General features: G+C 35.3%; 5 protein-coding genes and 1 long non-coding RNA gene across 6 annotated transcripts; 1 reads left to right on the top strand and 5 right to left on the bottom strand.

The window, feature by feature from the left end:
• Positions 1-501: 501 nt before the first annotated feature.
• LOC130053829 (signal peptide, CUB and EGF-like domain-containing protein 2) lies at positions 502-4,247 on the bottom strand. Its single transcript, XM_056161431.1, has 4 exons — positions 4,220-4,247; positions 3,835-4,020; positions 1,253-1,426; positions 502-740 (listed from the first exon to the last, which is right to left on the bottom strand). The coding sequence occupies exons 1-4, from the start codon at positions 4,245-4,247 to the stop codon at positions 502-504; spliced, it is 627 nt and encodes a 208-aa protein (XP_056017406.1).
• Positions 4,248-5,647: 1,400 nt separating this feature from the next.
• On the bottom strand, positions 5,648-54,234 carry LOC125669108 (uncharacterized). The gene is made up of 13 exons (XM_056161432.1): positions 53,365-54,234; positions 51,481-51,574; positions 49,745-49,807; positions 48,911-49,099; positions 46,280-46,465; positions 42,254-42,442; positions 39,627-39,812; positions 35,602-35,790; positions 32,975-33,160; positions 17,605-17,793; positions 14,982-15,167; positions 6,458-6,646; positions 5,648-5,673 (listed from the first exon to the last, which is right to left on the bottom strand). Exons 1-13 carry the CDS (start codon positions 54,232-54,234, stop codon positions 5,648-5,650), a joined length of 2,742 nt encoding a protein of 913 aa, XP_056017407.1.
• LOC130054275 (uncharacterized) lies at positions 10,941-14,491 on the bottom strand. The gene is made up of 2 exons (XR_008802571.1): positions 14,050-14,491; positions 10,941-12,447 (listed from the first exon to the last, which is right to left on the bottom strand). It is a non-coding gene; the product is annotated as an uncharacterized LOC130054275 (long non-coding RNA).
• On the top strand, positions 21,143-23,885 carry LOC130054273 (ATP-dependent DNA helicase RecQ-like). The gene is made up of 2 exons (XM_056163499.1): positions 21,143-21,655; positions 22,667-23,885. The coding sequence occupies exons 1-2, from the start codon at positions 21,186-21,188 to the stop codon at positions 23,835-23,837; spliced, it is 1,641 nt and encodes a 546-aa protein (XP_056019474.1). The 5' UTR covers positions 21,143-21,185; the 3' UTR covers positions 23,838-23,885.
• LOC130046307 (uncharacterized) lies at positions 24,646-25,936 on the bottom strand. The gene is made up of 2 exons (XM_048913705.2): positions 25,756-25,936; positions 24,646-25,588 (listed from the first exon to the last, which is right to left on the bottom strand). The coding sequence occupies exons 1-2, from the start codon at positions 25,934-25,936 to the stop codon at positions 24,747-24,749; spliced, it is 1,023 nt and encodes a 340-aa protein (XP_048769662.2). The 3' UTR covers positions 24,646-24,746.
• LOC130054274 (uncharacterized) lies at positions 25,823-32,299 on the bottom strand. Its single transcript, XM_056163500.1, has 6 exons — positions 31,537-32,299; positions 31,239-31,309; positions 30,499-30,942; positions 29,396-29,534; positions 26,373-26,494; positions 25,823-25,955 (listed from the first exon to the last, which is right to left on the bottom strand). The coding sequence occupies exons 1-5, from the start codon at positions 32,000-32,002 to the stop codon at positions 26,391-26,393; spliced, it is 1,224 nt and encodes a 407-aa protein (XP_056019475.1). The 5' UTR covers positions 32,003-32,299; the 3' UTR covers positions 25,823-25,955; positions 26,373-26,390.
• Positions 54,235-72,089: the final 17,855 nt, after the last annotated feature.

A 72,089-nucleotide genomic window follows, 5' to 3' on the forward strand; every position in this document is an offset into this window, starting at 1 on the left:
CTGGACGAAAGAAATTCCTTTTTAACAGTCAACTCTTTTTTCATGTCATCGATGATGGTCGCTAATTCCTCACTAGTGTAGTTTTTTATCACGTGAACTCTGTTACATGGGCATTTACAGTCAGCTACAAATACATAGTACATGCTCATAATGATATGAACTACAACTTACCCATCTCTCTTTTCAATACCGCCATAAAATGGCGTAAAACCATAATCAATCAATCAATCTTTTCAGTATTTCAACAATTAGTCAACTACAGTACTCTAGTATTTACCGAGCTTGCAGTCGTGACGATTAACAGCTCCCACGTGTCTGGTTGTGTGGTTTAGAGGACATTGGTCACAACCCACGTGACTACCGCTAAGGTTTTTGTAAAATCCAAGCGCACACGGTACGCATCTTCTAGTTGTTACATTGAATTCTTCACCAACTGCACAGTGTTCTGTAAAATTAGTGAAACCTGTGTGCAACATTAATTATTGCTTTAACGATTCTATCTCAAATTACAATTCTTGGATTGAAATCGGTTGTAGCGTTAAAACAATAAGAAATTATAGAAATACGGATGCAGAATTCTGCTCCTGAGGAGTTAGTTGTCTGTCCCTTAGGGCACTGCGTACAGTTCCATCTCAGTGTCTCTTCGAGTGATTCATCTTCACTTGACGTATTCTTATAGAAGCCAATATCACAGGGAATGCAAGTTTCATTATCCAAATGATAACCAGTTTTGCAGTGGTCTGTATGTAGAAATTTAAAATATTGAGGAAAATATGTATTGCACATACTTGAATATTACATCATCATTCATGAATCTTTTTAAGCGTAGTCATGACATGGTTTCTTTGTGGAATATAAATCTGTTGTGTAGTACTTGGAAAGTAACTATTCATAAACATCGTGTTTGCAAGCGTTAATCATCATATGCATTGCAATTCAGAGATTTGAATTTATTTTAGATCTTGATGAAATTCTAAAGGGGGATGTCATGAGCGTTGAAAGTTTCAGATGTCTTACCAAGACTCCCTTACAAAAACAATATTTTGAAATACATAAATCGTGAATAATTTCCTTTTTTGTTGAAAATTGTATACATTTATCCCCTGTCTTCACTCTTGCGCTATTGTTTTCCGATTGTAAGGGTTTTGTCGAAATATAATATGGATATGTTCATATTATGCCATTGTTATACATGCATCACTGGAGTTCAACCATGCCCTCTGGCGCTTTTAAATTACTACCTAATCTTTACCTATGCAATGCGTGCTGCCTGTGCTGAATGTCGTGGTTCCAGCGGGACATGTCGTACAATTCCATCTAGAATGAGAGGGAATGTGGTGGGACTCACTGGACGCGCTCTTGTAAAATCCAACAGGACACGCCAAACACTGGTTATCATTCCAAAACATTCCCTCAACACAATTGCCTACAATGAAAATCTTATCTACTGCATTTCATGAATCAGATTTTTAACATTGTATTCTACAAAATGTACAGTGATATATATATATATATATATATATATATATATATATACATGTATATCCTCTCTCTCTCTCTCTCTCTCTCTCTCTCTCTCTCTCTCTCTCTCTCAAATCTTTGCATCTTCACATAATTTTAAGCTATTATTCAAACTTATTAACCCAGTTAACTCCTTGTTTGATGGAGTTCATCTAAGAAAAATAACTAGAGGCCCATGGGCCACATCGCTCTCATGAGTCACCTATGTTCTGCCATTGTTCAGCTGTTGTGAATTTTAAAAGAAGTTTTATCAATAGTTATTGCCGTGAAAATTTTTGACTCCATATTATGGCCTCAACCTAGCCCCGAAGGATGAAAATGAATTGACATCGCACAGAGATGCCTCACTACCAATATGACCAACATGATCTTGCTGTTCTGGATAGGTCAAAGGTTATTGATCATGGTATGGTATGAAGACCTTGTTATATGAAATCTAAATACAAAATAGGAAAGCGCTACCTTAAATAGTTCAGGAGATATTAAATAGGTAAGATTTTTATTAAAAGTAGGTCAAACTTGCAGGTTATGGTCACAAGGTCTTGCCATAGGAAATCTATGTATAAAATTGTATAGTTCAGGAGATATTGAATAGGTCAGTGATTATTGTAAAAAGTAGGTGAAACTCCAACGTCAAAGGATCAAATATATTGTGTACAAGATTTTCCCATAAAGAATCTATATACAAAATATGAAAACCACACCTAAAATAGATCTGAGTATATATAGTAGGTCATGTTTTATGATATAAGATGAAAAAGTTTGTCATAAGAAATATATACAGACGATATGAAAGTTCAGGAGATATTGTAGGTAAGTTTTTAAAATTAAAAGTAAGTCAAACTTCCAGGTCTAGGTCAAAACATCACACCCCATTGCATCACATATAATGTCTTTATTTAAAAAAAATGTAAGTACAAAATATGAAAGCCCTAGCTTGAATTGTTCATGAGATTTTTAAAAAAAGATTTTCCTCATACATAAGCATTTAACACGTTTATCCCCTTTTGTGGCCACATCCTACCCCCGGGAACCATGAATTACACATACTTGGATCTACTATATGTCAAGAGACTTTCATGTAAATGTGAACTTTTCCGGCCCAGTGGTTCTTGAGAAGATTTTCCCTATATACTCGAATGTAAAACTTTGGTCCCCTATGGTGGCCCCACTTTATCCCCCCGGGGGCATTATTTGAACAAACTTGTATCTGTACTATGTCAGGAAGCTTTCATATAAGTTTAAACTTTTCTGGCACAATGGTTCTAGAACGGAATATTTTTTAAAAAAGATTTCCCTTATATCTTTGCATGTAAAACTTTGATCCCCTGTTGTGGTCCCACTTTATTCCCGGTGGCCATGATTTAAACAAACTTGGTTTTGCACGATATCAGGAAACTTTCATGCAAATTTCAACTTTTCTGGCCCAGTGGTTCTTGATAAGATTTATAAAGATTTTCCCTATCTAATCGCATGTAAAACTTTCATCCCCAATTGTGACCCTACCTTACACCGGGTTCCATGATTTGAAGAAACTTGAATCTGCACTATATCAGGAAGCTTTCATGTAAATTTTAACTTTTCTGGTCCAGTGGTTCTTGAGAAGATTTTTAAATGACCCCACCCTATGTTTACATTTTTATGATTATCTCCCCGTTGAAGGGGGACATGCCCCTTCAATTGAACAAACTTGAATCCCCTTCACCCATGGATGATGTGTACCAAGTTTCACTAAAATTGAGCAAGTGGTTCTGGAGAAGATGAAAATGTGAAAAGTTGACAGACAAACATACAACCAGTGATCACAATAGTTTTCACTCAGGTGAGCTAAAATTAAATAGAATGTGCCATTTACAAGTTTTTGTGTCTGTGCAAAATTAGGATGCTATAAGTTACCAAATAAACATTTCATTAGTTTGTATCTAATCATAAATAAGACTCGAGTCTTGTTGATGTAACACATATCCTTGCATTAGAAGGTCCAACATTAAATGAATTATATGTTTAATGTTTAACATTTTAATTAAAAAAAACACACCGTGAACCAGTTCCTTTTAAGATTTGATTTCAAATAATGTTTCAAACATAAACAGATATTTATGTTACGGAAGAGAAACCCCTGTTTTTTAAAGGCATATTTTTACAGTAGTAAATGATAACATAAAATTCTAGAATATCTGCTAATTAGTACACATGTATGTGCTGTATTCAATGTCCAGATGCCAAAATTCCTGCATCGTCACGGGGAACTCTTGGATTTTATCCATTCAGTGTAAATGAATGTTAATTATATAATTTATTTTTGTAACTTACTGATACAATCTGCTGCTTGCAGTGTTCCTTTGTAAAACGTGGTTTTATTGTTGTCACATTCCGAACAGTTCCAACGTTTCTCAATGGGAGCCAAATTATCGGCACTAGAAATATTTTTGTAGAACCCAATGGCACAGTCTTCACAAGTTCCGAAACTGGTTAACTCCATTCCCTCTACACAATGTTCTTGGAAAAGGAAATGATAACATTATCACCTGCATATGGTGTTTATATATCTCAACTGATTCGATATGCAAGAGCTTGTTCTGAGTATAGTCAGTTTTTAAATCGAGGTAAGCTACTGACAAACAAGTTGATGGTACAGGGATTTGTCCAGACCATACCTTTTTGTCTTTTAACATAGGCCTTTAGTATGTGGGTATACCATGATAAGACGGTGTATCATGTGCCATTTTTGCTGACATTTGACCTTTTATGTAAAGGTCGAATAATAGAAGTTTTTGGAGCATCTTTGTTTTGTCCGCACCATAATTTTTTGCCTTTTGACATAGGCCTTTATTATTTGGTATGTTGTCAAGTTTAATTTACTATCATATGTTCACAACACTGCTCCTTGTTAGAAGCTCATATGTATATAGGCGAATGTTATGTACCGTAAGTCTGAACTTTTATCCACTTTAAAGATGATCCCTAAAATGTTTTGAAAAAGTATGGAAGGGAAAACATCAGTTTTGGTGTGCTAAAACTATTCTTCCTAGTTTCGTTTGATTATCATATGTTGGAATTCCCATGGGCTGACTTGTTGGTTTTGTTTTATTGTAATGAGGTGGAATTTAATCAAAAACTTTTAGATGAAAAGGTGAAGATAAACGAACACTGATCAATCTCGTAACTCCCATAAGGAATACAAAATTAAGAGTTGGGCAAACACGGGCCCCTGGACAATCCAGGGGTGAGATCAGGTGCCTAGGAGGATTAAAAATCCCCTGTCGACAGGTCACACCCGTCGTGAGGCCTATATCTTGATCAGATAAACGGAATAATCCGCAGTAAAAATCATTGTGTAAAAAAGGCCTGACAATTGGTATGAAATACGACATACAGCATTTGACCCAATGACAGGTTGTATTGGTACACTTTAACAATATAACAACCATAGAATTTGTGAAATGCTGACTTTAAACGAGACTATTGAAACCCTATTACATCAACTTTTGTCAGTAGCCTGCTTCGATTAAAAACTGATCATAAGCAGAACAAAGCTCTTGCGTATTGAGAGACATAAACACCATATGCAGGTAATAATTAAGATATTGCTACATATTTATGGGAAGTCACGAAATCAGACACCACAGTCTTCCACATCTGCTTTGTACTTGGATATTTTATTGAGCATAGATGTTAACGGCAAACTAACAACCCAGCTTTATGACAAACGCGATAGTGTCATATTCTTCATCGTTAACTTCTCATATTTATAACTCAAAATTATGCAAATGAGTACATGATCGAAACCTATTGTCCCCGTGCGACCAGCGTGCTAGACTGCTTGACCATCTAGGCTTGCTTTTGATGACGATTAAAAATTTCCATGCAGTTACAATGGAAATGGGATACAGGCATTTGACTAAAAATTAAGAGGATCCTACTATTAGTTACACAGTTAGTGACCTGATAGGGAAAAATACATGGTGTGAAAAGAAAACCCGTATCGGGGATCGCCTCACCCAATGCGTGTTTTCTTTTCACACCATGTATTTTTTCCTCTCAGGTCACTAACTAACTAACTGTGTAACAAATTTATCACGTCGAAGACCTCTAACTGTATATGTGGGGATCTATATCATACAACTTATCGCTTCGCCACTTTTGTCACAGCTGCAAGTCGAACCCAACAATAAATCACTCGCTCAATATGGATTTTTCTCGCATGATAGGTTTTTTTTCACGGCGTCATGTGACAAAGATCTGACCAATTATATTTCAACAATTTTGTTTGGGGTGTGATAAAAGATACACACTGTATTCGAAATATATAGCAGAGGTTCAATGAACAATCATACATACACTCTTAGACTACTTTCTATCTATCTATCTTCATAAAGCACATAATATGCAATGAACTCTTAAACATGATTGCCCATAGTAAAGAAATATTTGATATGATATACAGAAAAATCCACTACAAATGTATACTCACTTCCGCCCCTACCTGCAGAAAACCCTCCTCGGTCTTGAAATGTTGTCCGATATATAAAAGGCTCGGCTTTTATATTTCTAAACAACATTTCTCGACCTCGAAGGTTATCGTGCAACATCAATGAAAACGCGTACAGTACATTATTTCTTAAATAACGTAAACGCATCTCGTATTACTGCTTCACAACAGTCGGTTTCATGACCAGAGATCCTTCAAATCGTCACCAATTTTGAAATTTGATGAGTGACTAGATGGCAGATATACATGTATATAGCAACATAAACTGGGGTAATTTTTATCCCTTCCTCGGTAATTTCGGTGATTCTATGTACCGGTGTTTTGGTAATATGTCTCCTTCATTATGTTTACTTCAATATAAACAACAACTTTGTCACTTTTTAAGATTGATCATTATTTTAACCATGATCATCAAACATTTGTGTTTTGTAAAGAAGCATTTACCGATACATTTTTCTGGTGCTACCGTTCCTACATCAACTGTTGTTTTGTTATCCGGACACTGTTTACACCAGAACCTGTCGATGACTGCAAGGCTGGTGTCACTCGCTTGCACGTTTTTATAGTATCCCACCGGACATGGTGCGCACTCCATCATGTCGTTGTCAAGTTGCATTCCTTCTCCGCAGGCAGCTAGAGAAATATAACATTGTTTAACACAATTATATAGCTTTAACTGCAATGTACTATTTTGGTTTTGGCATTATTTATAACCAGAAATACGCATAATGTTTTGCAAGCATAATTATTAATTAAAACGTGTTCCATTGATCTTAAACTGAGATTTCGGATATTTCTGTTTAGCTAGATATTTCGTTTTCCACATCGCTCTCATGAGTCACCTACATGTATGTTTTGCCATTGTTCAGCTGTTGTGATTTTAAAATAATTTTTATCAATAGATATTCCCGTGAAAACGTTTGACCCCATATTATGGCCCCAACCTAGCCCCAAAGGATAAAAACAAAACTGAAAATGAATTCACATCGCAAAGAGATCCCTCAACACCAATATGACCAACATGATCTTGCTGTTCTGGATAGGTCCAAGGTCATTGATCATGGTTCAGGATATATTAAGTAGGTCAGGATATATTAAATAGGTAAGATTTATATTAAAAGTAGGTCAGACTTCCAGGTTATGGTCACAAGGTCTTGCCATAGGGAACCTACGTATAGAATATGAAAGTCCTACCTTATATAGTTCAGGAGATATTTAATAGGTCAGGGATTATTGTAAAAAGTAGGTCAAAAGATCAAATATATTGTGAACAGGATTTTGCTATAAAGAATCTATATACAAAATATGAAAATCACACCTACAATAGGTCTGAATATATATATATATATGTATGTATAGTAGGTCATGTTTTCTTTAAAATAGGTCAAACTCGGAGTTCAAGGTTACAGGGTCAAAGATTATGATATCAAATGAAAAGTCTTGTCATAAGAAATATATATACACGATCTGAAAGTTCAGGAGATATTAAGTAGGTAAGTTTTTAAGATTGAAAGTAGGTCAAACTTCCAGGTCTAGGTCACAAGATCACATCCCATTACATCACATAAAATGTCTTTTGGGGTCAACTGAGTAACGTCTTGATAACTACCATTTCAATTCTTTTCAAATTTGGTTTAAAGCATCATTGGGACAAGGGGGACATAAATTGTAAATTTCAGGATTCCTGCACCCCTGGGGCCTTAGGGGCGGGACAAAAACTGCCCAAAATTGACCAATTTTCAAAAGTCTTCTTCTCAAGATCTGCACACGTGTAAGAAAAACTAAATGCATGGTGATGTAGAGCAGGAAGGCCTCTACCAAAATTGTAAATTTCATGATCCCCGGGGTAGGGGTTCTGACCCCATGGCGGGGCCAAACTTGTTACATAGTGTTTACGTGTAAAACACTTAAATAACATCTTCTTTTGTGCTATTGATACTAAATTGAAAGTAAATAGATATTTAAAAAGAGCAGGTAGTCCTTTACCAAAATTGTTCATTTGATGTCCCAGGGGTGGGCGTTTTGGTATCGGGGTGCGGCCAAAATGGTCAGTTATCAAATGTGTAAACAATAGACATTTTTAACTTCTTGATAACTATCATTCCAATTCTTTTCAAATCTGGTATGAAACATATTTGGAACAAGGGGAACATAAATTGTAAATTTCAGGACTCCTACACCCCTGGGGCCTTATGGGCGGGGTAAAAACTGCCCAAAATTGACCAATTTTCAAAAATCTTCTTCTCAAGAACCCCACACGTGTAAGAAAAACTAAATGCATGGTGATGTACAGCAGGAAGGCCTCTACCAAAATTGTAAATTTCATGATCCCCGGGGTAGGGGTTCTGACCCCAGGGCGGGGCCAAACTTGTTATATAGTGTTTATGTGTAAAACACTTGAATAACATCTTCTTTAATGCTATTTATACTAAATTGAAACTAAATGGATAGAGCAGGTAGTCTTTTACCAAAATTGTAAATTTGATGATCCCCAGAGTAAGGGTTCTGACCCCAGGGTAGGGCCAAACTTAGTATATAGTATTTATGTGTAAGTTTGCTGATACTGTATAAAATCTAAATGCATACTTGCAGATGTTTTAATGTTAATACACCTATTATTTAAAGCCTTTCATCAGTGTATGCACTTTTGAAGGCAGTGAAGTTTTAAGAACACATCTTGTTTTATACTGTTGCTGAACATTAGAATTTAGCTTAGATATTCAGAACAGGATTTTCTTTTCCAGATTTCATAGCCCATGGAAGTAGTGATACTTTTTCACTAGTATTCAGGTGACCGATAAGGCCTGTGGGCCTCTTGTTGTAAAATATGTATGTACATGTACAAAATATGAAAGCCCTAGCTTAAATAGTTCAAGAGAGTTTTTAAAAAGATTTTCCCTATACATCAGCATATAACACTTTGATCTCCATTGTGGCCACACCTTATCCCCGGGGGCCATGAATTACACATACTTGGACCTACTCTATGTCAGGAGGCTTTCATGTAAATGTGAACTTTTCCGGCCCAGTGGTTCTTGAGAGGATTTTCCAAATATTCTCGAATGTACAACTTTTATCCCCTATAGTGGCCTAACTTTATCCCCGGTAGGGGAAGGGCATGGTTTAAACAAACTTGAATCTGCACTATGTCAGGAAGCTTTCATATAAGTTTGAACTTTTCTGGTACAGTGGTTCTAGAAAGGAAGATTTTAAAAGATTTTCCTTTCTTTGCATGTAAAACTTTGATCCTTTTTTTGTTGCCCCACTCTACCCCCGGTGGCTATGATTTGAAGAAACTTGAATTTGCAAGATATCAGGAAACTTTCATACAAGTTTCAGCTTTTCTGGGCAATTGGTTCTGGGAAGAAGATTTTTTATCCCCTATTGTGGCCCCCATCCTACCCCGTGGCGTCATTATTTGAATAAACCTGATTCTGCTCTATATACCAGGAAGCTTTCATGTAAGTTTCAACTTCTCTGACCCAGTGGTTCTTGATAAGATTGATAAAGACTTTTTCTATATAATTGCATGTAAAACTTTGATCCCCTATTGTGGCCCTACCTTACCCCGGGTTCCATGATTTGAACAAACTTGAATCTGCATTATATATGAGGAAGCTTTCATATAAATTTTAACTTTTCTGGCCCAGTGGTTCTTGAAAAGATTTTTAAATGACCCCACCCTATGTTTGCATTTTTGTGATTATCTCCCCGTTGAAGGGAGACGTGTCCTTTCATTTGAACAAACGTGAATCCCCTTCACCCATGGATGATGTGTACCAAGTTTGACTGAAATTGGCCCAGTGGTTCTGGAGAAGATGAAAAGCTGAAAAGTTGACAGACAGACGACGGACAACCGGTGATCAAAATAGCTCACTTGAGATTTCAGCTTAGGTGAACTAAAGGACTAAGACCATGTTTAGCTTTATCGGCCCTGTGGTGTGTTAAAAAATAAAGCAGAATGAATTGAAATAAAATTGTTATCATTTGATAATATAATCTTTATACCATCGCGACGTGCCAAGATTTCCCCGCCAAAACGTCAGCTTGTGGAATTCTATACAAGACAAAACCGGTATCGGTTTGGTTTTCTGCAGAAATCTCCACTTTTTTCAAATTTAGTCATATAATTCATATAAAACACGACCTTCGATCCAGAAACTGACTGTAGTCTATAAAAATCTATCAATACAAATAAATTTTGCACGAACGATTTTTTGGATCGAAAGGTGTGCTGTTGATGAATATCAACTTTGAATTAAATCGAGAGCAATCCGGAATTATTTATTTTTGTGAGAGTTGTGGGTATTTTATTAATTATGTTGCTTTGAAAAATTAAAACAACATACTTATGTGGAGTCTACATCATTTCCATGCAGAATACACCCCTATGTGGTTTTTGCAGGAATTCTAAAAGCTATAGAATTTTGATGCGTAAACAAACGAATCTGCTGTCCGACAAATCGGACCTTCAATGTTATAGAAAGTTTTTATTTAGATGGCACCAACAGAATTACTAAGATCAAAATGAAAAGAATTTATAGAACATGCATTGATATAACTAAAACTATTGCCGATATATCGAAAGTATAACGTTAACTAGGGCAAGTAAATATATGAAGGATTTTTAAGCGTGTGACGTCATAGATGTCGTGGCTTAGTGGTAGAGAGCCCGTCCTTCGATCGGGAGATCCGGGTTCAATTCCTACCCGTGTCAATATTTTTTTTTTTTTTTAAATCATACTGTTAACTACATTTTTCTTGGCGTTATTGAAAAATTAATTTCTTTCAAGACACTGAAGATGAAATTATACCTGAATACAAATAAAAATCAATAGGGCTATGTAATCAAAGAACACCAAGAAAATATGCAAGGATTACAGATTACATTTTTTAAAATTCATTGAAAAAACCCAAACCAAAATACTTTATTTTCGGACTTGATTTTATTTCAAAGAATGAACCAGCAAAAGATAATGGAAAGGAAAGTTTTTACAATGCATCTAATGTACAGAAGAAAAGTCAGAAAAAATGTGAATCCATTAGCTATTCGTCATTTCCTGCAGAGTAAGAACTTTCTTGTTGAAACCACCACATGCTATATTGTGTAGCAAGTGTAGACATGTGTGTCAGTAAATTCACATCCAACAAAATTGTCACCACCAATCTCGGCCACTTCCTGAGACAAAGTCTCTACAGAGAATTTCAATACCTCTCAACAGAACCAGGCCTGGGGTAATGGTAATTAAATGACAACCAGTTTCAATGTAATGGGGGTGTAATGGACCATTTTTGCATAACAAGTAATGGTAATGTAATGCATACTGTACTGCACATTATTTTTCATTACATTTACACTACTTCAAATATTTGATGATATTTCGAAGATTTAGAATAATTCATTTTATTAGTGATTGACTGAAGCATTTGAAACATTGATGACAATCAAATGCAATGAATAACTTAATAGATGTTTCCTAACATTGCTGAATATTTTGTGTACTTATGTTAATGTATAATTAAAAATCATAATACAGAAATAATTTTTCTGCCATTTCTTTAATATCTGACAGTATGTTATGTAAATGTGTAATGTAAATTCACTCTCAAGTAATGTAATACATTATATTTCAAAATAGGAGTAATGGTAATGTGAAATTTTCTAGGTAATGTAAGGCGTTACATTGCTATGTAATTGACCTCAAGCCTGGATAGAACACCTTCTCATGCATATATGCAAGTGCCTTGGACCCCAACTTGTCATTTCCTCTTTTGCAAGATTTTCAGCATTTCTTCATTGAGATCATACTTCCAAATGCAAGGTGTCCAAGATGATGAATTCAGACCTGACCAATGTTTTTGACAATTTGATAACTTTTGACTCTACACTTTTGATCATTCAAAAAGTACATTATGACATTCATAATTCAACATGCAGATTTTCATTTGAATCATCAAATATGAATTCTTCCAAATAATAACCCCCCCCATAACCCCCCCCCAAAAAAAAACACTTTAAAAACTTCCACAGGTATATTTCAAATGACATAGAAGTGCCATGGGTTAATAAGGGTTAAACTTCAGAGTCGACATGTTTCTTCCAAGCAATATAGTCTTGTTTGGATCCAGTTTTTCCAGTTCTGATATAACTGCCTGATACTGTACAATGTAGGTGTCAATCTGGTCCCCCTATTGTGGGAATCTGTTTCCACATAACTGCTGTATAATCTGGTGCCTTGCTATTGGCAGGCACAACAAGGAAGCTATTCCTTCAGTGATGTCCAACACTTATCCGCATGTGTCACTGATGCCACTATCATTGATGAATTTGATGGCAGTGATGATAGCATTATTGAGGAGTAGGAATATGGATTCTTGTCAATCTGATTCATGTCACCCTTGCCATCAATTTTTGCTGTACATATTATATCATCCTGAAATTCAAATTACTCCAGTATTATATCATTATCAAAACTATATCATAAATGAAAGGTGAAGATAACAAACAGTGATCAATCTCATAACACCTACAAGCAATACAAAATAGATAGTTGGGCAAACACGAACCCCTGTATTATAATATTCATATAAAAGTTGTACTTTCATGCCCTCATGTATTTTCATTGATACAGAATTCAGAAAAATTACATTTATGTATTCGGTGGGAGATTGACATGTCTCCAACTAAACAATAGAGGACAGTTTAGCTACATGTACATTTCTGCATAAATAATTATATACACAAACATTTCATTTGAATTTGATTCCCCATCTAATAATTTTTGTTGTAGTTAATGTTGATATATTACATGTATCTTACTTCACAATTATCAGCAAATTCACAAAATATTTTTATCTTTCATGCTCTTTCTTGTGGTAGATGTATGGAAAAATTTAATATTCAATAATATAAAGGAGATAAGCTAACAAAAAAATATATGCTTAAATCATGGTAGTACCCATGAAATTCAACATTCTCTGAGTGATTCTATATCTAATCCCAATGCAGGCATGTAAGTTGTAAGTGTAATTGTTGAAATTAAGTTTGACATGTTTACAATTTATCTTGAAATAAGGCATATTTAAATTATAAAACCAAACTGTTCTTATGATTTTCCTGGCTTAATGGTGCTTTTAAGTATTTAAAAATTATTGAATGTAAAAATCATTCCGACTTTTCTAATCCATGTTTCCACGTAAGGCCAAAAAATATATATATGTTAATTGGTTTCCACTTTCCCGACCTACCCTAATTAAAAATTTCTGTTGACCCTAACACATTTTTTTCTATTCTCACAGATTTTGCAAATGTCATCACTACAACAAGAATATATTTATTGACTTAATATGAAGTTATTTATTATGCACTAATACCAGACAGATTCCAAACCACAGAAACAGTTTTTGTTTACAGTAAATTGAAGAAATGTATTGATTCATCATATAACTTTTATTTGATTACTAAATAATCACTAAGTTAAGTTTAAACATAGTAGAATACCAAATCATTCGAAAATTATTCAACCTATAACCCCCCACAGGCCTACATGTTACCCCAGAGACATATACCATTATGGAAATATACATCTATATACAATTATATGTTTCTTTAAACTATACAAATACTTTTTAGACCATACAATGATACATGGAAAGTTCAAAGTGTGAAGTGAGTCAAACATCATGTAAGAAAATTCAAATAGACCCGAGAAGGTCATGCACTTGGAATTGAAAATGGCATGATCGTGAAACAGCTGATTTTTCTGATTAGCTGATATACATACAATTTTAAATCTTAACAATATATAATTATAATAGATAAACAATAAATATATGTTGACAACAGTTAACAGATTTGTTGTGGGATTTCCAACAGCCCAATGCGTGAATATTACGTGTTTGTCAACACACCACAGGCGCACCATACTATTCGTTCCATGCGACTTGTTTATTATTTTTAAGAGCAATTGGTACACCTATTTGGTTATACAGTTTAACGAGTAGAGGTGAAGTATATTCATATTTCTAAAACTTACGTTGAAATGCGATGAGTACATCCTCTGCAACGTCCACGAACAGTACAAACAGGCTAACGGCGCGGCGTGTGAAAATTGCCGAATGAAGGATTGAAAAATATGGTGTGCCATTCGGGCTATAAGTAAAATAACCTTATTGCGTATTTTGAAAGAAAATTTCTTTTTCAAGATCTTATTATATATTAAACCGCTCATTGCATAATTATGTTTTACAATACGTTACCACTTCTAATAATATATAGCGACGTTGTATGACGCAATCTTAAAAAGTAGAGCAAATTATAGGATTTATACTAGTAATGTAAACCTAAAAATAGTGTTCTTTCACGAACTCTACATATAAAAACCAGTACATTATAGGAAAAGAACATGTTAGAGAATATTTCTAACAAAAAATTATTCACTTTGGACGTTAGGCCGAATTTTGATAAACATGGTCTTAGTCCTTTAGATAAAATGTGCCATTTACAAGTTTTTGTGTCTGTAAAATTAGGATGCTTTAAATTACCAAATAAACATGTCATTAGTTTGTATCTAATCATAAATAAGGCTCGAGTCTTGTTGAGTTACCGGTAAGGTTAAAATATTGCTCTTATCCTTCCATTAGAAGGTCCAACATTAAATGAATTATATTCTTAATGTTTAACACTTAAAAAAACCCAACATGAACTAGTCCCTTTAAAGAATTGATTTCAAATAATGTTTCAAACATAAACAAATATTCATGATACGTAAGAGAAACCCTGCTTTTTAAAGACATATTTTTACCGTATGATGAAATAAAATTCTAGAATACCTGTCACTTAGTACACATGTATGTGCTGTATTCAATGTCCAGATGCCAAACTTCCTGCATCGTCACGGGGAACTCTTGGATTTTATCCATACAGTATAAATGAATGTTAATTATGGAATTTATTTCTGTAACTTACTGATACAATCTGCTGCTTGCACTGTTCCTTCGTAAAACGTGGTTTTATTGTTGTCACATTCCGAACAGTTCCAATGTTTCTCAATGGGAGCCAAATTATCGGCACTAGAAATATTTTTGTAGAACCCAATGTCACAGGCTTCACAAGTTCCGGAACTGGTTAACTCCATCCCCTCTACACAATGTTCTTGGAAAAGGAAATGATAACATTATCACCTGCATATGGTGTTTATATATCTCAACTGATTCGATATGCAAGAGCTTGTTCTGAGTATAGTCAGTTTTTAAATCGAGGTAAGCTACTGACAAACAAGTTGATGGTACAGGGATTTGTCCAGACCATACCTTTTTGTCTTTTAACATAGGCCTTTAGTATGTGGGTATACCATGATAAGACGGTGTATCATGTGCCATTTTTGCTGACATTTGACCTTTTATGTAAAGGTCGAATAATAGAAGTTTTTGGAGCATCTTTGTTTTGTCCGCACCATAATTTTTTGCCTTTTGACATAGGCCTTTATTATTTGGTATGTTGTCAAGTTTAATTTACTATCATATGTTCACAACACTGCTCCTTGTTAGAAGCTCATATGTATATAGGCGAATGTTATGTACCGTAAGTCTGAACTTTTATCCACTTTAAAGATGATCCCTAAAATGTTTTGAAAAAGTATGGAAGGGAAAACATCAGTTTTGGTGTGCTAAAACTATTCTTCCTAGTTTCGTTTGATTATCATATGTTGGAATTCCCATGGGCTGACTTGTTGGTTTTGTTTTATTGTAATGAGGTGGAATTTAATCAAAAACTTTTAGATGAAAAGGTGAAGATAAACGAACACTGATCAATCTCGTAACTCCCATAAGGAATACAAAATTAAGAGTTGGGCAAACACGGGCCCCTGGACAATCCAGGGGTGAGATCAGGTGCCTAGGAGGATTAAAAATCCCCTGTCGACAGGTCACACCCGTCGTGAGGCCTATATCTTGATCAGATAAACGGAATAATCCGCAGTAAAAATCATTGTGTAAAAAAGGCCTGACAATTGGTATGAAATACGACATACAGCATTTGACCCAATGACAGGTTGTATTGGTACACTTTAACAATATAACAACCATAGAATTTGTGAAATGCTGACTTTAAACGAGACTATTGAAACCCTATTACATCAACTTTTGTCAGTAGCCTGCTTCGATTAAAAACTGATCATAAGCAGAACAAAGCTCTTGCGTATTGAGAGACATAAACACCATATGCAGGTAATAATTTTGATATTGCTACATATTTATGGGAAGTCACGAAATCAGACACCACAGTCTTCCACATCTGCTTTGTACTTGGATATTTTATTGAGCATAGATGTTAACGGCAAACTAACAACCCAGCTTTATGACAAACGCGATAGTGTCATATTCTTCATCGTTAACTTCTCATATTTATAACTCAAAATTATGCAAATGAGTACATGATCGAAACCTATTGTCCCCGTGCGACCAGCGTGCTAGACTGCTTGACCATCTAGGCTTGCTTTTGATGACGATTAAAAATTTCCATGCAGTTACAATGGAAATGGGATACAGGCATTTGACTAAAAATTAAGAGGATCCTACTATTAGTTACACAGTTAGTGACCTGATAGGGAAAAATACATGGTGTGAAAAGAAAACCCGTATCGGGGATCGCCTCACCCAATGCGGGTTTTCTTTTCACACCATGTATTTTTTCCTCTCAGGTCACTAACTAACTAACTGTGTAACAAATTTATCACGTCGAAGACCTCTAACTGTATATGTGGGGGTCTATATCATACAACTTATCGCTTCGCCACTTTTGTCACAGCTGCAAGTCGAACCCAACAATAAATCACTCGCTCAATATGGATTTTTCTCGCATGATAGGTTTTTTTTCACGGCGTCATGTGACAAAGATCTGACCAATTATATTTCAACAATTTTGTTTGGGGTGTGATAAAAGATACACACTGTATTCGAAATATATAGCAGAGGTTCAATGAACAATCATACATACACTCTTAGACTACTTTCTATCTATCTATCTTCATAAAGCACATAATATGCAATGAACTCTTAAACATGATTGCCCATAGTAAAGAAATATTTGATATGATATATAGAAAAATTCACTACAAATGTATACTCACTTCCGCCCCTACCTGCAGAAAACCCTCCTCGGTCTTGAAATGTTGTCCGATATATAAAAGGCTCGGCTTTTATATTTCTAAACAACATTTCTCGACCTCGAAGGTTATCGTGCAACATCAATGAAAACGCGTACAGTACATTATTTCTTAAATAACGTAAACGCATCTCGTATTACTGCTTCACAACAGTCGGTTTCATGACCAGAGATCCTTCAAATCGTCACCAATCTTGAAATTTGATGAGTGACTAGATGGCAGATATACATGTATATAGGAACATAAACTGGGGTAATTTTTATCCCTTCCTCGGTAATTTCGGTGATTCTATGTACCGGTGTTTTGGTAATATGTCTCCTTCATTATGTTTACTTCAATATAAACAACAACTTTGTCACTTTTTAAGATTGATCATTATTTTAACCATGATCATCAAACATTTGTGTTTTGTAAAGAAGCATTTACCGATACATTTTTCTGGTGCTACCGTTCCTACATCAACTGTTGTTTTGTTATCCGGACACTGTTTACACCAGAACCTGTCGATGACTGCAAGGCTGGTGTCACTCGCTTGCACGTTTTTATAGTATCCCACCGGACATGGTACGCACTCCATCGTGTCGTTGTCAAGTTGCATTCCTTCTCCGCAGGCAGCTAGAGAAATATAACATTGTTTAACACAATTATATAGCTTTAACTGCAATGTACTATTTTGGTTTTGGCATTATTTATAACCAGAAATACGCATAATGTTTTGCAAGCATAATTATTAATTAAAACGTGTTCCATTGATCTTAAACTGAGATTTCGGATATTTCTGTTTAGCTAGATATTTCGTTTTCCACATCGCTCTCATGAGTCACCTACATGTATGTTTTGCCATTGTTCAGCTGTTGTGATTTTAAAATAATTTTTATCAATAGATATTCCCGTGAAAACGTTTGACCCCATATTATGGCCCCAACCTAGCCCCAAAGGATAAAAACAAAACTGAAAATGAATTCACATCGCAAAGAGATCCCTCAACACCAATATGACCAACATGATCTTGCTGTTCTGGATAGGTCCAAGGTCATTGATCATGGTTCAGGATATATTAAGTAGGTCAGGATATATTAAATAGGTAAGATTTATATTAAAAGTAGGTCAGACTTCCAGGTTATGGTCACAAGGTCTTGCCATAGGGAACCTACGTATAGAATATGAAAGTCCTACCTTATATAGTTCAGGAGATATTTAATAGGTCAGGGATTATTGTAAAAAGTAGGTCAAAAGATCAAATATATTGTGAACAGGATTTTGCCATAAAGAATCTATATACAAAATATGAAAATCACACCTACAATAGGTCTGAATATATATATATATATATATATATATATATATATATATATATATATATATGTATAGTAGGTCATGTTTTCTTTAAAATAGGTCAAACTCGGAGTTCAAGGTTACAGGGTCAAAGATTATGATATCAAATGAAAAGTCTTGTCATAAGAAATATATATACACGATATGAAAGTTCAGGAGATATTAAGTAGGTAAGTTTTTAAGATTGAAAGTAGGTCAAACTTCCAGGTCTAGGTCACAAGATCACATCCCATTACATCACATAAAATGTCTTTTGGGGTCACCTGAGTAAACTCAGGTGACCTATAGCAATTGGTTTTCGTCCGTCGTCGTCCGTGAACAATTGAACATATTTAACTTCTTGATAACTACCATTTCAATTCTTTTCAAATTTGGTTTAAAGCATCATTGGGACAAGGGGGACATAAATTGTAAATTTCAGGATTCCTGCACCCCTGGGGCCTTAGGGGCGGGACAAAAACTGCCCAAAATTGACCAATTTTCAAAAGTCTTCTTCTCAAGATCTGCACACGTGTAAGAAAAACTAAATGCATGGTGATGTAGAGCAGGAAGGTCTCTACCAAAATTGTAAATTTCATGATCCCCGGGGTAGGGGTTCTGACCCCATGGCGGGGCCAAACTTGTTACATAGTGTTTACGTGTAAAACACTTAAATAACATCTTCTTTTGTGCTATTGATACTAAATTGAAAGTAAATAGATATTTAAAAAGAGCAGGTAGTCCTTTACCAAAATTGTTCATTTGATGTCCCAGGGGTGGGCGTTTTGGTATCGGGGTGCGGCCAAAATGGTCAGTTATCAAATGTGTAAACAATAGACATTTTTAACTTCTTGATAACTATCATTCCAATTCTTTTCAAATCTGGTATGAAACATATTTGGAACAAGGGGAACATAAATTGTAAATTTCAGGACTCCTACACCCCTGGGGCCTTATGGGCGGGGTAAAAACTGCCCAAAATTGACCAATTTTCAAAAATCTTCTTCTCAAGAACCCCACACGTGTAAGAAAAACTAAATGCATGGTGATGTACAGCAGGAAGGCCTCTACCAAAATTGTAAATTTCATGATCCCCGGGGTAGGGGTTCTGACCCCAGGGCGGGGCCAAACTTGTTATATAGTGTTTATGTGTAAAACACTTGAATAACATCTTCTTTAATGCTATTTATACTAAATTGAAACTAAATGGATAGAGCAGGTAGTCTTTTACCAAAATTGTAAATTTGATGATCCCCAGAGTAAGGGTTCTGACCCCAGGGTAGGGCCAAACTTAGTATATAGTATTTATGTGTAAGTTTGCTGATACTGTATAAAATCTAAATGCATACTTGCAGATGTTTTAATGTTAATACACCTATTATTTAAAGCCTTTCATCAGTGTATGCACTTTTGAAGGCAGTGAAGTTTTAAGAACACATCTTGTTTTATACTGTTGCTGAACATTAGAATTTAGCTTAGATATTCAGAACAGGATTTTCTTTTCCAGATTTCATAGCCCATGGAAGTAGTGATACTTTTTCACTAGTATTCAGGTGACCGATAAGGCCTGTGGGCCTCTTGTTGTAAAATATGTATGTACATGTACAAAATATGAAAGCCCTAGCTTAAATAGTTCAAGAGAGTTTTTAAAAAGATTTTCCCTATACATCAGCATATAACACTTTGATCCCCATTGTGGCCACACCTTATCCCCGGGGGCCATGAATTACACATACTTGGACCTACTCTATGTCAGGAGGCTTTCATGTAAATGTGAACTTTTCCGGCCCAGTGGTTCTTGAGAGGATTTTCCAAATATTCTCGAATGTACAACTTTTATCCCCTATAGTGGCCTAACTTTATCCCCGGTAGGGGAAGGGCATGGTTTAAACAAACTTGAATCTGCACTATGTCAGGAAGCTTTCATATAAGTTTGAACTTTTCTGGTACAGTGGTTCTAGAAAGGAAGATTTTAAAAGATTTTCCTTTCTTTGCATGTAAAACTTTGATCCTTTTTTTGTTGCCCCACTCTACCCCCGGTGGCTATGATTTGAAGAAACTTGAATTTGCAAGATATCAGGAAACTTTCATGCAAGTTTCAGCTTTTCTGGGCAATTGGTTCTGGGAAAAAGATTTTTTATCCCCTATTGTGGCCCCATCCTACCCCGTGGCGTCATTATTTGAATAAACCTGATTCTGCTCTATATACCAGGAAGCTTTCATGTAAGTTTCAACTTCTCTGACCCAGTGGTTCTTGATAAGATTGATAAAGACTTTTTCTATATAATTGCATGTAAAACTTTGATCCCCTATTGTGGCCCTACCTTACCCCGGGTTCCATGATTTGAACAAACTTGAATCTGCATTATATATGAGGAAGCTTTCATATAAATTTTAACTTTTCTGGCCCAGTGGTTCTTGAAAAGATTTTTAAATGACCCCACCCTATGTTTGCATTTTTGTGATTATCTCTCCGTTGAAGGGAGAGGTGTCCTTTCATTTGAACAAACGTGAATCCCCTTCACCCACATCTTCGCTAACCAAGGGTGACGATACACGGTGTTCCTCTTTCACCCTTGGCAGATATAGCTGCCGAAATGAAAACTTTAAGTAGCGCCATCTGACGTCCTAAAATAGTTACGTCCCTTGAATCTATAAATTCTTCCTCCAATGAAAATCGCTGTAACATAAGTATGCGAAAACTGACGTCAGAAAGAATGGCTGCCTCCATAGATCAACAAACTAATGCCATTTGTGATCGATTTAAAATCCAATCGCTAACAGAAAAACAATACAAAACTATAACGGCTATAGAAAATGGAAAAGATGTGTTTACGAGCACCAAAACCGGTAGTGGAAAATCGCTAAGCTACGAATACTTCCCAGTCCTGCACCCAGGAAAATGCGTGTTGATCATAGCCCCCCTGATTAGTATTATGAAAGAGCAGTGCGAAAAATTGCAAAATCTGGGCTTTAAGGCGTCATACATTGGAAAAGACTTACAAGATACAGATTTACTTGAACAGGGCTTGTATGATTTTGTGTTTGGAAGCCCCGAGGTCTTCCTCAATAACAGCAAGTGGAGAACTATATTGAAGTCGGACATCTACCAGATTAAGTTGCAGTTAATAGCAGTTGATGAAGCTCATACGGTTACACAATGGTATGTTTATTAAGCTAGAATTAATTGACCTTTTCTTAATGATGTATGATACTGAAATTGATCAAAATATATCCCCCACCCTATTTTTTTTGGATTGAAAGAACTTTATATATATTTCTAGTGATTTTAAATTATCGTTCACACCCTCCTAAATACAGTATGTGTGAATATTATCCATATAGAAAGTTGTTTACATTTGGAAATAGACAAGTGGGCAATTACTTTGAAATGTAATGCATATGAAATTTACAATTACAAGTATCACCATTTTTCATTTAGAAATGTAATTAATTAAATCATAACTATTTTGCTAAAAAATGAATTAGTAAATACAGAACACATTACAATGAACATAAATTACAGTGAAATTTCAAGAGTACAATTTATTTGCAGGCAACTTTTTTTAAAAGTCAGATTGAAAGTAAATACATGTATATAATTACAGGTTATCATTTTACATGTCAGCTGTATTTCATTAGATTTTTTGAAAAGGACAGTTCTGGTCTAAAAACTTTGCCAGAAATACTTTATTTTTAATGAGTATGATCAGAGCTATGTGGAATGTACAGCTGACACTTACTTATACTTGTGGTTATGTTTGGAACTACATGCATCTGATTTCCTTATTTAAATTCACTTTTACCCTGTTTACCTAGCTTCCGTGAAATGATTAATTTTATTATTGACAGTTTATTTCCAAAAAATTTGCAATAAATAAATCAATAGGAGCATTTGTCAATCAACATTGAATAAACTCACACACAGAGTACAAAGTCTGTGATTTCAAGAATGTATTTTAAATTTTAAAAAAAATCATATTTAATATGAAATAAAACATTATTGAAAAGTAATGGTCATTACTGGCATTTGAATGAAAGTAATGTATTACATTCTGAATCATTGCAATTACTTTTAACTGATATATGGGTCCATTATACCTCATTACTTTAAAAAATGCATAACCAGGTCTGTTTGTAAATTCAATGTTCTTGTTCTTTTTCTGTGTTTTAGGGGAGAGGGAGACAAGGAAGAGGAGCCCTTCAGAGAGGCATTTGCTCACATTGGAGAATTGAGATCACTGTGCCCCAAAGCATCTTTACTTGCCCTTACTGCAACATCTGGGCCAAGTCAACGAAGGAAAATTATGAAAATGTTATGTTTTAGTGCAAACTCTGAAGTTATATTAGATTCACCAGATCGAGAAAATATTAAGTTAACATCATTGTGTATTCCAAATTCAGATAATTTAGAAAAAGTATTCCATTGGTTGATTGATATATTGAAGACCCAAAAGGCAAAAGCTGAGCGACACATTATTTTTTGTGAAAGTATTGCAGATGTTTCCAAGATCTACACAACATTTGTTAAACATTTTGGCAATGACTGTCAACATTTTGAAATGTTTCATAGTAAAACAGATGAGAAAGTGAAAGAAATCATTTCGAAGGACATGAACGTAGATGGTAATATTCGGGTGCTGATCTGTACAAATGCGGCTGGCATGGGGGTGAATTTCCACAATGTACACCATGTTATCCATTACAAACTACCTAGGAAATTGGATACATTTGTTCAGCAGATGGGGAGAGTAGGACGTGATGGACAGTTCTCAGATGAACTGATATTGTATAAAACAAATAATAATCACCTTAAAAAAGTGGAAATTGAGATGGTACGTTTGGCTAAAGATGACAGTAAATGTAGACATGAAATCCTTTGTGAAGCCTATCTATTACCTAGCAAGAAAATATTACCATTACACGACTGCTGTGATGTCTGTGAAAGTAAATGCGAGTGTAAAAGTGATCTTTGTCCTCGAACACATGAAGGTGTAAGGATAAAAAAAGAAGACAATTCATCATCAGACCTTGAGGATGAAATGACAAGATTTGTTAATGACAGAGAGAAACAACTAATTCATGATAAACTACTGTTCTATAAATCACAAATGTCCACTGCTGATTGTATTGTGAAATTTGAAGTACTACATGGACTGACAAATGAAGTTATTCAAAAGATAGTAACAAACAGTAATTCAATATTTACACCTGATGATGTAATGAGAAAATATCCAATTTGGTCAATGGATACTGCTACTGCCGTTAGTGAAATTATTTCCGATGTTGTTGGTGATTTGGATATGTATAATTTAGCCGAAGACTCTGAAGTAGAGTCTGATTGATGTATTAAATAAATATGCATATCAAATAAATCTTGTGAACTTGGTTTATAATTGTTGAATTTAATATTTCACCTTTAACCCTTTACATGACAAAGGACAAATCCATGAAATCTACAATCATTCCTATAATACTGCACAAATTCCATTCACTGAAAGCCTTTTAAAATATAAAATGTAGTTTCCTTTTTGTATGCTAATCTGCCCAGTTATTGTTTACAGAGGTGTGATCAAGTCATGTAAAGGGTTATTAAGGAGGAAAACAGTCTACACTGAAATGTCAATTGATTTCATGCATACTGTGGTATTTGAGTCTTGTCGTATTTTCACCCATTGACAATTAACATTTCCAGCCAGTTTTAAATATATTCAAAATCAAATTTCTCCATATTAAACATATGTACTAGTTTAGAATCCCCCCTTTTTAAAATTTGTTCTTTGAGAGGTCAAAAAGGGTGAAAATAAAACCAAGGCAAAAAGTTTCCCGTCAACTCTACAGTACTACATTGGCAAGGATTTAACAAAAATTACTGCATCATGAACATTACGGGGCTCTTAAAATTTGGATTGCTTGTTCCCACTTCAAAATGCTTTGCACACTTTTTTCCTAAAGGATCATGTCAATAATTCCAAATTGATGGATAATAAACTCAGAAAATCCAACATGTCCTGAATGCTTGTCCAAGTTGAATCCAAATTTCCTTAAAATATTGCTACTTTAATTTCCTAGTTCTAATTATATATTTTTAATATCTTTAGTGCCAGAGCCCTGCTTTGTTTTGTTAAAAAATAAATCACAATCTAATTAGATTATCTTTTACATTTACTGTATGATTTCAACATATAAAGCAGTTTCTGATTAAAAATGTCTTGGTACATCAAATTTAATGGTTTTGCTCCTTCATAATCTTTCTATACAAGCTCATATGATAATGCTTCTTTTTGACTTTGAATCCATTTATGCAAGTCTACAACTTTAACCCTTGAGAATAAGTCCTGAAAGGAAGAAAAGGCGTTGAATTGCCTTCCAGGCAAATAGTCAAATATTTCAGCTTTCATCAATTCATCAATCATCAATTCTACATCGACCTTTTTTGATGTCTCAGTCCGCGATGTCCCTTTAGGCTTCATTTTGACCTCTTGCATCATATTGCACTTGATTTGATCTTGGATCTGAAGTGATAGGGCTGCCTTTCTTGCACTTTCATAAGTAACATTTGCTCCATGTGTGCGCACTTTTTCTTTTAATCTGTGGACCATGATTTCGACCAAATTGTCGTTTGGTATGTTGTGTCTGTTGCCACCAGAAATATTTGCTGTACAGTTCCACTTATATTCATAAGCATCTCTGGGACTAAGTATGCAATGGTAATAGGCTAAGAAGCGAAACAACCAGATCTGATATTTTGTGTGATGAGTTACACCTGAAAGTAGCATTTGGAACTTGGCATTGGCCATTATCCTGTCACCATCACCCATACAATATCCATCATTGGTGTCTTTCAGCAATAGCAAACATTTCATCAATGAAGCTCTGTATAGACCAATCCGATCAGGTTTCTCCTCTCCTGCATCATTCTCACTAAAATCCCACAAATGTTTCTCTTTCAGGTGTCTCTTTAGATGACCTACTTTTTTATATTCCTTTCCACAAGAGATACAGATATATTTCTGTAATTCATGGTCAAACATGTCTCGGATTTGTTGACTTTTGACATCTAGTTCTTGAACTTTCTCTGACAATCGATCACAATCTACCGAAATATGGAAAACAACCCATGTGAAAAGATTTTAAATGCTTAGAATATGTAGTACATAAAAATTAACTACAACATGTACATGTTAAAATACTCATAATTATCTAACAGTATTTCATATCAATCTGGTCAAGGATTGCTTTATCTTCTAAGTAATATCTTACCATCACTAAGGTTTACATATCTATCAAGTATATCCTTGGCAATCTGACGAATAAACTTGATCTTGTCTTCTGCAGATTGGGTCTCAAAAATCTCTTGTTTTCGGTTCGGTTCAGAATCCAAATTCTCCATGTCCAGAAGATGTAGGCATGCTCCTGCGGTGAAGGCATCCAAGCAGTCCATCAGAAATGCATAGTGAGCTCTAATACAAAAATAAAAAATCAGTAAATCTATAAAAAAAAAAATAATAGAAATGTCTTAGTGAGCAGGCAAGGCACACCTACCCACCCACTTTTCCTGGTGTTCCTAGAAACCTCACCAAACACACTAGCATTTTTTTTCAAGCAGAGTGGTCCTTTGTGAAATTTTTTCCCTTCTTTAATTTCAACATGCATAATTATAATGATATTTTTGCACACACTTAAAAAAAAAAACATTGTTTATTATTCATCAAATTATAGTTGGTATTGCTACTGATAGGGTCAGTTTGTATGGTTTTTATGTCTTTTTTAAATTTAAAGTATTAGTGTGTTGAAAAGCATCTAATAAGTAATGCACTTCTAGCTATTAACTTATTTCCATGTCGATGTACATGAAATTAATACAAAGTTATTGATACCTGTACTTCTGAATGACTTCATCGCCACCATGGACATCTATTCTGTGAACAACATTTCGCAGCTGACTTAAAGTACCTACTTCCCCAGCAGAAGTCAACTTGTAAAATTGCTGATACACGAGCTGAAATGTTACAAAAATGAGTAAGATGATGCAATTATTGTTCAGAAATATTTTTAATTGAATTGGTTACTCAAATTTACTTTTGCATAAACATTACAAGAGGTATGGATAAATTATAGACAATGATCAAGTTATTATATATATATATGGTTTTAAGTAGAAAAAAGCATATAATGAAGTTTTATAAACCTTAAATAACTGCTTTTTACTGTATATGGCACCTTTCAAAAGGTTAGCGATCAGATGAGAATAAAAATTAGTAAGAACATTGAACATAGATAAACAAATCAAAGATACTTAAATTGGGATTACTTTATGATTATAATTGTAAATTCATTCAAAGCATGTTTGCTATAATTGTGTTTTACTACATGGCAACTTTTGAAAAGGTTAGTGATAAGAAAAAAATAAAAGTTAGTTGCAACATTTGAACATATAAACAAATAAAAGATCCTAATATGGGATTGGGACATCTCCATTATGTGAAATACTTCCTTTCCATTTAATCTTGGGTGATTTAAAAAAAATGGAAAGTTGCTTGTATGTTCATACATTTTTCAGTTGTATAGATAGACAGTATCCCATTCCCCTTTCAATAAATGCTCTAAAATGCAACATTCAATAATTGAACATTTTGAAACATAACAGATAAAGAAATACTCCATATCCTCAAGACTAAGTCAGGGCTGTGACTGAATTCCTCACAAATCGGAGGAAAACTGGTCAAAAATGAAGAAAAACACCTCAACCTACTGGTAAAATATCATTTTCTGTCACTTTAGGTCAAACCCAGAGTGTTTTATTTTCTCGGAAATTGAGCCAATCAAAAGATTTCAACTTTAAAGAGGAAAAAATCACACCACTGTTAAGTAGTTGTGAATACTAGGAGCTAAAACCGTAATTATTCCAGGGTTGGGCGGTTAGAACCCCATGTTTTAACCGTCCCTGTCAATACTCCCAAAGTGGTCAATATCGGTCATTTCAGATTCTAACTTTCCATTTTCCTATTCTTTTGCAAATTTCTTGTAAAGATAATATAAATCATTTCAATATTAAGTTACAAATTTTAGAAATTAATATGCAAATCTGGTATTGTTTAATTTCTGATTGTGTAATTTATAATACATGTATATATAGAGGGGGTAAATACAATTATGGTCTTTTTCAAAATTTTGAATTACAAGAAAATAGCAGTTATGCTATTAAAACTCAGGTACTGGGCTTCAAGATATAAAGACTACCAGTAATTATTGACTGCTATTGTTATAAAAAAAAACCACCAACAACATGTATCGCAATAGCTACATGTACAGACCACCCTCTGTGCAGATGTCACTCCACATGAGATCTATTGTTAAAGTTTGATTGACAGGTGGCCTACCATTGATCACAGTAAAATTGGGGAGTGGGGATGTTAACTTAAAATTCAGTGTTTAAGAATAAGAAGTAACTGGACATTGAATAAACACAGTGATTTAGTATGAATTGGGGACAGTGCTGTAGATAAACAATGTATTGCAATGCACAGAGCAGGAAATTTACCTGACCACAGGAAACAAGAGTTCACAGATGTGTTAATGCATACTCTGGGACCAGAGATGACCAGTGTGCATGTTAATGTTATGAAAATATAACCAACCTATCCCCTCAAATGTTTATTTAACAGCTAAAATGAAGATTAGAAACAACAGGTAGTTCTTGTTAAACTGAGAAAGTTTAACAGAAATAGAAAACACTTATATTATAAACTGATAGTGCATGTTATGAATTACAGTAATTACCATAATGGCCACTTAAACATTTATAATATAAACCAATAACACAGGCTATAATGACCAAACAATTTTCAATCAACCTGTATTAACCAGCTTTAACCAGTATTGATCACCAGCCCTGTCAATACTCATATTGACCACTTTTTTGCCAACCCTGAATTATTCTGATGAAAGAAACGTACACTTTCTTTGTTTTGACCAATGGAACTAAAATCAAGATATCTAGAAAAAAATCTTAACTCAAGAAATTGATGTGGAATTTCTCTTCTTAAAAACAGTTAAAAACCAGAGGGGTCCCTAAGATGACACAGACTACCAAATCTTCCATGTGTAAGGTCAATAAAATAAATGCTTATGGAGTTATTTAGATCAAATTTTTATTACACAAATATGGCATGGTAAACTGTGAGACCTAAGAGACCATGAAACTCAACGAAACAGAAATAAAATACCTATAACTCCATGAACAGCAACAAACATAACTATTCAGCTATTACCAAACATAGATTCATCATACGATGCAACCCTTCTGGTCTGTGAATAACACCTGCCAGCTGATCAAACTCGGACCTGCCATTCAGCATTGCTAACTGAGCACTGTAGGCTCGTTCGTTTGTCAACACATCGCCCCCAAATACCTTCTTCTTGATAACCTTGGGGTTTTCTTCCTGAGTGTGTGCAATATATTTTGCATGGATGTGTTCCAGAATTGTTATCATGTCCTCGCTCTTATTCTCACCTTTGTCCAATAAATCCAGAACCACAAAATCAGACTTTCTAGACATTTCATCAAGATGAGGGTGATGAATAACATCTGGCAGGTATGGAGCATACTTTTTGAAACATTCTACATACTTGACAATTATTTTCATAATATGAAATAGACAATTCTCCTCTAAAAACTCACAATCAGAACGACTTGGAACAAAAACACCATTATTAACAGCACTGATGGATACAGATGGGGACTGATTACTTAAACCATTGTCAGTAATACGCTTCTGTAAACCTATCATTAAGAACCAATGCAGACTTTTTCTCTGTTTTTCTTTGCTCATGTTTGATGGGCTTTTAGAAATGTCAAAATTATCCCCGATTATATCTGAAGTGTTCAGATCATCAGTACCTAAAGTTTCCAGTGCCTTTTTTTCATTGATGACTGTCGAGTTGATGTGCTCAGTCTGGTACTCTGCTAGATCTGCCTTCTTCTTAGTTGCTGCTGAGGAGGACACACTCAGTCCCATTTTTTGGAACAAGGAAATGCACTGTAATAAGAATCTGATCAATAAAATTTGCTTTAATATTACAATTACTACTATCATGAACCACAGAATGTGAAATTTTAAAATGTATAATGATATCAAACACTGCATGGCACCCGTGATCTTAACATTCTACTTGATATAAATGTATGCTAATCATGTGGAAGTTGATGGTCATTAGGGGCAAGATCAAAGTCTGATAAAAATCTAAATTCAAATAGCTAGGGGGAGGGAGGGTAAAAACTCCCGTAAGTTTCTGTTATCCAATAGCGATTACACTTTTAATAGTGGAAAGAAAAAAAACCAACAATTGTTGACACATGATAATATTACATTTCAATGACCATTAAATAGTTTCAATTAACACTTGCATTTGTGAATAACCAGTAGAAAAGGTATACAGACTGTTACCTGTATTTATACTCTTGTATGTTTTTTTTTTCCATTCAGTTTCTACATTCATCATATTTAGATTTTAGGGGGGGGGGGGGGGCTTAGAGAAAATTATGTAAATTTAGTTTTTGTCGGACATTGAACTTTTGATCTCGTCCCTTTTAAAAGTGAGTACATTCAATGAAATGTTGACATCTGAACAAACAATAGATTGATTGAATATTGTTTAACGTCCCTCTCGAGAATTATTTCACTCATAGGGAGACGTCACTACTGCCGGTGAAAGGCGGCAAAATTTATGCCTATGCTCAGCACTTATGGCCATTGAACTTGAAGGGATCTTTATCGTGCCACACCTGCTGTGACACTAACAATAGAAAATTAGAAATAGAGGCTTGTTTTGATAAGGAGTATATAGTACATATCAAAACAGGAACAGAGACAAAACACTATTATTTAGCTGCAAGTTCTAAATATCTATAAGAAAATTCCAGTTCCTAATTATCCTTTCCAGATATATAAGTAAATTATTTTGAAAAATTCAGATCATACGGGATTCAATTTGAAATTTTACCTCATCTGTTGTCCCACTGTGATCCAAAATTTGAGCAACAATGTGATGTAGTGCAGACATATGCATATTTTTGTTTCTCGTAATAATGGCTGTGGTTACTGCTATTCCAACGTGGGAATCTTTGAGAGAATGCGACAGAGTTTTGTATAATATGGGAGCATGTAACTGTATCTCAAAAAGTAATCTGTCAAATTTGAAATTAGATAAGTTGTCACACTTTGTACTTCTTAAGCAGCAATTTGCCTTTTTGGATACCAACTTTGTAATGTCTTTTTTTATGTCACTGATAACGCAGCTAATGAATTCCTCTTTCAGAAAAGAGTTATATGCTATCATTGCTATCTTTCGTTTAGGCTGTCCATTTGATATGGCTTTGACAACTCGTTTTAGTTCAGCATCCTTCACAAGTCTAGATTTGATCTGTTTTCCAGTGTTGAACAACACCTACAAATATATGCAAGTTGAATTTTAAAACAGCCATATGATATACAAATTGTTACACATGTATATCAATCATATGATAACCAAACAAGAATGAACCATCAATTATTTCCATTAAAAGGCATCAGATGCTCAGAATCTTTGAATAATGTGCAGCATTTCAATAACAGAAACACTTAATAACCCATACTCAAAAGATTTATCAAAGTTTGAAACTACATTGAACTTTACATCATTAAACTTATTTAATACATGTCTATTTCTACTTATTAATGGCATACACAAAATTACACATTCACCTTAATTTTACTGGGTGTAAAAAGTTTAATACATGGCTTTCGCTTGGGTTTATCTGGAGTCTTTGCAGAAACTGTTAAATTAAATTAAAATATCATCCAGGTAAGCATGTTCATTATTTTCATCATCCACTCCAAACCAACTGAATAATTCCAAATTCTAAGAACATATAAAATATATTGTATTTACTTTCAACATGTTGAAATTGTTTATATAACAAACAAACAAATAACAATGTATATTGACAAAATTAATGTGCATTATCATGCTGTCATATCATTGTGAAATGATTATATTCACCTGGTTTACTTTTCTTTATTTTCCTTGGAGTTGGTGACAGTCCAACTCCCTGCCTACTTCTCTTTGACTCCAAGTTGGAATCATCTGAGATTACATTCTCTATTGGTGTCAGCGTGTCCTCGTTTCTCAATGATAATTCGATCATGGTAGCGGTCGCACTTACATTACCCAACGTCAGATTTTGACGAAACGATTTAATTACTTCTCCTTTCTCCTTTCTCAAATCTTCCATCTTGTGCAATAAGTCATAGTCAATTTTATACAACTTCCGTAATTTTGAATAGCATTGACTACACACATACGAGCCGTCATTTGGAGATGGGATTGATCCCAACACTTCACATAACTGTTGAGTGAATTCAAACGTTGAGGAAAAAATTGTTCTCCTTGATTTCTTGTCAAGAATGGCCCGACACGTTCTGCATGTGGGCGCATCCATTTTGTTTGATTTATCATGGATTTTCATTGGTTGAAATTTTCGAAACTAAAATACGCAAAATGAATCGATGCAAATTTTGAAAAAAACTAACAGCATGTCTTGAAATATTCATTTAAAAAGTGGGTCGTCGATAATCAATCATATCATAATCATTTCACACTAAATCATACCAAATTTATTAGTTTCTTTTTATAATTTTTATATAAGAATTGATTTATGTGTAAAGCGTCTATTAGTAAAATCCGTGCGAAAGCCAAGTCGCGCAGCCAATCAGATGGCTTCTTCAAAGTTTTCATTTCGGCGGCTATATCTGCCAAGGGTGAAAGAGGAACACCGTGTATCGTCACCCTTGGCTAGCGAAGATGCTTCACCCATGGATGATGTGTACCAAGTTTGACTGAAATTGGCCCAGTGGTTCTGGAGAAGATGAAAAGCTGAAAAGTTGACAGACAGACGACGGACAACCGGTGATCAAAATAGCTCACTTGAGATTTCAGCTTAGGTGAACTAAATTTAGATAAAATGTGCCATTTACAAGTTTTTGTGTCTGTAAAATTAGGATGCTTTAAATTACCAAATAAACATGTCATTAGTTTGTATCTAATCATAAATAAGGCTCGAGTCTTGTTGAGTTACCGGTAAGGTTAAAATATTGCTCTTATCCTTCCATTAGAAGGTCCAACATTAAATGAATTATATTCTTAATGTTTAACACTTAAAAAAAACCCAACATGAACTAGTCCCTTTAAAGAATTGATTTCAAATAATGTTTCAAACATAAACAAATATTCATGATACGTAAGAGAAACCCTGCTTTTTAAAGACATATTTTTACCGTATGATGAAATAAAATTCTAGAATACCTGTCACTTAGTACACATGTATGTGCTGTATTCAATGTCCAGATGCCAAACTTCCTGCATCGTCACGGGGAACTCTTGGATTTTATCCATACAGTATAAATGAATGTTAATTATGTAATTGATTTCTGTAACTTACTGATACAATCTGCTGCTTGCACTGTTCCTTCGTAAAACGTGGTTTTATTGTTGTCACATTCCGAACAGTTCCAATGTTTCTCAATGGGAGCCAAATTATCGGCACTAGAAATATTTTTGTAGAACCCAATGTCACAGGCTTCACAAGTTCCGGAACTGGTTAACTCCATCCCCTCTACACAATGTTCTTGGAAAAGGAAATGATAACATTATCACCTGCATATGGTGTTTATATATCTCAACTGATTCGATATGCAAGAGCTTGTTCTGAGTATAGTCAGTTTTTAAATCGAGGTAAGCTACTGACAAACAAGTTGATGGTACAGGGATTTGTCCAGACCATACCTTTTTGTCTTTTAACATAGGCCTTTAGTATGTGGGTATACCATGATAAGACGGTGTATCATGTGCCATTTTTGCTGACATTTGACCTTTTATGTAAAGGTCGAATAATAGAAGTTTTTGGAGCATCTTTGTTTTGTCCGCACCATAATTTTTTGCCTTTTGACATAGGCCTTTATTATTTGGTATGTTGTCAAGTTTAATTTACTATCACATGTTCACAACACTGTTCCTTGTTAGAAGCTCATATGTATATAGGCGAATGTTATGTACCGTAAGTCTTAACTTTTATCCACTTTAAAGATGATCCCTAAAATGTTTTGAAAAAGTATGGAAGGGAAAACATCAGTTTTGGTGTGCTAAAACTATTCTTCCTAGTTTCGTTTGATTATCATATGTTGGAATTCCCATGGGCTGACTTGTTGGTTTTGTTTTATTGTAATGAGGTGGAATTTAATCAAAAACTTTTAGATGAAAAGGTGAAGATACACGAACACTGATCAATCTCGTAACTCCCATAAGGAATACAAAATTAAGAGTTGGGCAAACACGGGCCCCTGGACAATCCAGGGGTGAGATCAGGTGCCTAGGAGGATTAAAAATCCCCTGTCGACAGGTCACACCCGTCGTGAGGCCTATATCTTGATCAGATAAACGGAATAATCCGCAGTAAAAATCATTGTGTAAAAAAGGCCTGACAATTGGTATGAAATACGACATACAGCATTTGACCCAATGACAGGTTGTATTGGTACACTTTAACAATATAACAACCATAGAATTTGTGAAATGCTGACTTTAAACGAGACTATTGAAACCCTATTACATCAACTTTTGTCAGTAGCCTGCTTCGATTAAAAACTGATCATAAGCAGAACAAAGCTCTTGCGTATTGAGAGACATAAACACCATATGCAGGTAATAATTTTGATATTGCTACATATTTATGGGAAGTCACGAAATCAGACACCACAGTCTTCCACATCTGCTTTGTACTTGGATATTTTATTGAGCATAGATGTTAACGGCAAACTAACAACCCAGCTTTATGACAAACGCGATAGTGTCATATTCTTCATCGTTAACTTCTCATATTTATAACTCAAAATTATGCAAATGAGTACATGATCGAAACCTATTGTCCCCGTGCGACCAGCGTGCTAGACCGCTTGACCATATAGGATTGCTTTTGATGACGATTAAAAATGTCCATGCAGTTACAATGGAAATGGGATACAGGCATTTGACTAAAAATTAAGAGGATCATACTATCAGTTACACAGTTAGTGACCTGATAGGGAAAAATACATGGTGTGAAAAGAAAACCCGTATCGGGGATCGCCTCATCCAATGCGGGTTTTCTTTTCACACCATGTATTTTTCCGTATCAGGTCACTAACTAACTAACTAACTGTGTAACAAATTTATCACGTCGAAGACCTCTAACTGTATATGTGGGGGTCTATATCATACAACTTATCGCTTCGCCACTTTTGTCACGGCTGCAAGTCGAACCCAACAATAAATCACTCGCTCAATATGGATTTTTCTCGCATGATAGGTTTTTTTTCACGGCGTCATGTGACAAAGATCTGACCAATTATATTTCAACAATTTTGTTTGGGGTGTGATAAAAGATACACACTGTATTCGAAATATATAGCAGAGGTTCAATGAACAATCATACATACACTCTTAGACTACTTTCTATCTATCTATCTTCATAAAGCACATAATATGCAATGAACTCTTAAACATGATTGCCCATAGTAAAGAAATATTTGATATGATATACAGAAAAATCCACTACAAATGTATACTCACTTCCGCCCCTACCTGCAGAAAACCCTCCTCGGTCTTGAAATGTTGTCCGATATATAAAAGGCTCGGCTTTTATATTTCTAAACAACATTTCTCGACCTCGAAGGTTATCGTGCAACATCAATGAAAACGCGTACAGTACATTATTTCTTAAATAACGTAAACGCATCTCGTATTACTGCTTCACAACAGTCGGTTTCATGACCAGAGATCCTTCAAATCGTCACCAATTTTGAAATTTGATGAGTGACTAGATGGCAGATATACATGTATATAGGAACATAAACTGGGGTAATTTTTATCCCTTCCTCGGTAATTTCGGTGATTCTATGTACCGGTGTTTTGGTAATATGTCTCCTTCATTATGTTTACTTCAATATAAACAACAACTTTGTCACTTTTTAAGATTGATCATTATTTTAACCATGATCATCAAACATTTGTGTTTTGTAAAGAAGCATTTACCGATACATTTTTCTGGTGCTACCGTTCCTACATCAACTGTTGTTTTGTTATCCGGACACTGTTTACACCAGAACCTGTCGATGACTGCAAGGCTGGTGTCACTCGCTTGCACGTTTTTATAGTATCCCACCGGACATGGTGCGCACTCCATCATGTCGTTGTCAAGTTGCATTCCTTCTCCGCAGGCAGCTAGAGAAATATAACATTGTTTAACACAATTATATAGCTTTAACTGCAATGTACTATTTTGGTTTTGGCATTATTTATAACCAGAAATACGCATAATGTTTTGCAAGCATAATTATTAATTAAAACGTGTTCCATTGATCTTAAACTGAGATTTCGGATATTTCTGTTTAGCTAGATATTTCGTTTTCCACATCGCTCTCATGAGTCACCTACATGTATGTTTTGCCATTGTTCAGCTGTTGTGATTTTAAAATAATTTTTATCAATAGATATTCCCGTGAAAACGTTTGACCCCATATTATGGCCCCAACCTAGCCCCAAAGGATAAAAACAAAACTGAAAATGAATTCACATCGCAAAGAGATCCCTCAACACCAATATGACCAACATGATCTTGCTGTTCTGGATAGGTCCAAGGTCATTGATCATGGTTCAGGATATATTAAGTAGGTCAGGATATATTAAATAGGTAAGATTTATATTAAAAGTAGGTCAGACTTCCAGGTTATGGTCATAAGGTCTTGCCATAGGGAACCTACGTATAGAATATGAAAGTCCTACCTTATATAGTTCAGGAGATATTTAATAGGTCAGGGATTATTGTAAAAAGTAGGTCAAAAGATCAAATATATTGTGAACAGGATTTTGCCATAAAGAATCTATATACAAAATATGAAAATCACACCTACAATAGGTCTGAATATATATATATATATATATATATATATATATGTATAGTAGGTCATGTTTTCTTTAAAATAGGTCAAACTCGGAGTTCAAGGTTACAGGGTCAAAGATTATGATATCAAATGAAAAGTCTTGTCATAAGAAATATATATACACGATATGAAAGTTCAGGAGATATTAAGTAGGTAAGTTTTTAAGATTGAAAGTAGGTCAAACTTCCAGGTCTAGGTCACAAGATCACATCCCATTACATCACATAAAATGTCTTTTGGGGTCACCTGAGTAAACTCAGGTGACCTATAGCAATTGGTTTTCGTCCGTCGTCGTCCGTGAACAATTGAACATATTTAACTTCTTGATAACTACCATTTCAATTCTTTTCAAATTTGGTTTAAAGCATCATTGGGACAAGAGGGACATAAATTGTAAATTTCAGGATTCCTGCACCCCTGGGGCCTTAGGGGCGGGACAAAAACTGCCCAAAATTGACCAATTTTCAAAAGTCTTCTTCTCAAGATCTGCACACGTGTAAGAAAAACTAAATGCATGGTGATGTAGAGCAGGAAGGTCTCTACCAAAATTGTAAATTTCAAGATCCCCGGGGTAGGGGTTCTGACCCCAGGGCGGGGCCAAACTTGTTACATAGTGTTTACGTGTAAAACACTTAAATAACATCTTCTTTTGTGCTATTGATACTAAATTGAAAGTAAATAGATATTTAAAAAGAGCAGGTAGTCCTTTACCAAAATTGTTCATTTGATGTCCCAGGGGTGGGCGTTTTGGTATCGGGGTGCGGCCAAAATGGTCAGTTATCAAATGTGTAAACAATAGACATTTTTAACTTCTTGATAAGTATCAGTCCAATTCTTTTCAAATCTGGTATGAAACATATTTGGAACAAGGGGAACATAAATTGTAAATTTCAGGACTCCTACACCCCTGGGGCCTTATGGGCGGGGTAAAAACTGCCCAAAATTGACCAATTTTCAAAAAATCTTCTTCTCAAGAACCCCACACGTGTAAGAAAAACTAAATGCATGGTGATGTACAGCAGGAAGGCCTCTACCAAAATTGTAAATTTCATGATCCCCGGGGTAGGGGTTCTGACCCCAGGGCGGGGCCAAACTTGTTATATAGTGTTTATGTGTAAAACACTTGAATAACATCTTCTTTAATGCTATTTATACTAAATTGAAACTAAATGGATAGAGCAGGTAGTCTTTTACCAAAATTGTAAATTTGATGATCCCCAGAGTAAGGATTCTGACCCCAGGGTAGGGCCAAACTTAGTATATAGTATTTATGTGTAAGTTTGCTGATACTGTATAAAATCTAAATGCATACTTGCAGATGTTTTAATGTTAATACACCTATTATTTAAAGCCTTTCATCAGTGTATGCACTTTTGAAGGCAGTGAAGTTTTAAGAACACATCTTGTTTTATACTGTTGCTGAACATTAGAATTTAGATTAGATATTCAGAACAGGATTTTCTTTTCCAGATTTCATAGCCCATGGAAGTAGTGATACTTTTTCACTAGTATTCAGGTGACCGATAAGGCCTGTGGGCCTCTTGTTGTAAAATATGTATGTACATGTACAAAATATGAAAGCCCTAGCTTAAATAGTTCAAGAGAGTTTTTAAAAACATTTTCCCTATACATCAGCATATAACACTTTGATCCCCATTGTGGCCACACCCTATCAACGGGGGCCATGAATTACACATACTTGGACCTACTCTATGTCAGGAGGCTTTCATGTAAATGTGAACTTTTCCGGCCCAGTGGTTCTTGAGAGGATTTTCCAAATATTCTCGAATGTACAACTTTTATCCCCTATAGTGGCCTAACTTTATCCCCGGTAGGGGAAGGGCATGGTTTAAACAAACTTGAATCTGCACTATGTCAGGAAGCTTTCATATAAGTTTGAACTTTTCTGGTACAGTGGTTCTAAAATGGAAGATTTTAAAAGATTTTCTTTTCTTTGCATGTAAAACTTTGATCCCTTTTTGTTGCCCCACTTTACCCCCGGTGGCTATGATTTGAAGAAACTTGAATTTGCAAGATATCAGGAAACTTTCATGCAAGTTTCAGCTTTTCTGGGCAATTGGTTCTGGGAAGAAGATTTTTTATCCCCTATTGTGGCCCCATCCTACCCCGGGGCGTCATTATTTGAATAAACCTAATTCTGCTCTATATATCAGGAAGCTTTCATGTAAGTTTTTTAACTTCTCTGGCCCAGTGGTTCTTGATAAGATTGATAAAGACTTTTTCTATATAATTGCATGTAAAACTTTGATCCCCTATTGTGGCCCTACCTTACCCCGGGTTCCATGATTTGAACAAACTTGAATCTGCATTATATATGAGGAAGCTTTCATATAAATTTTAACTTTTCTGGCCCAGTGGTTCTTGAAAAGATTTTTAAATGACCCCACCCTATGTTTGCATTTTTGTGATTATCTCCCCGTTGAAGGGAGACGTGTCCTTTCATTTGAACAAACGTGAATCCCCTTCACCCATGGATGATGTGTACCAAGTTTGACTGAAATTGGCCCAGTGGTTCTGGAGAAGATGAAAAGCTGAAAAGTTGACAGACAGACGACGGACAACCGGTGATCAAAATAGCTCACTTGAGATTTCAGCTTAGGTGAACTAAATTTAGATAAAATGTGCCATTTACAAGTTTTTGTGTCTGTAAAATTAGGATGCTTTAAATTACCAAATAAACATGTCATTAGTTTGTATCTAATCATAAATAAGGCTCGAGTCTTGTTGAGTTACCGGTAAGGTTAAAATATTGCTCTTATCCTTCCATTAGAAGGTCCAACATTAAATGAATTATATTCTTAATGTTTAACACTTAAAAAAAACCCAACATGAACTAGTCCCTTTAAAGAATTGATTTCAAATAATGTTTCAAACATAAACAAATATTCATGATACGTGAGAGAAACCCTGCTTTTTAAAGACATATTTTTACCGTATGATGAAATAAAATTCTAGAATACCTGTCACTTAGTACACATGTATGTGCTGTATTCAATGTCCAGATGCCAAACTTCCTGCATCGTCACGGGGAACTCTTGGATTTTATCCATACAGTATAAATGAATGTTAATTATGTAATTGATTTCTGTAACTTACTGATACAATCTGCTGCTTGCACTGTTCCTTCGTAAAACGTGGTTTTATTGTTGTCACATTCCGAACAGTTCCAATGTTTCTCAATGGGAGCCAAATTATCGGCACTAGAAATATTTTTGTAGAACCCAATGTCACAGGCTTCACAAGTTCCGGAACTGGTTAACTCCATCCCCTCTACACAATGTTCTTGGAAAAGGAAATGATAACATTATCACCTGCATATGGTGTTTATATATCTCAACTGATTCGATATGCAAGAGCTTGTTCTGAGTATAGTCAGTTTTTAAATCGAGGTAAGCTACTGACAAACAAGTTGATGGTACAGGGATTTGTCCAGACCATACCTTTTTGTCTTTTAACATAGGCCTTTAGTATGTGGGTATACCATGATAAGACGGTGTATCATGTGCCATTTTTGCTGACATTTGACCTTTTATGTAAAGGTCGAATAATAGAAGTTTTTGGAGCATCTTTGTTTTGTCCGCACCATAATTTTTTGCCTTTTGACATAGGCCTTTATTATTTGGTATGTTGTCAAGTTTAATTTACTATCACATGTTCACAACACTGTTCCTTGTTAGAAGCTCATATGTATATAGGCGAATGTTATGTACCGTAAGTCTTAACTTTTATCCACTTTAAAGATGATCCCTAAAATGTTTTGAAAAAGTATGGAAGGGAAAACATCAGTTTTGGTGTGCTAAAACTATTCTTCCTAGTTTCGTTTGATTATCATATGTTGGAATTCCCATGGGCTGACTTGTTGGTTTTGTTTTATTGTAATGAGGTGGAATTTAATCAAAAACTTTTAGATGAAAAGGTGAAGATACACGAACACTGATCAATCTCGTAACTCCCATAAGGAATACAAAATTAAGAGTTGGGCAAACACGGGCCCCTGGACAATCCAGGGGTGAGATCAGGTGCCTAGGAGGATTAAAAATCCCCTGTCGACAGGTCACACCCGTCGTGAGGCCTATATCTTGATCAGATAAACGGAATAATCCGCAGTAAAAATCATTGTGTAAAAAAGGCCTGACAATTGGTATGAAATACGACATACAGCATTTGACCCAATGACAGGTTGTATTGGTACACTTTAACAATATAACAACCATAGAATTTGTGAAATGCTGACTTTAAACGAGACTATTGAAACCCTATTACATCAACTTTTGTCAGTAGCCTGCTTCGATTAAAAACTGATCATAAGCAGAACAAAGCTCTTGCGTATTGAGAGACATAAACACCATATGCAGGTAATAATTTTGATATTGCTACATATTTATGGGAAGTCACGAAATCAGACACCACAGTCTTCCACATCTGCTTTGTACTTGGATATTTTATTGAGCATAGATGTTAACGGCAAACTAACAACCCAGCTTTATGACAAACGCGATAGTGTCATATTCTTCATCGTTAACTTCTCATATTTATAACTCAAAATTATGCAAATGAGTACATGATCGAAACCTATTGTCCCCGTGCGACCAGCGTGCTAGACCGCTTGACCATATAGGATTGCTTTTGATGACGATTAAAAATGTCCATGCAGTTACAATGGAAATGGGATACAGGCATTTGACTAAAAATTAAGAGGATCATACTATTAGTTACACAGTTAGTGACCTGATAGGGAAAAATACATGGTGTGAAAAGAAAACCCGTATCGGGGATCGCCTCATCCAATGCGGGTTTTCTTTTCACACCATGTATTTTTCCGTATCAGGTCACTAACTAACTAACTAACTGTGTAACAAATTTATCACGTCGAAGACCTCTAACTGTATATGTGGGGGTCTATATCATACAACTTATCGCTTCGCCACTTTTGTCACGGCTGCAAGTCGAACCCAACAATAAATCACTCGCTCAATATGGATTTTTCTCGCATGATAGGTTTTTTTTCACGGCGTCATGTGACAAAGATCTGACCAATTATATTTCAACAATTTTGTTTGGGGTGTGATAAAAGATACACACTGTATTCGAAATATATAGCAGAGGTTCAATGAACAATCATACATACACTCTTAGACTACTTTCTATCTATCTATCTTCATAAAGCACATAATATGCAATGAACTCTTAAACATGATTGCCCATAGTAAAGAAATATTTGATATGATATACAGAAAAATCCACTACAAATGTATACTCACTTCCGCCCCTACCTGCAGAAAACCCTCCTCGGTCTTGAAATGTTGTCCGATATATAAAAGGCTCGGCTTTTATATTTCTAAACAACATTTCTCGACCTCGAAGGTTATCGTGCAACATCAATGAAAACGCGTACAGTACATTATTTCTTAAATAACGTAAACGCATCTCGTATTACTGCTTCACAACAGTCGGTTTCATGACCAGAGATCCTTCAAATCGTCACCAATTTTGAAATTTGATGAGTGACTAGATGGCAGATATACATGTATATAGGAACATAAACTGGGGTAATTTTTATCCCTTCCTCGGTAATTTCGGTGATTCTATGTACCGGTGTTTTGGTAATATGTCTCCTTCATTATGTTTACTTCAATATAAACAACAACTTTGTCACTTTTTAAGATTGATCATTATTTTAACCATGATCATCAAACATTTGTGTTTTGTAAAGAAGCATTTACCGATACATTTTTCTGGTGCTACCGTTCCTACATCAACTGTTGTTTTGTTATCCGGACACTGTTTACACCAGAACCTGTCGATGACTGCAAGGCTGGTGTCACTCGCTTGCACGTTTTTATAGTATCCCACCGGACATGGTGCGCACTCCATCATGTCGTTGTCAAGTTGCATTCCTTCTCCGCAGGCAGCTAGAGAAATATAACATTGTTTAACACAATTATATAGCTTTAACTGCAATGTACTATTTTGGTTTTGGCATTATTTATAACCAGAAATACGCATAATGTTTTGCAAGCATAATTATTAATTAAAACGTGTTCCATTGATCTTAAACTGAGATTTCGGATATTTCTGTTTAGCTAGATATTTCGTTTTCCACATCGCTCTCATGAGTCACCTACATGTATGTTTTGCCATTGTTCAGCTGTTGTGATTTTAAAATAATTTTTATCAATAGATATTCCCGTGAAAACGTTTGACCCCATATTATGGCCCCAACCTAGCCCCAAAGGATAAAAACAAAACTGAAAATGAATTCACATCGCAAAGAGATCCCTCAACACCAATATGACCAACATGATCTTGCTGTTCTGGATAGGTCCAAGGTCATTGATCATGGTTCAGGATATATTAAGTAGGTCAGGATATATTAAATAGGTAAGATTTATATTAAAAGTAGGTCAGACTTCCAGGTTATGGTCACAAGGTCTTGCCATAGAGAACCTACGTATAGAATATGAAAGTCCTACCTTATATAGTTCAGGAGATATTTAATAGGTCAGGGATTATTGTAAAAAGTAGGTCAAAAGATCAAATATATTGTGAACAGGATTTTGCCATAAAGAATCTATATACAAAATATGAAAATCACACCTAAAATAGGTCTGAATATATATATATATATATATATATATATATATATATATATAGTAGGTCATGTTTTCTTTAAAATAGGTCAAACTCGGAGTTCAAGGTTACAGGGTCAAAGATTACGATATCAAATGAAAAGTCTTGTCATAAGAAATATATATACACGATATGAAAGTTCAGGAGATATTAAGTAGGTAAGTTTTTAAGATTGAAAGTAGGTCAAACTTCCAGGTCTAGGTCACAAGATCACATCCCATTACATCACATAAAATGTCTTTTGGGGTCACCTGAGTAAACTCAGGTGACCTATAGCAATTGGTTTTCGTCCGTCGTCGTCCGTTAACAATTGAACATATTTAACTTCATGATAACTACCATTTCAATTCTTTTCAAATTTGGTTTAAAGCATCATTGGGACAAGGGGGACATAAATTGTAAATTTCAGGATTCCTGCACCCCTGGGGCCTTAGGGGCGGGACAAAAACTGCCCAAAATTGACCAATTTTCAAAAGTCTTCTTCTCAAGATCTGCACACGTGTAAGAAAAACTAAATGCATGGTGATGTAGAGCAGGAAGGCCTCTACCAAAATTGTAAATTTCATGATCCCCGGGGTAGGGGTTCTGACCCCAGGGCGGGGCCAAACTTTTTACATAGTGTTTACGTGTAAAACACTTAAATAACATCTTCTTTTGTGCTATTGATACTAAATTGAAAGTAAATAGATATTTAAAAAGAGCAGGTAGTCCTTTACCAAAATTGTTCATTTGATGTCCCAGGGGTGGGCGTTTTGGTATCGGGGTGCGGCCAAAATGGTCAGTTATCAAATGTGTAAACAATAGACATTTTTAACTTCTTGATAACTATCATTCAAATTCTTTTCAAATCTGGTATGAAACATATTTGGAACAAGGGGAACATAAATTGTAAATTTCAGGACTCCTACACCCCTGGGGCCTTATGGGCGGGGTAAAAACTGCCCAAAATTGACCAATTTTCAAAAATCTTCTTCTCAAGAACCCCACACGTGTAAGAAAAACTAAATGCATGGTGATGTACAGCAGGAAGGCCTCTACCAAAATTGTAAATTTCATGATCCCCGGGGTAGGGGTTCTGACCCCAGGGCGGGGCCAAACTTGTTATATAGTGTTTATGTGTAAAACACTTGAATAACATCTTCTTTAATGCTATTTATACTAAATTGAAACTAAATGGATAGAGCAGGTAGTCTTTTACCAAAATTGTAAATTTGATGATCCCCAGAGTAAGGATTCTGACCCCAGGGTAGGGCGAAACTTAGTATATGGTATTTATGTGTAAGTTTGCTGATACTGTATAAAATCTAAATGCATACTTGCAGATGTTTTAATGCTAATACACCTATTATTTAAAGCCTTTCATCAGTGTATGCACTTTTGAAGGCAGTGAAGTTTTAAGAACACATCTTGTTTTATACTGTTGCTGAACATTAGAATTTAGATTAGATATTCAGAACAGGATTTTCTTTTCCAGATTTCATAGCCCATGGAAGTAGTGATACTTTTTCACTAGTATTCAGGTGACCGATAAGGCCTGTGGGCCTCTTGTTGTAAAATATGTATGTACATGTACAAAATATGAAAGCCCTAGCTTAAATAGTTCAAGAGAGTTTTTAAAAACATTTTCCCTATACATCAGCATATAACACTTTGATCCCCATTGTGGCCACACCCTATCAACGGGGGCCATGAATTACACATACTTGGACCTACTCTATGTCAGGAGGCTTTCATGTAAATGTGAACTTTTCCGGCCCAGTGGTTCTTGAGAGGATTTTCCAAATATTCTCGAATGTACAACTTTTATCCCCTATAGTGGCCTAACTTTATCCCCGGTAGGGGAAGGGCATGGTTTAAACAAACTTGAATCTGCACTATGTCAGGAAGCTTTCATATAAGTTTGAACTTTTCTGGTACAGTGGTTCTAGAAAGGAAGATTTTAAAAGATTTTCCTTTCTTTGCATGTAAAACTTTGATCCTTTTTTGTTGCCCCACTTTACCCCCGGTGGCTATGATTTGAAGAAACTTGAATTTGCAAGATATCTGGAAACTTTCATGCAAGTTTCAGCTTTTCTGGGCAATTGGTTCTGGGAAGAAGATTTTTTATCCCCTATTGTGGCCCCATCCTACCCCGTGGCGTCATTATTTGAATAAACCTGATTCTGCTCTATATACCAGGAAGCTTTCATGTAAGTTTCAACTTCTCTGACCCAGTGGTTCTTGATAAGATTGATAAAGACTTTTTCTATATAATTGCATGTAAAACTTTGATCCCCTATTGTGGCCCTACCTTACCCCGGGTTCCATGATTTGAACAAACTTGAATCTGCATTATATATGAGGAAGCTTTCATATAAATTTTAACTTTTCTGGCCCAGTGGTTCTTGAAAAGATTTTTAAATGACCCCACCCTATGTTTGCATTTTTGTGATTATCTCCCCGTTGAAGGGAGACGTGTCCTTTCATTTGAACAAACGTGAATCCCCTTCACCCATGGATGATGTGTACCAAGTTTGACTGAAATTGGCCCAGTGGTTCTGGAGAAGATGAAAAGCTGAAAAGTTGACAGACAGACGACGGACAACCGGTGATCAAAATAGCTCACTTGAGATTTCAGCTTAGGTGAACTAAATTTAGATAAAATGTGCCATTTACAAGTTTTTGTGTCTGTAAAATTAGGATGCTTTAAATTACCAAATAAACATGTCATTAGTTTGTATCTAATCATAAATAAGGCTCGAGTCTTGTTGAGTTACCGGTAAGGTTAAAATATTGCTCTTATCCTTCCATTAGAAGGTCCAACATTAAATGAATTATATTCTTAATGTTTAACACTTAAAAAAAACCCAACATGAACTAGTCCCTTTAAAGAATTGATTTCAAATAATGTTTCAAACATAAACAAATATTCATGATACGTAAGAGAAACCCTGCTTTTTAAAGACATATTTTTACCGTATGATGAAATAAAATTCTAGAATACCTGTCACTTAGTACACATGTATGTGCTGTATTCAATGTCCAGATGCCAAACTTCCTGCATCGTCACGGGGAACTCTTGGATTTTATCCATACAGTATAAATGAATGTTAATTATGTAATTGATTTCTGTAACTTACTGATACAATCTGCTGCTTGCACTGTTCCTTCGTAAAACGTGGTTTTATTGTTGTCACATTCCGAACAGTTCCAATGTTTCTCAATGGGAGCCAAATTATCGGCACTAGAAATATTTTTGTAGAACCCAATGTCACAGGCTTCACAAGTTCCGGAACTGGTTAACTCCATCCCCTCTACACAATGTTCTTGGAAAAGGAAATGATAACACTATCACCTGCATATGGTGTTTATATATCTCAACTGATTCGATATGCAAGAGCTTGTTCTGAGTATAGTCAGTTTTTAAATCGAGGTAAGCTACTGACAAACAAGTTGATGGTACAGGGATTTGTCCAGACCATACCTTTTTGTCTTTTAACATAGGCCTTTAGTATGTGGGTATACCATGATAAGACGGTGTATCATGTGCCATTTTTGCTGACATTTGACCTTTTATGTAAAGGTCGAATAATAGAAGTTTTTGGAGCATCTTTGTTTTGTCCGCACCATAATTTTTTGCCTTTTGACATAGGCCTTTATTATTTGGTATGTTGTCAAGTTTAATTTACTATCATATGTTCACAACACTGTTCCTTGTTAGAAGCTCATATGTATATAGGCGAATGTTATGTACCGTAAGTCTTAACTTTTATCCACTTTAAAGATGATCCCTAAAATGTTTTGAAAAAGTATGGAAGGGAAAACATCAGTTTTGGTGTGCTAAAACTATTCTTCCTAGTTTCGTTTGATTATCATATGTTGGAATTCCCATGGGCTGACTTGTTGGTTTTGTTTTATTGTAATGAGGTGGAATTTAATCAAAAACTTTTAGATGAAAAGGTGAAGATAAACGAACACTGATCAATCTCGTAACTCCCATAAGGAATACAAAATTAAGAGTTGGGCAAACACGGGCCCCTGGACAATCCAGGGGTGAGATCAGGTGCGTAGGAGGATTAAAAATCCCCTGTCGACAGGTCACACCCGTCGTGAGGCCTATATCTTGATCAGATAAACGGAATAATCCGCAGTAAAAATCATTGTGTAAATAAAGGCCTGACAATTAGTATGAAATACGACATACAGTATTTGACCCAATGACAGGTTGTATTGGCAAACTTTAACAATATAACAACCATAGAATTTGTGAAATGCTGACTTTAAACGAGACTATTGAAACCCTATTACATCAACTTTTGTCAGTAGCCTGCTTCGATTAAAAACTGATCATAAGCAGAACAAAGCTCTTGCGTATTGAGAGACATAAACACCATATGCAGGTAATAATTTTGATATTGCTACATATTTATGGGAAGTCACGAAATCAGACACCACAGTCTTCCACATCTGCTTTGTACTTGGATATTTTATTGAGCATAGATGTTAACGGCAAACTAACAACCCAGCTTTATGACAAACGCGATAGTGTCATATTCTTCATCGTTCACTTCTCATATTTATAACTCAAAATTATGCAAATGAGTACATGATCGAAACCTATTGTCCCCGTGCGACCAGCGTGCTAGACCGCTTGACCATCTAGGCTTGCTTTTGATGACGATTAAAAATGTCCATGCAGTTACAATGGAAATGGGATACAGGCATTTGACTAAAAATTAAGAGGATCATACTATTAGTTACACAGTTAGTGACCTGATAGGGAAAAATACATGGTGTGAAAAGAAAACCCGTATAGGGATCGGGGATCGCCTCACCCGATACGGGTTTTCTTTTCACACCATGTATTTTTCCGTATCAGGTCACTAACTAACTAACTGTGTAACAAATTTATCACGTCGAAGACCTCTAACTGTATATGTGGGGGTCTATATCATACATCTAATCGCTTCGCCACTTTTGTCACGGCTGCAAGTCAAACCCAACAATAAATCACTCGCTCAATATGGATTTTTCTCGCATGATAGGGTTTTTTTTCACGGCGTCATGTGACAGAGATCTGACCAATTATATTTCAACAATTTTGTTTGGGGTGTGATAAAAGATATACATTGTATTCGAAATATATAGCAGAGGTTCAATGAACAATCATACATACAATCTTAGACTACTTTCTATCTATCTATCTTCATAAAGCACATAATATGCAATGAACTCTTAAACATGATTGCCCATAGTAAAGAAATATTTGATATGATATACAGAAAAATTCACTACAAATGTATACTCACTTCCGCCCCTACCTGCAGAAAACCCTCCTCGGCCTTGAAATGTTGTCTGATATATAAAAGGCTCGGCTTTTATATTTCTAAACAACATTTCTCGACCTCGAAGGTTATCCTGCAACATCTATAAAAACGCGTACAGTACATTATTTCTTAAATAACGTAAACGCATCTCGTATTACTGCTTCACAACAGTCGGTTTTATGACCACAGATCCTTCAAATCGTCACCAATCTTGAAATTTGATGAGTGACTAGATGGCAGATATACATGTATATAGGAACATAAACTGGGGTAATTTTTATCCCTTCCTCGGTAATTTCGGTGATTCTATGTACCGGTGTTTTGGTGATATGTCTCCTTCATTATGTTTAGTTCGATATAAACAACAACTTTGTCACTTTTTAAGATTGATCATTATTTTAACCATGATCATCAAACATTTGTGTTTTGTAAAGAAGCATTTACCGATACATTTTTCTGGTGCTACTGTTCCTATTTCAAATGTTGTTTTGTTATCAGGACACTGTTTACACCAGAACCTGTCGATGACTGCAAGGTTGGTGTCATTCGCTGACACGTTTTTATAGTATCCCACCGGACATGGCACGCACTCCATCGTGTCGTTGTCAAGTTGCATTCCTTCTCCGCAGGCAGCTAGAGAAATATAACATTGTTTAACACAATTATATAGCTTTAACTGTGATCTGCTATTTTGATTTTGGCATTATTTATAACCAGAAATATGCACAACGTTTTGAAAGCATAATTATTATTTAAAACGTGTTCCATTTGTCTTAAAATCAGATTTCGGATATTTCTCTTTAGCTAGATGTTTCGTTTTGGGAGGGGAAAAGCGGGTTCTTAAATATAGAAAGAAGATAATCTTTTTTCCGGGAATAAGACCGAGTGACATGTGAACACGCTCGTTTCTATGTACAAACAAAACAGATCCATGTGAACACTCACGAACGCATTGATCCAAGGAAAATGATCCGTTTGCAAATGTTGTAAAGTTATCCGGACAGGTTTGGCATTTGTCTATATGGGAATGGTTCTCTCTGTAAGTCCCGAAACCACACATCATGCACAATAAATATGGTCTCAATTCATATCCGCCCTTGCACCCTGTCAAAATCATATCCTGGATTGATTAGTTGTATTTGAAAATAATTTCACTGTTTATAATGCTGTGCACATTTTATTTGGTAAAAAGGATGCAAGTTAAATTTAAATAACTACCATATGAATTCATATAACTACCATATACGCCCTAAACTAATGTTAACACGTCACCTTTACAGTCCTCGTTATAAGACCCATCCAAGTCAACGTCGTGCATGGTACTTTCATCTGTTGGAATATCTGAGATAAATAAATATGACTTCAAAACGATGCCTTGAACCTTAACAGTCATCTAAAGTGTCACACAATGAAAAGCTTCAGTTAGAAATGTTTATGACACAGTGAAAGAAGCCGCCTGGTCGGAAGTCACTTTATGCCTAATTCATATTTGTCTATTTTTACCACTGCACTTCCATTAGAAGAAAGGCGAAGATAACGAACAGGGATCAATCTCATGACTCCTATAAGCAATACAAAACAGATATTTGGGCAAACACGGACCCCTGGACACACCAGAGGTGGGATCAGGTGTCGAGGAGGAGTAAGCATCCCCTGTCGACCGGTCACACCCGCCGTGACCCCTATTATATCCTGATTTAGTTGGTTTACAAGATTAGAAGGTATGAAAATGATTTTTGCTACATAAATATTGGAAGGTGACGAAGAAGAAGCTAAGTATTCTCGTTTGTCATAAAGTTGAGTTATTAGTTTGCGTCAACATCTATGTTTAGTAAAATATCTAAATATGAAGGAGATTTGGAAAACTCTTTCTTATTTCAAATTCGCTGAAATATATCGATGCGACACATGAACAAAAGTGAATATTGTTAATAGATAAAACCTAAATATCGAATTGGAGGCTAGAGCCAGATATTCAGCCCACTTTTGACCAAATAATAGTTTATTTCGACGTTAATCCTTTCTTCAATAACATTACTGAATATATTAAACGGGCGTAATTTGCAGCTTAAGCCTGCTAAAGGCGAAAATTACGAACAGTGATCAATCTCGTAAATGAGATAAAGACTTCAAAATTGAAAGTAGTTGGCAAATACGGACTCTTTGGGTAGGAGTATAACCACAACCTGTTGACTCTCCGTGAGCCCTTGATCAGGTAAACGAGTAATCCGTAGTTAAATCAGTATGTGAGGAACGGTCTAACCAACACGCCAGGGAAAATTCGACTTAATGAAGGGTTGTACTTGCAAATAGGAGCATTGTACCAATCACAGAATTTCGAAATACTGACTTTGAAGGAGACTGTTGAAACGTCTTCAACATCAATTAGCAATAGTGAAAGGTGAAGATAACGAACAGTGATCACTCTCATAACTCCTATAAGCAATACAAAATAAAGAATTGGGCAAACACGGATCCCTGAATATACCAGAGGTGGGATCAGGTGCCTAAGAGGAGTAAGCACCCCCTGTCGACCTGTCACACCCGCCGTGAGCCCTATATCTTGATCAGGTAAACGGAGTCATCCGCAGTCAAAATCAGTGTGCCAAGAACGGCCTAACAATCGGTATGAAACACGTCAGACAGCATTTGACCCAATGGTAGTTTGTATTGGTAAACTTGATCGTTATAACGACCATAGAATTTGCGAAATGCTGACTTTAAACGAGACTGTTGAAACCCTGTACCATCAAATTGTTTGTCAGTAGCTTGCCTCGATTTAAAAACTGACCATACGGAGAACACGCTCTTGCGTATCTAATCAGTTGAGAGATAGAAACACCATATGAAGGTGATAATGGAATATTGCTACATAAATATGGGAAGTTGATGATGGAGAAGCTGAAAGCATGTGTTTTGTACTAAGCTGATTCGAACATTATGTTCAACGTTAATATTCATCTTTTGACAATAATAGATTAATATAACATAAGAGTGGAAAGTATTTAACTAACCTTCAATCAGAAAGCCACAATATTCCTCATCAATGAGACCATCTTTATTATTATCTATACCGTCTCCAGGGATCTGGTTCCGATTTATAATAGGCTAGAAACAGATAAATATCTTTTTAAATGAAAGAATTATTGAAAAAATAAAGAATTTCACGATGACTTCTTGTTACACGCAAGTATTTAAGGAATAAATGTCTAGTTTGGCTGTATTCCAGGGACTTGATATATTTACATTCACTATGTGTATTCTGCTTAATGTTGATGTCTATTGCTTGTCAATTGCAACTATGGAGAAACATTTTGTCTGTCAACGTTAAAATATATAAATTCCATAACTCGGAGACCTATTTCGCAGAATTAATGAAATTGTTAGAAAATATGTATTCTGGTTTATTTTCTAACTTTTATTTGAATTTAGAACAAGAAGCCATTGTATGGATTGCTTTCGAATTTCTGTTGTTAATTGTATTTTGTAATTACATACGGTCATAAATGCATTAAATAAATATTGTTTAAACTATTTTAGAATAATAAATAACGTGTGTTGCTATCGCCCTCGGGCGATAACGTATACGTTTGTGTTTTTGCAGCTAATGCGCATGCTTGTCGTAGTGCGGCATTCTGGGAATATTAAGAATAGTATTTTTTAAATACATTGTCATATTTGTGAATCATCGATAAATCTTTTCTAAAATAACCAAACACGTTTTAGATACAAGACTAGCAAAACATACAGCTAATCTCCAGATTGTAATAATTTGATATGCAATACAACAGCAGGCTATACACAATTTTTACGATCGTAACTCATATGTAGACTAAAAATAACTTCTTTATACTGTACACAATGCGCGTTTGTTCTACTTAGCCTAGATTGAAAATCTTTCCTTTCCGTGACGTTACGCGGGAAAATTACTGTTCTATGCTGTTTTCCTAAAGTCACGTGATAAAATAATTCTTGATATCTGTTCATATTAAATGGCTGAATTTCAATGCATCTTTATTGTTAGAAAACTTCCGTAATTGCAAAATTGTGTGCCAGATTTGTCTTTGCCAATACTGTACGTACATACTCTATACATGCACATGTATGCAATTTTAAGCTAAATATGTAACTACATGTACATTACACAACATTTATATTTGATTTATAAGACGCCTTTCAGTGCATGGTTGATTGATTGTATCTTGTTTAATGTCCTGCTCGAGAATTTTTCACTCATATGGAGACGTCACCATTACAGGTGAAGGGCTGCAAAATTTATGCATATGCTCGACACTTACGGCTATTGCAGGGAGGGATCTTCCTGCTGTGACACGGGGCCTCGGTTTTTACGGTCTCATCCGAAGGACCGCCCCATTTAGTATCCTCTTGCGACAAGCAAGGGGTACTGAGGACCTATTTTAACCCGGATCCCCACGGGACTTCATTGTACAGTGTATGAAAAACTCATAAGCATGCATGCGGTGAATTAATTATGCCATTATAAAAATTTCCTTCTATCTATTATATTCAGATTCCTAAAATTAACCATGATCTATTTAATAAAATAAATTTAATAAATATTTTATTTTTATCTCAATTCCCAACATTACTTGCAGAAAAATCTATAAATTTTAAGTATGTTAATCAAAATGATAAAAATCCTATAATTAATTTAAACATTACTTGAAACCTCTACTTGCATGGTAAATGATAGATGTAGGGCTAGCACTCTTTTCTTGCAACACTGTACAAAACAATTGCATAATGAGGGTTATATAATTTTTCATTAATGCTTGCGACCTTCATCTCCCAAACATTTCATTATTTAAATATGGTGCCAGTGTGAATTTCTTCATTTGAAACGTTTTACCTGTAGTTGAACGTATAGTGTTACTTACTCTGCGTCGTGAGGTGAAGTTTGTGAGATGAGGCCAGCCAGAGTTTGAAGTGTGGATGTATGTATCGTCAGCCAGGACTTCAGTAAAACTCCTTCCATCTGCATGATTCAAGCTGGACAATGGTGGCACATACACAAAATTATATCCATGTCTATTAAAAGGTATATCTGCTGTTTGTCCTGACACATTATTTTTCTTAACATGTGCAATCACGTGAATAGGTTTATTGCTTAAAAAAGAAACGGGGTCCTTATTGTCTGAGGTTATGTCTATTTCAGTAGAATCGCCCGCGTGTTGGAGTATGAAATACTGACTCGTGGAAACATTTGTGTTATTTCCGGAGAAATGAACTATTGTGTTACCGTCCGTAGCCACGACGTGCAGTATTTCTCTTTCAAAGTCATTTGTTTTCACAATTTTATACACATATCCTCCGGTATCCGCAGCGGGTAAAAAATGCACCAAGAAATTGTGTTCATTGCCAAATTCGCCGATGAAACTTGCGCACACGACTGCTACAGCGTAACTTGCGCCAATATAGCTGCCAGCCTCTGGACGATGTATCGACTGCTGTAACAATATTTCCCCAAAATCGAAGTTCTTTGGACTGTCGGATTCCAAATAATTAACGTTAGAGTAATTGAATATGTTACTGATTACACACTTTTGTTTGCATGTTGCTGAATCCTCAGAACACGGGGGTAATATGGTGGTGTACTGTGTTGCCAACATTCTGATTGGTGGAACCAGAAAGGAATTGGAACACTTAAGAGAATCGCAGACATAATTACACATCAAAGATAATCGTTCACTGGATTGTGTTTTTATTATCAGTGGTTTCCCATAAGTCAAGATTTCAAAACGATACATGTTTAATTCCAGTTCCGGTGTTTCCCATTGCAAACTTGTTGACCAGTAACTTAAATTTGTACTTGATAACGCAGGATCTACTCGGCAGTGGACAGATAACTCAATGAGCCTTGGCAGGGTGAAAATATCCAGTATGATATTACCAGACACTACAAAATATATTTCTTATCACACACACGTCATTTGTAAATTCCGATAAGATCCGTCTCCTTTACGTCATGTCTGAACGAAAACATCAACTGTACAACGTAAATGTTAAATTGAACTCGTGAACATTCCAATTATGAAGTATTATGGGGGAAATTATGCGGCGGTTGGGGGGGGGGGGGGCGCTTGTCCCTCATAACAATTTAAATATTGTAAGCTTTGTTTTTTCCTGTCCAAAAAACTGAGACACCACGCCCCTTTTATATAATCCTGGGCCCCGTTTTACAAAACATCTTACGACAAAGTCGCCAGTTTTAAATAGTATTACACAGTTATTAGTTTAAATGAATGAATTAAAACGTTTCTTAGGCTTAATTTTCAACATGATTTTTGTTTACTATTTGGCATTTGAGTGATTGAATCTTACAATAAACGGGAATATTCCAGTATGTAAAATTGGTCGCAAGTTGTAAGTAAGTTCTTTTGTAAAACACGCCCCTGGATATTAAAAAATTCTATTGTATATGTCAATCGCATAACATATGTTGACCAATGATATGAGAAGATAATGGTATCAATATCCATCGAAGGCAGAAAGTTAAGAAAGAAGTGTCATTTCTGAAAATACACGAGGGCATGAACTGCTGATTAACTGATGATAAAACTGGAATACGTTTTGAGATGAAAATTGTGAATTATGATAAACGACATGAAAGACCATATAACTCAAACACAAAAGGATCGACATAAAACAAACTGCATAGAAAGATTATCTAACTATATTATCAATTGTCTAATGCCTTAAAACAAACTATAAAAATGTACAGTAACGACAAGATAAACATAAAAAGATGGCACAACAAACTTACGCCACTAACAAGGAAGCTACATGCCATCCAAAGCGAGCTTGCCAGCAAAAAGTGAAATATATTGCACACATATATAAATGTAATACAACCACGAGTAGAATCAAATGTTTGGTAACGGGAAATCGTCCAGGAATAAAATTGCGGACAATAATTAAACATGGCTTTGCGTGTAACACTCCTTTGTATGGATGCACGTGTACATTCATATATGCTTATCAGCGGCAGTAAAACACTGACCTGATTAACATGTTATTTAATGGTACAAGAAAACAAAGGTCATAGGTACATATCCCTGACAGTGAAACACTGGTCTGCTTTAGGATTGATTGATTGAATATCGTTTTGCGTCCCTCTCGAGCATATTTCACTCATATGGAAACGTCACCACTGCCCGTGAAGGGCTGCAATATAGGCCTTTGCTCGGCGCTTATGGCCATTGAACAAGGAGGGATCTTTATCGTGCCACACCTACTGTGACACGGGACCTCTGTTTTAGCGGTCTCATCCGAAGGACCGCCCCATTTAATCGCCTCTTACAACAAGCAAGGGGGTACTGAGGACCTATTCTAACATGGATCCCCACGGGAAGCCTGCTTTAGAGCTTTGAAAGTTTGGTATAACAGGAACACAGGTTTTAAACCAGGTGATAAGGTTCTTGTACTTTTGTATCTTCCTAGTCATCCTTTACAGGTCAGATATTATGGCCCTTATGAAATTGAAAACAAGTTCAGTCATGTGAGCTATGTAGTTCAGACACCTTCAAATACGAGCGTGTGACATTAACATGTTGCAAAAGTATTTAGATACATGTGACCGAAATAGTAAAAAAGACTTCCAATCACAATGTTCGTTTGAAGAACTCCGAAATTCTTGCCAAGGGCAAACACGGACCCTGAACATACCAGAGGTGGGGTCAGGTTCCTAGGAGGAGTAAACATCTCCTGTCGAGCGGTCACACCCTCCTTGAGTCCTATATCTCGATCAGGTAAAGAGAGTAATCTGTAATCAAAATCAGTGTGTAAAGAACGGCCTAACAGACAGCATTTGACCCAAGGACAGGTTGTATTGGATCGGTATAACGACCGTCGAATTTGACAAATGCTGACTTTAAACGAAACTGTTGAAGTCTCTGTAACATCAACGTATTTGTCAGTAGCCTGCATCAATTTAAAAACTGATCACAAACTCCTGTGTATCGAATCCGTTGAGAGACATATGAAGCATACATCGATTATGATATCATCTACAGTGACACATGGGATGAACATCTCTGACTTATGAATGCGTTCTTCAGCATTCTGGTTGAAGCGAGGTGAAGTTTGCAAAGAGTGACTTTTGTTATGCTACTGTAGAATATTTAGGCGACAATGGTTTTGTTCACAAGTTCCCGATTCCTACAAACAAGGAAGAGTTAACGAGGTTTTTGGGCATATCTGGTATTTACAGAAAATTCTGTTCTAATTTCCCCTCAATACTTGGTCCACTTACCAACATAATGCAAAAGAGGGTTGAATGGACTGTGACGAATCATTTTGTAAAATTAAATATGTTCTTATGAGTAATCCAATTTTTTCATCTCCCGATGTTTTTTTTTTTTTTTTTTTTTAGATGTACATGTACATATAGGATTCGGGATTGCTTTGTTTCAAAAACGATTGACAAAATAGATAGAGTTGTTTCTTCTTTTTCAAAGAAACTTATGAAATGTCAACAAAATTATTCTACCATTGAAAAAGAATGTCAATTACCTGATCAAGATATAGGGCTCGCGGCGGGTGAGACCGGTCGACAGGGGATGCTTACTCCTCCTAGACACCTGATCCCACCTCTGGTGTGTCCAGGGGTCCGTGTTTGCCCAATTATCTATTTTGTATTGTTGGTGGGAGTTACGAGATTGATCACTGTTCGTTATCTTCACCTTTCAATTCTCTTTCTTCGTTGTTAGTTTTATTATACATTTTGATGTCTATGTGCATTCAATTTTTGTTTTCACGGATCATATCTACTTAAAATGTCAAAGAAAAATCAAAGGCACAGACACGGAGTTTACTGTTACAAGAATAGGATATTGTTATTAAACATGTCAATGGCAAGGACATAAATCAAACCAAGGCAAGAAAAAAGACGAGCCTTTGTCAAGTGCATCATGAATATACTGTTTTCATGTTTTGTTGTTTTTGTTTTGCTTTGATTTCATGCATATGCATTCTGATCTTAAATTGTGGAGAATGAAGTTTTCTTTGTAATTCAGACTTTTTAGGGGTGGTGGTGTTTGTGGTTGTGTGGTACATTTTTCTTGACTAATACTTGTGACTTATTTTTAGAACGATGTTTGTCAGAATTGAATAGAAATATGATGTAATATGTGTTTGCTGTAACAAAGCATGTTTCAGAAGAGGAATTATCTAGATTGTTTTTGTGTCTGGTAATAAGCACGCTACAGAATCATATTTGGACTTTTACATCTGAGAATTAGATTGAACTTAACAGGCCGATTTGTGACAGCCTATATTCTCGTGTTCGAAGTCACCTCAGCGGGAAACAATTTTTATTGATATACTTTTCTTGAAGATAACTAAATCTCCATCAAAAAATGTCAAATTTGCACAGCAGGTGCCTGTTTCATTCATCAATAGTATACCCCATGCATATAGCGATCGGAGCAAGATAACTGACGTAACTGGTGATTTACTTCTCCTTGGGACTATGGTGATTTCTGTCTGTTTCATCAGTGAAATATGAGGCGCGTGTGGTACTTTTTAAATTGAAATAACTTTGTATAAAATCAAGATATTTCCACAAAAATGGTTTCATTAGAAAGAAGAATGATGAAATTTGCTATTTCAATCACTTATTAATCCTAAATTTATTTATATATTTTTTAAATTGCTAATTATTTCAAATTTCATAGGAGATCTTTGGTTTAGTGAAAATATTCAATTTTCGGTACTACAATGGAATCTGCATCTGGTCACTTTGGTATCCTAGAAGAGCCCATTAATTACACTTAACAGATTAAACCAAGTTGATACTCACGGGTGATTAGTGTTTCAGATAATGGCCCCCTAATCTGTCAGGGGTTGTGCGTATTTGGCCTTTCTTCAAAGCAGGGGTAACACATTAAGAAGACTAAATACTGGTTAAAACAAATAAATAAGACTAAAGTCTGACTGGATAATATGACCTTTTTAAACGTGTACACAAATCATATAGAAATCATCCATGTAACTGTTCATTACAAAAAAATTAAGCTAAAACATTTCCTAAATTTTGGTTCTAAAGAAGATGTAGGTCAAATATCAAGGGCGCTAGGTATAGTGACATTGAATTGCAAGTGTTCAAAATGCTCAAAACGGTAAGAATATCTAGTGACAAACTTAATATGCAGGACAGAACACACATTTTTGGTCAACGCTTTAGAAGCCGGCAATAGAATTATGGCCTACGCCGTCAGAGCTTTGATATCCTGCTACGGAGGGGACTGTCGTAAATCGTGCAAAAAATATTACTTCGCGTGTTGGGCCCTTAAAACGAATAATTTGAAATCTTCTGTGTTAAGGAGACATTTTGATGTTCATATGAGTGACCTTGACGGGCATTTACCATGAATTATCTGAATTTCTCTTTAGGACATAAAATTAAAAATAAAATAAAATTTCTAAACTATACGCAGAAGTACGAAATCTCTTAATTGGGTTAATTTACAATAAGGACATTGAATCAAGAAGTCATAGAGTTATGTATGATGCTGATGAATTTCAAGGAAAGTCCATCTAACAGTTGCGCAAGGCAGAAGTGGGGGGGGGGGGTATTGTGCAATATGCATATTGTAAAATCGATGTGAAATTTTGATACGTCTTTTGGATGTGTTAAAATCGCCGGTGTATGCTATGTAGATGGGTGTTTATACAAATATTTACGATTTTCTAGCCGCATAAGGCAAAAAATACGTTGTTGATACGTATTTAGATGTAATTGAAATTTCGCATTGTGTATTGCGTCATGTTTCTTGAATGACCTATTAAAACACCGTTTTGTTTTTCAAACCTCTTGTTTTGATATCCAGTGCTGATTTTGAGCCGATGACAAGGGAAAGGACTGAGAAAAACGGGAAATTGTGAAATTCACGACTTCCTTCAAGGTATCACACCGGTAATTATTTTCACTATATATTACTATACCTATCTCGTCTGCCAACACCAGAAAAACAACACCCTACGCGGCATTTTCGAAAATAAATTACCCACAAACAAGACTACCCTCAAATCCACGTGTTTTTCACATGTGTGTAAACAGCCGGAGTGCACCTCAGGAAGTAGCCTCAGCTACCAACAGCAAAGAGTTCCTTTGTATACACTTGGTTATTTCTACAAATTACACAAAATTTCCTAATCAGGGGAACAAAAATTAAGAGAAAGGAAGAAGAGGAAATGAGAAAAATCGCGCAAGAAAAAAAATATTTCTTTAAATATATGGAACTACAATTGACTAAGTTAATTTTGATTGGACAATTACCGGTGTGATACCAAGGTAATTTTGATTGGACAATTACCGGTGTGATACCTTCAAATTTAGGCTTTGCTCGGCGCTTACGGCCAGTGAGGGTTCTTTAGCGTGCCACACCAACTGTGACATGGGAAATCCGTTTTTACATTTGCAAACAAGTATTATGAAATGTGAAAATAACGAACAGTTATCAATCTCATAACTCCTATAAGCAATACTAAATAGATAGTTGGACAAACACGGACCCCTGGACTCACCAGAGGTGGGATCAGGTGCCTAGGAGGAGTCGACCGGTCACATCCGCCATGAGCCCTATATCCGGATCAGGTAAACGGATTATGTGAACTTATGTAACCCTTTGATTGATAAGATTATTGACATAAATATTTGGGGATATTTAGGGCTTCTGAGGTTAAGACATGATTATTTTTTTTAAATCGCCGAAAAATGGAAAATTTCTTCAGATCATATATAGATAATATGGACCTTTGAAAACAATTATTGTTTGAAAGTATGTAACCCTTTGACTGTGAATAAGATTGTTTGACATTAATGCATGGAAACCTTGTCAAGTTTTGGGGCTAGAACATGAAAATTGTCATTAAAGTATTGTTGTAAAGATGGAAAATTTTTGAGAATCTTACAAACACAACATGAGCATTTGCAAACATGTATTTTGCTTTAAAGAACTTAACCCCTGGTCTATATATATATAAAGCCGATATATATATAGCCGATAAAGGAGGTGGAGTTGTCTTAATGAATAAGGATTTCTACAAAAATAAAATTTTACAAATGTTACAAGACAACAATTTTTATGATAGACTACACAAGAGGAAAACTATTACAAAAATTAAAAATCTAGTATATGGACCACTATCGGAAGGTTTAACAGATAAAGAACAGGACTACCTGACAAACTTTGAATTCCGAGAGAGTCAATTCTATGGTTTACCTAAAGTTCACAAGTCTAAAATTATTAAGGATGCCATAGCAAATCAAAATAGTGTATGCATTACTTGTCTGGATCCAGCTGACTTATCCTTCAGACCCATAGTAGGAGGACCAAACTGTTCAACGCAGAGACTGAGTCATTTATTGGATATACTTTTAAAATCATATTGCCAAAAAGTACCCAGCTTTGTAAGAGACGATCTGGATTTTATAAATCATTTACCTTCTCAGGTCACCTCCAACACTAAACTTGTCACTCTGGATGTTATTAGTTTATATACTAATATTCCTACAGAATTAGGATTGGAAGCGGTAAAATTCTGGATGGAAAAATATCCCGATGTACTTAATGACAGATTCCAACAGGATTTTATTTTTGAAGCACTAAAATTAGTTCTAGACAACAACTCGTTTGCTTTTTCCGACCATCATTACCTCCAAACTAAGGGAACTGCAATGGGGACAAAAGTCGCACCTACCTATGCAACATTAACCCTAGGTTATCTAGAACATAAGTTACATGATCAACTATGTTGTGGGGGGCAGAATTTGCAAATAATATACAGTCTAAATGGAAGAGATATTTAGATGATTGTTTTATCTTGTGGGATGATGATGTCGATAAGTTATCGGAGTTTTACGATCTACTAAACCAAATGAACTCGGATATCAAATTCACGATGGAAACAGATGATACACAAAAGCCATTTCTTGACGTTCTTTTATTAAAAGAAAATACCAGCTTAAATACGGATATTTATTATAAGCCCACAGATACACACCAATACCTGCATTTCGGATCGTGCCATCCCCACCATACTAAAACAGCTATACCATATAATCTCGCAAGAAGGATTTGTACCATTGTCAGCAATATCGATACGAGGGATATCCGCTTGGAGGAATTAAAATTGTATTTATTAAGCCAAAAATACCCAGAACAACTTGTAGACGATGGAATAATGAAGGCTAAGGAGTGCGATAGGATACAGCTACTTTCAAACACACGATGTGCTAATGACGGAGAAATAATACCATTTGTACATACTTATAATCCGAGAAATCAAAACATCAATTCAATTGTTTATGAATTAAACAGGCTACTTAGGGAAGATGAACAAACAAAAGGCATATACAAGAACTGTCGTTTTATTAGCAGTAAACGCCAGCCCAAAAATCTTAAGAGAATACTTTGTTCCTCCCAATTAGATGACCGTACTTATACAGTGTCAAAGTGTACGGACCCTCGATGCGGTACATGTGACTACATTACAGAAGGGACCAGTTATAATTTTAACGGACGAGAATTTAAAGTTAATGCTAACATGTCATGCGATACAAAGGATGTCATATACGCCATCACATGTCCTGGATGCAAGGAATATTACATTGGTGAAACTGGCAACACTCTCCGTGCCCGTGTACGTGTACATAAGCAGCACATCAGTACACCTGAATACAGACAAATCCAGTTAAGTGCACACCTGGAAACGTGTGGTAAAAAAGGATTTAACATTTTCCCATTTTATAAACTCAGATGTGCCAGTGCTATTCAGAGACGGGAAAAAGAAAAACATTTCATTGGTATTCTAAAGCCAAAAAACTTAATAGTCTTTTATAATTGCCTATGATTTTCCCGTACTTTTTCCAGATCATTGTTGTACATTATCCATGACGTCAAAATATAGACATTTAACGTTCCGCTTACTTTGACGTCATAATCACTGTTACTATGATACTGCTATGTATACATTTTTGTAAAGCTTCTGAAGATGTAATGAAAGCGCTAAAGCTTTACGGAGGATTTCTGTGTTTTCTTTTCATATTTTATATATATATATATATATATATATATATATATACATGTATATATATATATATATATATATAAAAGCACTAAAGTTCCAACAACACCCGATACCTCAGAGTGTCGGATCCACAACATGGATACAAGGTCAAATACAAAAAATTATACAAAGCATTAAAATGACCAACGACACGAACAACCAGATTGTCAAATTTTCGGGACGACCTGTCCCTTCTTCAGGACAATATATATATATATATATATATATATATAAAGTTGTTTGACATTAAGACAAGGTGTTAATATGAATTACTGAGTTAATTGTAAGAGACATTTTTGAACGCAATATTAATCCAGAATTTGTATTAGCATTGCACCTAGCCATTTCAAGCTCCAGCGTCTGTGAGTTACTCAAAACAATGACCTAATATGTTTAATAGTGTAATTAAGTCAGTACTTCTTATCAGATGGTACATAGTCATTTCAAACGTGGGGTGCCTAAGTAATATCCACTTGCCATTCATTGCTGAGGCACATATCTGGCAAACCTTATTTTGCCCTTGAAAAAAATATGCATTGGGTTGTTTAATACGACTTGAGAGAGAAATGTAATGATATATTCTATACACATGTAATCAGAGATGATGGAGAGGTGGCCATGATAGGTTGTTGCATGGCAGATTTGTGGCAGTCAAAACTCTTATATGCCCTTTGATTATCATAGCACATAGTTTCTACGTGGGGGCTTTTATGAGTTGGGGGGCAAAAATCATGAAATTTCAGAAATGATAGCTGGAAACTGGAAATACCCTTTAGATCCGATATATATGCCATTGGCATTTGCAAACAAGTATTTTGTGAACGTATGTAACCCTTTGATTATATAATAAGTTGTTTGACATAAATATGTGGGGGCATTTACGAAATCTTGGGGATTAAACATGATTTTTTTCTTTAAAAATCGCCAAAAATTGAAAAACGTCTTCAGATCTTATATAGATAATGTCGACATTTGATAACAATTATTTTCTGAAAGTATGGAACCGTTTAACTATAAATCAGACCTTTTCCAGTTTGGGGACAAAACTTAAAATTTGTCAAATTAACAGCTGAAAACTGGAAAAACTTTTCAGATCCGATATAATTGTCATTGACATTTGCAAAGGAGTATTTTATCTACAATTTGATTATCATAGCAGATTCTTTGACTTGTCGTTTGCCTGAAAGGGCTGACACAAATGCAGACTCGATTGCTTGTTCAGTAGCAATACATGCAGAATATGAAAGTTTTGGACTTTTCCAAAATTTGAATTTGCTGCCCAATTTTCTTTCTGTTTTGGATTTCAGGTTTGAAGCTTTGTAATCACTGTTATGTGAGTCGGGATAAATGACAAGTATCTCTCTTTGAGCATTGTCATATTCTCAACCACGTAATTCTGCACGAAATTCATCTCCATGTATCCGGATAAAGTCCAATTCCTTTCCCTGATTTAAGAATTATATCATCTTTTAATTAGTTTCTGACTTGTTTCGGTCATTGGTTCTTCTACAGGTTGGATAAATCATTGCCCCTTAATCAATCAAATCAATATATCGAACTTTACATATTATTGTTCTGTGGGGATCCGGATTAGAATAGGTCCTCAGTATCTCTTGCTTGTCGTAAGATGCGACTAAATGGGGGTGGTTCTTTGGATAAGGCTGCAAAAACTGAGGTCCCGTGTCACAGCAGGTGTGGTGCGATAAAGAACCCTCCCTGCTCAAAGACCGTAAGCGCCGAGCATAAGTTTTGTAGCCCCTCACCAGCAATGGTAACGTCTCCATATGAATGAAAATATTTCAAGCGGGACGTTAAACAATTAATATACAACAAACCAACCAACGTTTTGTCACTTTTATTCTTTACATGTTTTTAATGGCTTCTTCTACTGTTTTTAACGCACACTTTACTAGTTTGTGTTTTTCCCTTGTACTTGAGTTTCTTTATTGCAGAACAGACACTTATGGGTGGGGAAAAGTGCCAATAGTGAGTACAGGTTGAGTGAACGTCTTTTATAGCTCACTCATGTAAGGCACCATTTAAAGCTTCTAGCTAGTAAATAATATATATCTTTTATATTCGTGAGGCTCTGTCTTCTACGCAGCTGAGTTATTGTGGATTTACAGTAAGTGTGAACGAAACCTATTGGCAAGTATATGACGTGCTCCAGATAGTTTATAGGAAAGTCCCCGAGTGATTTTAAAGAGCGCTTTTGATTGGTCGGTTAAATTATAGGTAGGCGTTCCCAAGTACACTGTACTTGGCATTATAAGTATCTCATGCCTAACAAGTGTAAGTTTCACTTCTCCCTGAACGGAAAATATGTGTTTGATTTCAATGTAAGTTGCACCGTACGTAGCGTGAGGTTCAATATCGGTTTTGTTTTGACAACGGGAATTTGAGATTACATTGATAAAATGTCTTGTAAAGTTTATCTTATATATACTAGATATCTAAATGTATATAAGTAATGGGATACCTTATTAAAGATATATATAAGATATATTATTAAAGATACAAGATATCTCGTAAACTTTAGAAGATATAACTTTTATGAGATACCTTATAAGTTTTATCTTTTAAAGCTGTATGGTCCGAATTACAATATTTTTTTCCATCTCGTAAAAACGCTATTAAATCATCGCACGTATGTAGTTATGAGGCTGTATGACATATCATACATTATTTAACCTGTTTTAACCAAAATTATTTGATTTTAAATCGATGTTTACTAATAACCGCGTCATCTTGTCATTTCGAGTGACAGTCACGTGACCAGTTCAAACTTTCAGATCATCGGTGGTGTTATCTGTGTAAAGCTGTGTATTTTGTTTCAACAGTACCGTGCCATAAGTTTAATAGAAATAAAAATAGTAAATACCTCTTAGTAATTCGTTGTTGTACGCTCTTTCAGCCTTAAAACTAGACAGTTGCGTATGGGTTAATACATCCTGTTGGGATTCCCCTGACGCGCGTGGGTCTATTTATAGACCTCTAACACTATGATACGCATCTGGTGCATCAAAACTGGTACCGTATAAGTTTTACATTATGACCCCTGGGTCGAGGCCTCTGCTGGTGGACTGTTAGTCCCCAAGGGTCTCTACAGCCCAGTAGCTAAGTACTTCGTTACTAGCTTGAAAATACGGATGTATATTTAATTGCTGTTATAAAATTTAGAAATTCATTTCAAAATTAAGGATTATCTCCTTCATGCATAGCTCTTATCCTTGGACGAATTTGGCTCCACTTTTTTGGCACGCTGTTTTTGGCTATATTTAGATCTAAAACTTCATAGTTATTTCGGATTTCAAACATTTCGGTTGAGCATCACTGAAGAGACATTATTTGTCGAAATCCGCAGCTGGTGCATCAAAATTGGTACCGTATAAGTTTTACATTGAAGTCAGCATTTCGCAAATTCTATTGTCGCTATAACGATCTAGTTCGTCAATACAACCTATCCTTGGGTCAAATGCTGTCTGACGTGTTTCATATCGATTGTAAAGCCGTTCTTGGCACACTGGGTTTTTTTCTTTCTTTTTGACATATTTAAAAGTTATCTGAAAATTGAAAAGTTGTTCAATTTTACGTATGACAATATATTTATCTATTTTACTGTATATTATGAAATATAATTCATTAAACTAAATAATTCATAGATTAGTTTATTACTTGCAATATGTCTGGTTTTCAATAGTCGAGCCATTATTTATCGGGATTTCCCCCATTTTTGCATGTACAGTGTATACTCAAAAGTAACCCATGGGCTTTCTTTTTATTGATTATATACATTAATTGGATTCCATAAATTAAATATATCTTGAGAAGACATGGAAATGTGGACAGTGATCTTTATGTTAAGTGTTATATCTACTGACTCAATATTGTGTATAATATATAAGGATAGGGCATATGGGTTATAATATCTAGAAATGAACCGTTTATCATAATATTTATTGAGTAGTAAACATGATAATAGGATATGTTGTTTTAGGATTACCTGTATAATTTCATAAGACATGAATGAAATGTATCTATAAAAATTACATTTTGCAGACAATTAAAAATATGTACCACTTTCCACATTACACTGTCGTCAATTTTTATATGTATTTCTCACTGATGTTCTCTCTGGGAAGCCCTTGGCCCATAGTTTGTGTTTACAATTTGTCGTCTTTAATGCGGTATGGAACATGGTAACGACCATATTGAATTTGCAAAATTTTTAAAATATCAAATGTCCATATCTTGAAAACGCCCCAACATAAATTTGTCAAACAACCTTCATTTACCTTCATTTTATACACACTTTCAAAAAATCTCTAGAAGGGGGGAGAGGTAAAGTGTTATTGACCCATGGTCTATTTGGCTTGAAAGGGCTAACGCAGACTCAATTGCTTGTTCAATTGCAACACACGCAAAATATATGAGTTCGCCTTTTGGAGTTTCCAAAATTCAATTTTGCTACCAAATTTTCTTTCTGTTTTTGATTTCAAGTTTCAAGCTTTGTAATCATTGTTATATGAGTCAGGATAAATCATAAGTATCTCTCTCTCTGTGTGCATTGTCATACTCTCAACCACGTAATTCTACACGATATTTATCTCCATATATTCGGATAAAGTCAAATGCCTTTCCTTGATGCTCAAGAATTATATCATTTTTAGTGTCTGACTGGTTTTGGTCATCGGACCTAGTGTACGTTTTTCTACAGGTTGGATAAAACATTGCCCCTTTAGCAACCAAAGCAATATATTGAACTTTAATTGTCCTGTGGGGAAAAGGGTTAAAATTGGTCTTCAGTACCCCCTTGCTTGTCGTAAGAGGCGACTGAATGGGGCGGTCCTTCGGATGAGACTGCACAACCCGAGGTCCCGTTTCACAGTAGGTATGACAGGATAAAGATTCCTCCCTGCTCAAAGACCCTAAGCAACGAGCATGAGCCAAAATTTTGCAGCCCTTCACCAGCAGTGGTGACGTCTCCATACGAGTTTAACAGAGGAACAATCAATAATATACAATCAATCAACCAACTTATTGTGTCATAGTCCCTTTTATTCTTTGCTGTTTTTAATGGCTTCTTATACTGTTTTTGTCACAGACTTTACCAGTTTGTGCTTTTTCCTTGTACTCGAGATTCTTTATTACAGAACATTTATGGGTGGGAAAAGTATGATAGTGAACACAGGTTGAGTGAACATCTCTTAAGGTTTACGTCACTCGGCCCAACTTCGTCAATGCTCAAATTTTACTTCTAGTAAATAATATTTGTAAATTATTATAACACCAGCGATAGAAGCCATGTAAGGCACCGTTTAAAGCTTCTAGCTAGTAAACAATCTGTCCTTATTATTCTTGAGACTGTCTTCTAATCTTTTGAAAACTGAATTCTTTCCATAATGTATACATCTTTATTCTTGATGATTATAGGACCTTGAAACAGAGTACTTTTCCAGGCATAAGATTTAAAGTTGTGTTTTTGCAGCCTTTCTAGCCGGGTCGTTTTGCTTATCAGTTCTTGGTAGATTGATAACATACATGTGTGGTATACATTAAGCATATGGAACCATCTAGTGGTTGCATTATGCCTTAGGTTTGGGGTCAAGTATTGATTTCAAAACAATTAACTGTTCCTATGTAAACAGGCGATTATAGGATTTCGTCCTTGCATAGACTTATCTAAAAAGAATTGTCACAAATTAAGTTACCACTATGTAAGTATCATGGTTTGATTTTACTGTAATCACAATTCATTCAGATAATTTCAAAGTTAGCTGTCATTGTGTAATCAATATCAAATTAGTAATCATCTACAATTAAAGGAGTCTAAAAGAGAATTAAGGAAATTATTTTGACAAAGTAAATATTTTGACAAGTACACTGTATGTTAAAGTAAATGCACAGTCTATAAATTCATTCAGCATTATATTTTATGGCTCTTGTATTTTAACTAACTTTTGTGCAACTGGGCACTGGGGTACGACTTTTTGCGAAACGAGGCTCATGATATCTGACTTGAAACAAAATCGTCTAAATCCGCGAGCAGGTTCATCTGTCAAGGATATTTTACAGACTGAAGCAGACAGCACGCCATTTGGCGCAAACAAATGCCAAGTTCTTGGATATTTCAAGTTTCACCATTGGACAAGTCAACTACATGACTGACAACTTGACCATGTATGGAATATATTGCACACCTGGTTACGGATATCTCGTGCACGAGGTATGTGTCATCAGGCAACTGTAACTTGTTTATACTCCAGTCTATTAGGGTGATCGCTTCCCAAACAAGAAACGAGGTTCTCGATCCCATCTCCGGTCATACTTAAGATAATTGACATGGTTAGTGAATGATCCTTTTTCAAGTACAATGTATTAAAAGTTAAAGTCACACGTCTTTTGGGTTAGGGATATATGTCATGTGATACTGAATGCGTTGATTAAAGAACCCTTCCTGCTTCGGCAGTAAGCAATGTTTGCATTCATCAAAGTTTGTAGCATTTCACCTAAAACTGGTGACGCCTCTATATGTGAAAATCGTAAAACAACATCAAAAGAAAACAAACAAAACTCTATTTCTGCTCCCAATAACATACTTACCCTCTCTTTTACAGTCTTTTACAGCTGTAAATTTAAAGAAAAATGCATAATAATACAATTGTTATAGTTATATATATATATATATATATATATATATATACAAGATACATGTATTGTAAATATATGAATTTGAAGGTGGAGATAACGAACTGTGATAAATCCCACAAAAGTACAAAATCGAGAGCAGGACAAACACGACATCAGCGTGGCGTAGTGGTTAGAGCATCGCGCTCAAATCAATCAATGGAAACGACAGAGATAGTATTCCAAGGGGCGCAAATTGTGCTTCTTTAATAGATGACCTCTTTTGTTGTATTTTATGATGCAGAATTTCTTCAAAACTCTACATGAGAAGGATAAATACCATGTTGTGACCTTTATCGTGACATTTACCGGTACAATGCATTCATTTTGATTCATATGTGATTCGATATTTCCTAGTGAATTTGAAATTTAAAACACGCCATCGAGTCATCAACATCGGTTTCATATTTAAATGTTTTACTGAACAGAAACACAAATGAAAAACTAACAACTCAACATTATGATAAGCAAGGAGGGGGGGGGGGTTAATGGTTTAATATCTCCATCGTCAATTTCCAATATCTATGTAGCAATACACCATGCATCACCACCTACATATGGTTTATATGTCTCAACGGACTCGATACGCAAAAGCATATTCTGCATATAATCAATTTCAAAACCGAGACAGACTACTGACTTATAAATTGATGTTATAGGAGGTTTCACAGTCCCGTTTAAAGTCAGAATTCTGCAAATTATATGGTTGTTATAACGATCTTATTTGCACATACAACCTGTCATTAGGTGGAATGTTATCTGACGTATTTCATACCAATTGTTTACTGCTATCTACCTTTTGATTTTGACTACGGGTTATTCCGTTTACATTATGAAGATAGCTCACGGCGGGTGTCACCGGTCAACAGTGGATGCTTACTCCTTCCAGGCACCTGATCCCACTTCTTGTGGATTCAGGTCCCGTGTTTCCCCTCTTTTCGATTTTGTATTTTATATAGGATTATGAGATTGTTTAAACTTTCACCATGTAAGCAAACATGACGATTTCATAGAAAAAAATGTATAAGATATAAATCATTTAAAATCTATAAAGCAAATGAAGTGATTTGCAGAAACTGGAAAAAATAAATGTGACATACAGACATACTAAATATGTGAATTGGTAAACATTGACCTGAAAATCTAAAGTGTATGGTGATACATCATTGCCAAAACTCAAGCTGTATTTGAAATATCGTGAAACCTTTTTTTACAATAAGTCAGCGGCATTGATCTGCTGACCTATAAACAGTACAGGTCATCCCTTTGTCATAAAGACCCATGTGAATTTCCAATGCTTAGGCTCAACTATTATGTATTACAAACACAGCCCCGCTTTAGTTTTATTCTATGCTACAATGCATGCACTAATATACACTAATATATTGTATATAAGAATAGTAAAAGGAAAAAAGAAAAGAAAAATATCAGTCAATCACACATGATTTCAGAAAGTTCAAACCATAAGTGTCATAAACCACAGCAAAAGGAACTATAAGAGAAATGTATCGACAGTAAGACCAGTTAATAAAACAGCTAATCTCGATCACTATTATAAATATTGCAGAAACTCTAATAAATGCACTATACACCAAACTATCCGTGTGTCCAAGCACTATTTAATACCATACCCAATGGTCTCTTATGTGGTTCAGCTGTTGAAATATGAAACTTTTACATAATCACTGTAGTTATTTTGACAACATTGGGCTCTTCCTTCCTCTTTGTGTACTTTATTTTTAAAGATTATAATTTAGTCCCCTCCTTGGAATTTTTCATTTTTTTAAATTAAATTCTTTTTTACCAGCAAGTCATAATGACGGGCTTTAGGTTCCGATACAATAAGCTTAATTGATATCCATAGTCTCGTCTTCACATAGATGAAATATGATCACCAATAGGACAAGTTTCATCGCTTTCCTTCCCTTTATATTCTACACGCTGATCAGACTAACGCGGAGAACAGTTGAATAAGGTTGTTTTCGAATAATTTCGTAATGTTTACATTCATACGAATGTAGCAAAACTGCTAAACCCCAATGCTCTATTCCATTGAATTTCCTTGATTTACAAGCACGTGTAGTTGCAAGAGACACGTGAAACATTACACGTGAATGTGAGAGCAGTATGAAAATCAATCTGCACACCAGTTTCGTGTCAATACTCAGGTGATGTAAAAACAATTGTTTCGTGTTTAGATAGGAAGTAATTTCTGTGGAAACGAGGGGATTATTTATATTCGGTCTTTCCTATCCCCCTCGTTTCTGTCCAAGCCTTCATAAAGTATTTGGGAAATCAGTTGCGCTTCGGTTTGAATTTATTTCAGCTTACATTTGATGTGAATCGTTCAAAAACTTACATAAATCAATTCATGAATGATTTTTCCGCTAGGGAATACAATTGAAACCATTCAATTCCACACTAAAGCAACGACAATCGTCGTCATTTCAAACACTACATCCGTTCGATAACAAATTCGCCTCCATGATAAACAATGACTTCAGCGCATGCGTCACCTCATTTTGTAAAACAGCTAAAGGTTCAAGAGGGGTGAAATGTCTTACATTAGTAAATCGCACAGAATCTAACTTTTTCAGTTTTTCTCATCACACGCATCGTATTTTTGTGAATGGACATATTTTTCTGAATATGAAAATACAGAAAACAATATAGATAAAAAGGAAGTTGTTGCATACATTATTCTAAGTGTTTGGTGGAATGAAAAATAAAATAAAAAGTAATTCAAATGTAATCGCAAGTTCGATATTGTCTGAAATAAATGCTTATATTGTGTTTGCTGTGCTGTTTGTTTTGAAAAATTGCATTGTTGTAACCAAAAACAAAA

This window comes from Ostrea edulis, chromosome 4, assembly GCF_947568905.1.
Source record: "Ostrea edulis chromosome 4, xbOstEdul1.1, whole genome shotgun sequence".
Classification (NCBI taxonomy): Eukaryota; Metazoa; Mollusca; class Bivalvia; order Ostreida; family Ostreidae; genus Ostrea; species Ostrea edulis.

Bases quoted from the DNA above. Each gene is read 5' to 3' on its own strand.
- LOC130053829 (XM_056161431.1), bottom strand. From the start codon at position 4,247: ATGGCACATGATACACCGTCTTATCATG. The intron at 4,021-4,219 runs GTATACCCACAT...TCCTTTTCCAAG, and splicing joins TGATACACCGTCTTATCATG to AACATTGTGTAGAGGGAATG. The intron at 1,427-3,834 runs GTAAGTTACAAA...TTTTCATTGTAG, and splicing joins GCAAGCAGCAGATTGTATCA to GCAATTGTGTTGAGGGAATG.
- LOC130054273 (XM_056163499.1), top strand. From the start codon at position 21,186: ATGCGAAAACTGACGTCAGAAAGAATGGCTGCCTCCATAGATCAACAA. The intron at 21,656-22,666 runs GTATGTTTATTA...TCTGTGTTTTAG, and splicing joins GCTCATACGGTTACACAATG to GGGAGAGGGAGACAAGGAAG.
- LOC130046307 (XM_048913705.2), bottom strand. From the start codon at position 25,936: ATGGACTGCTTGGATGCCTTCACCGCAGGAGCATGCCTACATCTTCTG. The intron at 25,589-25,755 runs GTAAGATATTAC...ATATTTCGGTAG, and splicing joins ATATGTAAACCTTAGTGATG to ATTGTGATCGATTGTCAGAG.
- LOC130054274 (XM_056163500.1), bottom strand. From the start codon at position 32,002: ATGAAAATCCATGATAAATCAAACAAAATGGATGCGCCCACATGCAGA. The intron at 31,310-31,536 runs GTGAATATAATC...TTAATTTAACAG, and splicing joins AATAAAGAAAAGTAAACCAG to TTTCTGCAAAGACTCCAGAT. The intron at 29,535-30,498 runs GTAAAATTTCAA...TTCTTATTACAG, and splicing joins ACAGTGGGACAACAGATGAG to TGCATTTCCTTGTTCCAAAA.
- LOC125669108 (XM_056161432.1), bottom strand. From the start codon at position 54,234: ATGTATCGTTTTGAAATCTTGACTTATGGGAAACCACTGATAATAAAA. The intron at 35,791-39,626 runs GTAAGTTACAGA...ATATTTCTCTAG, and splicing joins GCAAGCAGCAGATTGTATCA to CTGCCTGCGGAGAAGGAATG. The intron at 15,168-17,604 runs GTAAATGCTTCT...TCCTTTTCCAAG, and splicing joins AGCACCAGAAAAATGTATCG to AACATTGTGTAGAGGGGATG.